Source organism: Leuciscus leuciscus, assembly GCF_965113295.1.
Source record: "Leuciscus leuciscus genome assembly, chromosome: 17".
Taxonomy (NCBI): Eukaryota; Metazoa; Chordata; class Actinopteri; order Cypriniformes; family Leuciscidae; genus Leuciscus; species Leuciscus leuciscus.
Genome location: NC_138741.1, coordinates 8,250,303 through 8,322,391, shown reverse-complemented (window position 1 = coordinate 8,322,391; position 72,089 = coordinate 8,250,303). Strand labels below are relative to the sequence as shown.

Sequence of the window (72,089 nt, the reverse complement as noted above, 5' to 3'; positions counted from 1 at the left end):
GAGAGCGTTTTGAAAGGAAAACGTAAATGTAATCCGAATTAATGTAGATGTAGCCCTAAAAACCCTTCCAAATCTCATGTGTCTCCATATGTTTTAGAAGACATCGCAACAACTCAAAAATTTCCCAAGATCAAATGATGTGTATAATGCTAATAGCAGCTGCCCTCATTTTTTCATAAGGAATTTTAGGAGAAACATTACTTAATAAATAAATAAACAGAGAGAGAGAGACATTATACTATATATAATAAAGAGAGGTATTCTCTTAGATTTATTATTATTATTATTATTATTTGTTTGGCTGTTAAATCTGTGTTTCAAAAAAAGTCAATTAAATAATCCAACAGACATAAAATTTAATACGGCTTTGTGCTGCAGATATTTGGACACACATCAAGGAAGGCATCCAAGACTCTCGGAGATTGGCAGGTCTGAATGTTTTCTTTGGGTGAATAGAGACGTCTAGACACAGCGAATAAAGATAGGAAGATAGACTGAGGATTCCCGAACCCTTCTCCGCCTGGAGCAGACATAAGGCAGAACACACAAACGAATCGCCTTAATGACTATAAAAATGCTTTCCCTTTTCATTTTCTCCCTTTATTGAAATCTTTGCTTATCAAAAATAGTAACAAAAGGCATTTAGCCACTTTGTGTGACACAATTGGAACGACTATAAATGGCCTTGAAGTAAACTATACAAAAGCAAAATCTATCTGCTACCCATTAATGCCAGCAAGGATGAGGTGAGGCAATCCTGACTTATAATGGGAAGAATTGAAACGACAAAATTACAAAAGGACAGGGATTGTGAAGATAGGACAGAGAGAAAAAGAAAGATTACCTAGGTGCTTTAGATTGTTTCTACTGAACCAGTATTATAACTGTCATTTATCAGAGCTAAAATGTTCCATTTGATGGAAACAAGGCAAAAAGAAAAGAAAAAAAACCTAAACTCTCCATCCTGATTTAAACTCTCTCCCTGAACTCCATTCAAAACATGTTCAATTTGTCATGGCCTAGAAGCACTACACCTACATAAACGCATCTCTCCTGCACTTACAGTAAACGTTGATGGATTCATTCCGCCTGTTGGTCCTCTGTCCATCAAGGCAATTAAAACATGAAAGCGTTCGGAGAATATCTCCAACAGTGATGTCACAAGCGTCAGTGTGCAATGAGGTAGCAAGAAAGGCCAAGGCTGAATCCACTCTGATTTGCATATGAATGAAAGCCCATTACATTGAGAGTTCATTACATTATTTTTAATGGCCTGACACATTTAGTCATGTACTCGGTCGAAGCGAGGCTGAGCGGCATTACGGACACTCTCTTTATCCATACGAGAGAGTTTCAGTGAAGACTTTGAGTGATTCTAAACCCTATCCTGTTCCTGATTTAGAATCATACAAATAAAATGCTACAAAAGTGAATAAATTGGGCACTTTTTCTTGAAAGTTAACTGACAGCTTAGTATATTGAACAATTATATGAGCACAATGTGCAAGGTCAGTAGCAAACAGTAATGCAGAAAACTAAGTTGAGTCAAGACACCATTAGAGCCATAACAGTATCGTCTCTATTTCTCTAGGCAGCTTTATTAAGATTTTCTCCCTATTCTAAACAAACACACAAATGTAGGACAAAGATTGTGGAAGCATGTTGTCTGTGCCTAGGGGTTCATTGGCTAGTATGAGATGTCAAAGGTCAGCTAATTGTGCAGCTTTTGAAGGCCAGGGTAGAAGTGCACTGCAGCTTCAATAGAGTTAAGCATTCAGGAGCGCTGACCTTTGACCCCTCACCTTATACATGGCACATTCTCACTGAGTTCCTGTCCTAGAATTGATTTACAATACATAGATCAACCCACATATGATCATACATTCAAATACAAACCTATATAAATACAAAACACTTACAGTAAGCAATCACACCTTTTGTATAAATGTCGATCAACTCAAAACAGTCGCCATCCAATCACAGCACAGGAACTGAACATGAATCAACAGGAACTTTCCAGACTCAATTTCAAATAGGCTTAAGACCTTATCCGCCAGAGAAACAAGCGCGCAGCAGTCTTTAAAATGTTCTGTTTTTTTGCGGTAGATCTGTATATTTCTATGGCATTGCTGTCGAAGAGTAATTAGCTGGTGAAGTGGATTTACTTATTGTAGAGTAAACGAAAGTAATCACGAGCATTGTGATGTTTGAAGCGGTTGTCATAACAAATGTCAGTAGACCGTGAAGATTTGAAAACGAGCGGTTCATTCATTAATCCGTAAGATCTTACTTTCATGCTGTGGAAATACAAGCCAGAAGACAGAACTCAATGAGTGCAGCGATTAAAAGGGGCAAGGCTACATAAGGTCTTTAAGTAAGTTAAAAGGAATACTGGAATACTTGATTCTGATTGGTCAAATGCAGTTTCCAAACAGACCCCCCCCCCCCCCCCCTTGCTATCGGGATGATTCGCCCTACTACGAGTTAATTTACCATCTAAATGATTTCAAAGCTGTTATATTAAAGTACAAATCTTGCATAGTGTGCCTTTAATGACCAAGCTTCTTCTCACATAAAAAAAATCAAATGTTCATATCCATTATTTATTTGGTAATAAGCATTGAAATATGCAGAATACTGTACAGTCAGTCAGTCAGTCATTGTTGTAAAATAATAATTAAAAAAACGTACAGGTTTATTTTGTGATCATAACTGGCTGACTGTACATAATCCATCACCGCACCTTAGAGATCTGGCCTGGAAGATCAAAGGTTGTTGGTTCAAACTCCAGAAGGGCCAGTTGAACCACTGTGCTCTCGAGCAAGATATTTAACTCTAGATTGGTTCAAGGGTTGTAAAATTGGTTTGGTACAATAAACGTCTGCTAAAAGAAGAAGAACTAAAATAATGTACAATACAGAATGTCAAAGCATAATATTTTCCAAAAATCTAAAACAGGGGGCTTTTGTGTGCAGCTGACAGCGTGCAATTGCTTTCTCTCTACAGTCAAACTAAAAGTAGCATTTAGAGTAAATCAACTCCAGGCTATAATGAAAGAAATGAGGAGATTGCTGTCTAGTGCCAAGGTTAATAATCACTGAATTTCCTAATTAGCAATTCGAGGCAGTGCATAATGGGGGTGGGGGGTGGGGGTGGGTTGGAAGGGTTCTGGCTGCCTGTCAGTGTATCTGCCCTGCAATCTGAGAAAGAGGTTAGTCTCAAGAATTAGTTTAATCACAAATACTTCTATGCAGTGTCCAAAAAAAAAAGAAGAAGAAGAAATGAACATGTCTGCCAATGGTGGGTGGAACTGAGAATATTTCATTTTAATTCATATTTTAATTGATATTTACTGTCTAAGAAACTATTTATTATTATTTTTTATATTTATTACAGACTAGGAAAATATATATATTTTTTAATATAATTTTTATTAAAAGCATATTTTTACTTGCAGAAATTCAATACTTTTCCATTACTTTTTGTCTTAAAAATAATAAAAATAATATATATATATATTGAATATTGAATAGTGTTAGTATAGGCCCTAAGTGTTTTAAAAGATTAGTTTATGTGAGCAATAGAGAATGGCAAAAGTAAAATAGGAGAAATTAGCATGCATTAAATATACAATATCATTCCCTTGTTTCAGTTCAATCTAGACAAAGAAAATCCTTTTACGTTTTAATTAAGTTAAGTTTTAATTTAGTTACCTAAAACGAGGAACTAAATAAGTTGTAGGACGAAAATCTTAACAAGTGGCCACAACACCTTTTTTTCCCCCATGGCATGTGACTCCATAATAGTTATGAAGATAAAGTAAGTATTTGACTGGTCATGTGATCCATTGTTTATGAATCAGCAGGTGTTTATCTCTACAGGGCAGCCAGGCACTTACGTTTGAACTGAAATGTCAATTGATAAATGGTTCCTAGGTACAATGTAACATCTCAATTGTAGTCCCACTAGCTAGGTGTGAACAGAGGAGACAACTTCCCTGCCCACAGAAAGATGGATTGCAGTGATGGATGGAATGTGATGGAAAAACAAAAGAAACCGGTGCTTTCAAAAGCGTTGCATTGTGTGCGGGTCAAAAGGAGCGTCCTGGGAAGAAGGACACCACTTCAGAAATGATTAACAGCATTCTCCACAAAAGCTTCCTTTCCTAAACACACGCGGCAGGCCAATCTCATTAACGGGGTGTAAGAGGTCCATCAACGCCTGTGCCGAACTACCTGAGGACAGTTGCTTGCGCGAGCCAGCAGTCCATTGCTCTCACTGTTTGTGTGAGCAAGCCATCTTCCTCTGCTTCCTGTCAAAACAGGAAATGAGCAAATAGGAAATTGCTGTATTGATGTGCATTGGCTGGAATCCTATTCTTGTTTCCACAGTTCAGAAAACAGGGATATGAAGGGTGTGACCCATGGCAGGACACTCTACCGTGTTATACAGTATTTATCACTTCGACTTGGAACTACAGTCAATTCATTTCCCAGAATTCATTTTGACTGTGAATCAAAGACTGTGGATCAGACATTCATGACTGAAATATGTAAAGACCACATGCCTCTAGCTAAGGCCAAAAGACTTGTAGTTCACACTTGTAGTTTGGTTCTTTTGGTCCAGACCAAAAAAGAAAATGATACATTAAGGATGTGTTCACATTTGGCATGTTTGTTTAGATTAAAACGAACCTGTGTGATTACTGTTAGTGCGGTTCATTTGAATAAGTGTGAACGCTGCCATCTGAACCCTGGTGCCACCAAACAAGCGGACATCACTGAAAAGATGGATCTCGTCCGCTTCCAAACCAACTCTGGTGCGGTTCGAATTAAATTTGAACACGACACAGACCAAAGACATTTAAACTAACCAAAAACAGGACATGATGTCACAAGATGTGACCCTAAAAGGACAGAATGCTCAATCATACCAGTTTTTTCTCGTCATAGTCGCGATGTTGCCCATCACAGTTCGGGACAGACATCAGAACCGCGTCTTCGTTTGTGTGTGTGACGGAGGGATTCCTGCCACTTTTGACTCCTTTACACATTTTATAAGCTCTTCACGAGTTCTCAGCTGGTCAAAAAAACATCATATGTCGGCTACGCACATACAACGAGCACATTTAGCCCAGAACACAGCATTGTTTTGGATGTTCGGTAAGTTCTGTTACAAAATATACGTAATAAAAGCTGACCAATCAGGTTGTGAACATATCCCTATGCCCTAAGCCTATGCATATATATATATATATATATATATATATATATATATATATATATATATATTCAAATGTATGGAGTCCCTAGAGAACTTGATGGACAACACCTGAGATAATAGGAAAAATTATATTGCAATGCTTTTGCATTCCTAAAAAATAAAAAAATAAATAAAAAAATTACATCTTGCATTAAAATATATATTTTTTTGTCCCATTTCAAATTATTTACATCACCAGTATTGCAAATAAGCACAACATTTTTGCAATAAAACACAATAATATTTCCATCCAAATGTTCAACTCCATAGAAATATAATTTTTAAAATAATAATTTTATCTTTGTTCCATTATTATTATTTTATTTGCTTGTAAATAAATTATTTTATAACTACTTAACTGACAAACAAAAGACTACATGCTATTGTTTTGTTGTTTATATATTTACTTTAACATTTAACGTTTTAAATAAAGGAATGTGTTAATTAGCATATCAATTTAGCATATTCTGAAAATTACATTGAAAATCATGAAATTTCACTTTTAATGGTGTCAACTACTGAAATGTTGGTGTTCTGACAACCCCACCCGCGACAATGATAACCAGACAGATAGACAGAGTGCCAAAACAAAAGAAAGGGGGGGAAAGACAGAACAATGCGAACATGTATGTGTATGCTGTGTGTGTGCTTAAAGCATCCTAATGAATGTATTCTGCTGTCTGCATTTACGGGTGGGAGGTGAAGCAGGGGGTGGCATTCACTTTGAAGGCCATAGTTTGGTGTTGACAGAAGTTCCTCCTCTCTCCACACGTGTTTTTTCGGGCAGTGTGTGTTCCTTTCATGTGTTCAGGAAGCTGCTCACAGGGAGACACAACAAGCCCCTCACTTGCCTCTCTGATCTTCACTGGTCCATTGTTCAAGAGTTAATTAAGAATCACGCAGCACGGAACTACATACTCTCTCACACAGCCCTCAAAAACACACTGACAAAACTGATTTGATTCTTTACTTCTACCCGCAGGCATATTTGCTGCTTAATATAACTTAATTTAAGTAAGTCCATGCAAAACACACTGCCATAAGTCTAGGGTGCTCTAGGTCAGGGTTTCTCAACCTTTTGCCTACTGCGACACTTTTTTTTGTATGCCATGAGACCCACTAAGGCGGGAAATAAATCAATAACTGAAATGCCTCTTTAGACCTAGGCTGCACCGTATATGCTTATTATAATTAATTTCACGAAAACACACAGACATTTTCAATAATTAGGCAGACTATGAAGCAAACCGTTTTTTTTTTGTTTTTTTTTACTCATGTTAATGTGACACTTGAGACTGCCGCTCTGAAATAATGATATCCAGACGCAGTGGAATTTGGGAAAGGGCGACTCTTAGTGTCGCACACAAACATGCAGTTGTCAGCCTATTCCTGCTTTTTGTTTTCGTTGCAGTCACTGTTGAAAATCCCAACTTGCAGAGATAGGTCTGTCTGTCTGTCTGTCAGTCTATCTCTCTATCAATCTGACGTTCTATCTGTCTATCTCGCAATCTGTCCATCTATCTGTTTATCCATCTGTCATTAAACAGCATTTATCTATCTATCTATCTATCTATCTATCTATCTATATATCTATCTATCTGTCGTTCGTTTGTTTTAATCGATCGATCTATCTATCTGTATGTCTGTCTGTGTTGTTCGTTGTTCGGAGAACAAGTATTTGATACACTGCCGATTTTGCAGGTTTTCCTACTTACAAAGCATGTAGAAGTCTGTAATTTTTATCATAGGTACTCTTCAACTGTGAGTAACGGAATCTAAAACAAAAATCAAGAAAATCACATTGTATGATTTTTTTTTTTTTTGCATTTTATTGCATGACATAAGTATTTGATCCCCTACCAACCAGTAAGAATTCCGGCTCTCACAGACCTGTTAGTTTTTCTTTAAGAAGCCCTCCTGTTCTCCACTCATTACCTGTATTAAAGGGCACCTATTATGACCCTTTTCACAAGATGTAAAATAAGTCTCTGATGTTGAGAAATTTTAGCTCAAAATACCCAACAGATATTTTTTTACAGCATGTTTAAATGGTCATTTTTTGGGGCTCAGAAAAACGCGCTGTTTTAGTGTGTATCCCTTTAAATGCAAATTAACTGCTGCTGCCGGCCCAGGGGGCGGAGCCTCACGAGCTCGCGCTTCAGTCAGGACAATCTCATCTGATAATATCAAAACAGAAACTCTCAGTAGCGTGTTCATTTTGACTCGGAGTCGGACAATAATGCCCACAGCGCCAGATAATATATACTGTATGGAGATTAAACAGGTATAGTTTAGCTTAATTATGGTTATAACTTATTTGTCATCTGCTTTTATCCACTATTAATACAAGCCTGCTGTAGCAGACCTCGTCCGAATGATGACCAAAATATACTGATGAGTTCAATGAAGTTTATTGTACATCACACAAAAGATGAAGCGTTAGTTTTACTCCAGAGAATCACTGTAAGAACAGCTAAATAACCACAGTATAAGATGTGAGCATTAAAGTCTTATCCATAAACTCTCTCTCTCTCCCTTTCATTATCATGGAACATACACAGCGAAGTACACAAAACACTCGTTACATCTAACAGCAAACAAATATATACACACCTTTTCAGTCTGTGCTTAATAAACTGGTACACTGTAAATCCGTAAAACTATTCGATGAGCTGTCATAAAGTGCGCGCTCTCACTTTCATTTCTGCCGTGGTCAGTAACGTTAGTCCTGTCGCTCCGGAGAGTGTAATCTGGATCACGAACAGTTGGTACAGATCCATCCTCGAGTAAGAACGAGAGTAAATGAAGACTGATATGTTCATTCTGACATCCAACAACAAAACACCTCAATCGCTTAGGAGACATTCTTGTCTACAGCTGCTCAAGCGTCGAACAATGGCGGACTGTGTCCAGCTCACTCAGGGCGGGTCTATGCTCAAACTGAAGTGTCACTCAACAGTCGTGGGAGGGGCCTGCGCAATTCTACGTCACATTGCGCTGAATCTGAGAACAGCTCATTCTGAGACAGTGCTTATGATTTATTGAGATTGTAAAAAAAACACTGGGTGGATTTTTATCATTCTAGGGTGGTTTTGCTCACACACTGCCAACACACATTTATGTTCAAACACCATGTAAAAGTGAATTTTGCATAATAGGTGCCCTTTAACTGTACCTGTTTGAACTTGTTACCTGTATAAAAGACACCTGTCCACAAACTCAATCAAACAGACTCCAACCTCTCCACAATGGCCAAGACCAGAGAGCTGTGTAAGGACATCAGGGATAAAATTGTAGACCTGCACAAGGCTGGGATGGGCTACAGGACAATAGGCAAGCAGCTTGGTGAGAAGGCAACAACTGTTGGCGAAATTATTAGAAAATGGAAGAAGTTCAAGATGACGTTCAATCTCCCTCGGTCTGGGGCACCATGCAAGATCTCACCTCGTGGGGCATCAATGATCATAAGGAAGGTGAGGGATCAGCCCAGAACTACACGGCAGGACCTGGTCAATGACCTGAAGAGAGCTGGGACCACAGTCTCAAAGAAAACCATTAGTAACACACTACGCCGTCATGGATTAAAATCCTGCAGCGCACGCAAGGTCCCCCTGCTCAAGCCAGCGCATGTCCAGGCCCGTCTGAAGTTTGCCAATGACCATCTGGATGATCCAGAGGAGGAATGGGAGAAGGTCATGTGGTCTGATGAGACAAAAAATAGAGCTTTTTGGTCTAAACTCCACTCGCAGTGTTTGGAGGAAGAAGAAGGATGAGTACAACCCCAAGAACACCATCCCAACCGTGAAGCATGGAGGTGGAAACATTCTTTGGGGATGCTTTTCTGCAAAGGGGACAGGACGACTGCACCGTATTGAGGGGAAGATGGATGGGGCCATGTATTGCGAGATCTTGGCCAACAACCTCCTTCCCTCAGTAAGAGCATTGAAGATGGGTTGGGGCTGGGTCTTCCAGCATGACAATGACCCGAAACACACAGCCAGGGCAACTAAGGAGTGGCTCCGTAAGAAGCATCTCAAGGTCCTGGAGTGGCCTAGCCAGTCTCCAGACCTGAACCCAATAGAAAATCTTTGGAGGGAGCTGAAAGTCCATATTGCCCCGTGACAGCCCCGAAACCTGAAGGATCTGGAGAAGGTCTGTATGGAGGAGTGGGCCAAAATCCCTGCTGCAGTGTGTGCAAACCTGGTCAAGAACTACAGGAAACGTATGATCTCTGTAATTGCAAACAAAGGTTTCCATACCAAATATTAAGTTCTGCTTTTCTGATGTATCAAATACTTATGTCATGCAAAAAAATGCAAATTAATTACTTAAAAATCATACAATGTGATTTTCTGGATTTTTGTTTTAGATTCCGTCACTCACAGTTGAAGAGTACCTATGATAAAAAATTGCAGACTTCTACATGCTTTGTAAGTGGGAAAACGTGCAAAATCGGCAGTGTATCAAATACTTGTTCTCCCCACTGTATCTATCTATCTATCTATTAGGGGTGGAACAGTACATGTATTCGTATTGAACCGAATCGGTACGGGCGTCACGGTTCGGTGCATGAATTTACACGGAGAATACACGGTATAAAAATAAATAAAACTTGCGTGCAAATTAATTAATGTAACGCGGAACTACTGTTAGATACGGGTTCTTTAGGGACACCTAATCTGTAGCCCCGCCTTAAACTAGGTTTGTTTATACTTTCGCCTGCCTCCGCAGTACGAGCCTCCGCTGACCGCGTGCGCGCCTCCCCAAATGGACGAGGCATTTACACTTCGCACTGTGTACTATTCTTTGAAACGACAGGGTGCGACTCGGTGTAACTGTCCTCTAAACCATCAGGAATCAGCGGTCAGAAGTAAGGTACACTCGTGAATGTTTATTTTACCAAAACCACACTTCAAAAGAATCGTGTAAAGCAGTAAACCAGATTATTACTTGTGACATTAGAAAAAAAAAATGGATATGAGAACGTAACCTACAACTAAATTAACGTTATCTTACATAATTTCTAAACATTTTTATTTAGTTTTGTGAACCTTTTTATAAAACATGGCCATTTATTTTTATTTAAAGGACTTATGTCTGCTATTGTAGGCTCATTTTGTTAATGTAAGCAACTAATTTAGACGCAAGAACTGGGTGCCGGTGCTGTGAGATGTACATGCTCGGCCAGATTTGGCTCGAAGTCGTGCGTCTTCGGATGCGGAGCCGAGCGCGCTAAAAAGCCGTGCACTGAATTTTCTTTTGTCATTATCCATTTATTTGACTGACATGTGCCTTGCGTAATACTCATTTATCTGTATTTCTAAATGCCATTGTAGATGTATATTCTGTTTTTGTTACGTTCTCGGTGTTCAATATAAAAAACCAACGCGCACGACCGCCCACACCGCAATGACGACATCTGCCCACACCCTCACGCTCGTGCGTCCACACATAAATAAGAGATGCTTTATTTTCAAGCATCTTCTTGATTGTCTTATTTTGTTTACATCTTACTTTACACACTTCAGGGCAGGCTGTTGCAGCTAGCTCAGGGGAGAGACTGTATGACACTAGGTGGTACAGCCTGAGACATGCACAATAAAAAAAATTGCCTTCTGCATTTTTGTTTTGCTTTTCCCTCCATTGTACCGAACTCGTACCGAACCGTGATGTCTGAACCGAGGTATGAACCGAACCGTGACTTCTGTGTACCGTTCCACCCCTACTATCTATCTATATATATATATATATATATATATATATCCATCCAACGGTTTATCCTATAAACCTGCAAACTTAAAGACCTTTTTCAAAACTTTCAAACAAGGCTTTCTTAAGCCAACATTTAAAGTCTCGACAATAAAATAAAAATATTTACATGAATTTCAAATAATTTTAATTTCAATTCCTGTTTGTTTCCTCAATTTCCTCAACTGCTAAAACTAACTGCACTTCCAAAAAAATAAAAAGACAAAAAAACTCTATCAATGGCTGCTGGCTCAGATAGTGTGGGAAAGTAGAACACGAGATTGTTCAACACCACCCATTGCCCCTTTACTAGCATAACAAGCGGACATTAATTGCTGCGTCACTGATAATTAAACTCCTCCTTTAATGGAATGACCACAGGGATAACATGCAACTTGTAACTGTAACTGTTTTAAGGCTGCGACTTCACAGTCCTGTGTGAAACTCCCGGCTGCGCTGTTTAAGTGTCCAAAAGTGACTAGCTTCTACACAGAGGACCGGAGAGTGGTTGATGTCTGTGGGAAAGATAGGAGTGGGGCTCATAAAGGGAGCTGTGAAGTAAACTAGCTGACACACTGCAAGGATAAAACACAAGCTCTCCAGGACCACGCTGCAATCTGACATCATAAAAGCCCGCTGTAGTAACCTCAGGCTACGAGAAGGACGGTGGATTTTTGACATCATAAATAGTGCCATGGTAACAGATGGGCTAATACAGAGCTACTTTTGTTGTGGCATCATTAGCAAGGCCATGGTAACAGATTGGGTTATACAGAACACTAGCAAGAGAGGCAATTACAGGCCAACATGCAGTCTACTGTGGCACTGACATTATAAAGATGACATTTGTCCCAAGTTTTCAAGTAACAAGCTAGTTTTTTCTAACAAGCAGCACTTTAGCATAGCAAAATGCTACATCTCTGTCTTTGAAACAAAGCTAGCTAAATAATCAAACATGCTCTCCAAACACGGTTCATTCAGACAGTTCATGTAAATGAAGTAGTTCAAAAAAGTGAATCACTGATTCACAAACATTTAAGGTCTGTTTTATGGCAAAATATATAGCTAATAGAAGTGGGAATCTTAGTCACCTCACGGTCCGATCCGATTCCGATTCTGGAGGTCACGATCCGATTCCAGATCGATTCTTTATTTACTTTTCCCCCCTTATTAATTCATTAGTTTACATAAGTAATTAAGTACTTTTTTTTTTTTTATAATTACAAATTAAAACAGTTGTATTTTAAGAATTTTAAACTTATATAACTTCAAACCATACAAGCAAGTAGCAAATAATAAAGAGGAGCATAGAAACATGACAAACAACAAACAAAGAGTGCTTTCAGTATTTAAGATTATCTGAACATTTTCCATTCAAGAACTGTGAGTGATTTTTCTTCATCGTACTTTTGTATTTTACTATGACATAGACTGCGGGAGATCTATTAAGCTGCATTCACGCTCGGATCTCTTTTGAAATATAAGAAGTAATGTGGTTTGACCTGTCCGTTTAATCCCTTTAAGTGCAAGCGCGCGTCTCTCACAGCGCATCCTGTGCAATGAAGCCTGTGAATGTCCTTGTAATTCGCTTCAACCTTTCCGAACTTTATGAAAGATTATTTTACGGAAGGTTCGAGTTGTGTACGTGTGTGAGGAATTGTTAGCAAGCAGAAGACGGGTGTTTCTAAAGCAAACTCAGTGTCATCGCACGATCCAGAATCGTTGGAGAGAGAATCGTGATGCATCGTTGGATCGATTTTTTTCTCCCACCACTAATAGCTAAATGCTAATTGTCACTGTGATTCCGACTCCTTTATTTCAATTGGGGTGTTTTGCTAGTTGTTGTATTTTGTTTCTATTGAGAATTTTCAGTGCTTTGTAACATTCAAAGCAGTTAGCTACTGATGGCTGCTAGTAGCATGAGTATCTTATCAACATTTTGTCTTGACTGCAGTTTAAATTATTTGTAGATTGGCATGTTTTACGGTAAATGATTCTTAAACCAAGTTTAAAGTCAAAAGTTAAAGATGGTTCTTGACGACATCTTTAGGTCTAGAGGAGCATAACCTCCCAGGTTTTATCAGAATAGTCAAAAGAACAAAATGTAAATTGCAGGAACTGGTTTAGAAAACTCTCTTTGTCGGTATATGAACTGTGACCAACCCTTGCCTCCAAGGGGGAAAACAAAACAAGGGCAAAGATCTGGCACTCTCACAGCACTCAAAGACATGCAAGTGATTCATTACTCCTACCGTCATCTGCTCTAATCAAAGTTCAAAGAGCATTAGGCCATTATTCATAATAAGCCTTTTATAATAAAGTGTGATCTTCCACTATGTTACACATTATCTTACAAATTATCAAAGGTTTACATGTCCATCACATAAAAGAAACTCACTATAGATGAAAGAACAGATAGTAACCACAACAAGAAAACAGAAGCGATTTCTTATCCGCTCTTTGTCATAAAAAGTCTATTTATGCAAAATGTGAGAAGAAGCCAGATGCCATGAAATTGCAAGCCTATAAAACAGAGATTAGAAGATCATCGCAGGAAGTCTCGATTTATCATACGATGACAGTAATAGACTAAATTAGGTGATGAACTTTTTACTGTGGCGGAAACAGAGAACTAGCTGAAACGCACTCAAGAGTCAGAAACTTTAAAGTAAGAGTAGTTGAAGATTATCTGAGAGGAAATTACATTACTGCATGTCTTCCCAAGTGACAAGACCAGAGGTTTTCAAAATGTGGTCCATAAAAGATTCAAAATGGTTGGCAAATTCATTGCCTGATTACAAAAATGTGAAAATAATTTCTTATCAAAAGCACATACCTGTTCATTAATTGATTGACTGATATATCAATTCATAACAAAAACGAACTGACTGTATAAACATAAATTTGTAATACATTTTTCTGTTGTCTGTTAGAGTTTCTAACTGTTAAACTTTCTTTTTTTATATATATACATTTTTTATGATTTTGAAGTTAAAACTAGTAATTGTTCTGAGGTGCTGGGGTGGTCCACAATTTTTGGTTTTACCAGGAAAGTTTGAGAACCTCTGAACCAGACTATTATCCAAAATGACAAAGAACTGGAAGCAGTGGCTTTTGTTTAACCCAGTCAATCCTGTCACCAAAGGTAAGACAAATCATTTTTTACTGTAATGGCTGATTAAATCTTCCATCTTTGAGAAAAATCTTTTCATAGCACAGTTATCATAGAAGAGCTTGAATCAATTCTGAACACGCACACACGCTCAAACACAAAAAGAATAAACGATTATCATTCTATGATAAACCAGCATATTTTTATGCAAAATCTCACACACAGACTCACACGATAACATGCTGCACCACACACACAGAGGAAGACAGTGAAGCATGAAATGAACTTAGGTGTGAACTTTGACTGGCATTTCCATGCGCAGATTTATGGGGCCCACATATCACAATGAGTTCTGCAGAATGGAGAATAAATAAGGGCATCACACACACTCTCTCATTTCATGCTTACACATGCCAAGCCAAACACCATGGGGATCCAGCCAAACTTACACGTATGCCAACAATACAAAGACAGTTTGTGCTGACAGTTGACCCACTGACCAGCAGACACTGACACTGATGTCAAGGCCAGAGTAGCCATAATGATGCAGAGTCCTTCCTTCCAAAGGAGTTTACAGTTGTTCAGGTTTGTTAAATGGTATCCAGTCATGGCTAGTGATGGGCTATTTCGAAACTCTGCTTCGAAACCTTTACAAATCTTTTTTTTTTTTTTTTGCGAATCAGTGGTTAGGAGCATGAATCAAACAGCCGAACTCACGTGATTTCAGTAAACGCGGCATCATTTCGAAACGTTTCTAAATTTCAATAGTTCACCACGATCTTTGTGAACTCTCGAATCATGTGGAGTCACTCAGATGGCTCCCCAGTGGTGAACCATTAAACAAGTGTCTATGGTTTTTACCTTGGCTAAGTTTCCCGAAACCTTCTTAACGCTACGTCGTTCTTAAGTTACACCTTAAGCTGTACCTTATCGATGATACGTGTTTCCCGAAACAATCTTAGTTAAGTATACCTTCTGTAAGTCATAGATTCGGAAGGTTGGTCTAGACCACTCTTAGCTTTACCTTATCACTGTTGCAGGTCTATACGAATATAATTCTGAAGTTTTAATACACCCAGACAGTGTTCAATTAGGCTAATTCAAGTGTTTTCATGCAAAGAATAAAATTGTCATTACACTGATTGTTGTTAGATTTTTTATTATATTATTATATATAATATAATTAATTTAATTAAAGAGCGCTTTTAAATGCCAGTGAAAGCATAGGCAACTGTCAGTTAAAGGTAGGGTAGGTAGGATTTTTATAAAAAACTTTTTTTCAAATTTGTTTAAACTGTCTTAATATACCAATACATAATTAAAATGTAAGTGCTCTGAAAAAGAGAGTATAAAAATCGAGTGACTGTAGACCTTTTAATCTGCAATAAACACAGCTCATTATTTCCATCCGGGACGAAACAATTGATTGGTTTGGGCGACTGTCACTCTCTCTCTCGCAACCATGGCTACCACCACTGTTGCTTCAAGATCTGCCCATATGCGCGCGCACCCGTTTGATTTGAGGAGTGCAAGAGAGGCGCGGAACCTACGAAGAGTAAAATTATGGCAGAGAAAGAGCATTAAAAATTCAAAGCACCTGCATATGCAGTCAGCGAAGGCAAACAAGGCAAAAACTACGTCCTCGGACCCTGGTTGCCCGCACTCTTGAACGACTTCCTCGCTTCACCGTCGACCCCAGACCTGTCCTCGAACCGACGATGCGGTACTTGTCTTCGGAGTGTAGTCCTCATCAGAGTCAACAATGTTTTCATCATGGAAACTCTTACATGCAAAACACCGTATACAGTATGTTATGAATCTTACACGAAATTCACCTTCATCACAGTGTAACTGATGGTAATGGAAAAACGTGTATCAATGCAACCTGTTTTTAGCTTTGCCTTATAAATATAGCTCGTTACCTATAAATATAGCTCGTTACTGAATCAAACAAAATATATTTTAAACTTTACCAGTATCGAAATGCTAGCTTGATAGTGAGTACTAAAAGCCATCTTATTTGTTTATATTTATAGTGATAAAGTTAGGTATTTTATATTACATGTGATTCTGACATGATGTCGCTGCATGCACTGCGCTCCTTCCTCTCCACTCGTCTCAGGTAAATAAATAAGTAAGTAAGTAAGTAAATAAATGCGTTTTCCAGCTGAGCCTCAGCGTTTGGTGTCGCGCGTTCATGTGTTTTGGGGGCGTGGCTTTGGAAGGAGCTCAGAAGGGAGGGGGTGGAGTGAATGGAAATAATTAGCTGTGTTTACAACAGTCGTGAGAGGTCTACAGACACTCGATTTTTATACTCTCTTTTTCAGAGTACTTACATTTTAATTATGTATTGGTATATAAAGACAGTTTAAACCAATTTGGAATGTTTTTTTTTTTTGAAAAATCCTACCTACCCTGCCTTTAAGTCCTATTCGGACGCTAATTGTTTCTTGCTCGTATACGTATACGGTATTTTAAACATTTACAGGGGTAAGTCGGTGATTTTAGTGCCGCCCGAATCCATAATATCAGTGTTTGTTCTCACTCAACCCACGTAAATATCCCCGGCCAAATTAGTACCAACTGTTTTTTGACAAACAGGTCGTGTGGTGATTTAATTGCCGTCTGAATCCACATCTCTGAGTTTACAAGAAGAGATTCAAAATTCACTGTTTAAATCCTTTTTGATCACTGCCGAGCACCGTAAGGAAGATGTACACTTTTATTACTGAAATGCTGGAAAGTACAAAAACAATATTTCATGGCAGCTCCACCTCAGCGAACAAAAATGGGAAAGAGAAGAAAGCTCGTAAAAAATTTAAATAGTTATTATGGCAGCAATGTGATACAGTTTTTAAATATGTAGGCTAGGCTATTATAGTTTGGATTATTTTGTATAATATCCCATGAGTCCTAATAAATGCAATTTCAACTATTTCTAAAGTGCTTCTTTTATAAAGAACACCGCTTTCTCACATAACGCAGTGAAACAGCCCCTGCACAAGAGAATAAGGGCGCTTTCACACTAGCACTTTTGGTGCGCACCCGGGTTCGAATGACGTCAGAGTTCGGTTCGTTTGGATGATGTGAACGCTGTCTTCCGAACTCGGGTGCGCACCCGCGAACCGTACTTGAGTCCGATTAAAAAGGTGGTCTGGGGTACGGTTCGTGTGAACTCGGGTACGGTTCGCTGCTGATATGAACGCAATCAAACCAAACCGCGGAAGTGAACCGCTATTGATGACGTATAATGTGTCTTCGGCGGACAGCCCACTGTCTTTGAAACGTTTGAAAAAAAAAAGAAGAACAAATGTCAACCGAGCAAGTCTATCCATTTGGGCGCCTTTTCATTCGCGGTTACCAAGCAACACCATTATGCCAGCTGCAGCCTGATGACGCAAGCGTACCGCGGTTCGGATAGAAATAATATAATGTGAACACAGTCCATCGGGGGCAGGGGGCAGGGGGAGGAGGGAGCAATCGAACTCAGGTTCGGAACAGGCAATCGAACCAAGTGTGAAAGCGCCCTAATTGATTCTCGAGCCGTCAATATCAACCAATTCAGCACCATCACCACGGACAGCACCAGGTAACGTCGCACGTAAGAAGGTATATCTTAAGCAGCTTCCTAAGGTATGGTTCTGGGAACACACCTAGAAATGATATACCTTCAGTTAAGTTATATCTTAAGTCTTCGTAGCGCGCTAAGAGACAACGTTATCGGGAAACCCAGCCCTGATCTCTGATCAGTTGTATACATTTGTAGACGTTTTAATAAGACATTAATAGGACTAATAGTAGTATATAGTCTCTTATTGGCCTGTTTAGCTGAGCCATCCATGGAACAAACAAAACAAGCCCTGAAAATTGATAAAAGAACATAATCAGATACTTACAGTAATATTAATATCATTAGATGACTAGTTAATTGCATTTGGTGGATTTTACTTTGAATGAAACATTTGCAATGGGTTTGTAAAAGCTGTTTTTATGCATGTTTGGTCTGAGTTTTTGTTGCATTTACAGTGTTCTGACCAGCAGCAGAACTTTATCGATTTTGTCAAGGCCTTTCATTCGGTGCACCGAGAATGCTTTGCGCAGGCTTACGAAATCCCATCTCGGTTTGTTGACATCTTTCGCAACCTGTACCAGGGCTCTTGCTGAACGGGGCTGGTGGAATTGAAGTAAAGTAAAAAGACCAGCAGGGGTCACCAGCGTGTTGCATTTCGAACGCTTCGAAACAGTGAATCATTTTGCGAAGAAATTGGTTCTAATGATTCAAAGCTTTGAAAAGCTTTGTTTCTTCCATCTCTAGTCATGGCAAGTCTGAAAGCAGTAGCCATGTTCTTTCAACAGAGGCTGCAAATCTCATCAATCCCTTTTGTTTGGCCTTATTAACATTTTAGCTATTTGCTACTGCTAGTCAGGCGTAGGTGCATTAGATGGAGATTTCACAGAAGTCTGTAGAAGGTTCCCTCTGGTGGAATGGAGATGGTTGAGGAGGCTGTCACAATCTGCCAAAATTACTAAGCGCTAAAAGCTAAAATAAAAAATATTTAAAAAAGTAAACTTTCAGTCATACACAAGTTATGACCTCAAAGCTAACAGAATTTTTTTTTAATCACTAGCTTGGAATCATTAGCTATTTGTTATTGCTAGTCAGATGTATTGGAGGGAGACAAATTACTTCCTAGAATTCCTGTAAATATTCCCTCTGGTGAACTGGAGTATGTCACAATCTGTAAAAGTCAGCACCGAAGTTGTGATGGTCTTTTCTTTTCTATTGTGACATACATCCGATTGAAACAGCTTCTCAAACAAGAAAAAATGTAGGGTGGGACTTGATTTCGTCCATCAGGAATCGATTAGATGGTTGGATGGTTGTGGTTTGCTATTGGTGGATCTCATGTGAGTGACAGGTTGTCCCGCCCTCATGCCAGTAAACGTGTCATAAGATAAGAGATGAGCTGCAAAAGGGAAGGGAAGTTATCTTGATCAAAGATTACGAGGACACATGAATTTTGATCATCCATTTTGATTTCATGGTGACATTAAACATGCTAATAGCTAATTAAAATTGGCAGCAATTGGCAGTATCCAAAATTGCCTCATATTCCCTACATTACTTCACTAATACAGCAAGTAATTAAAACGAGTGAGCAAATTCGGACACTGAGTGCACGTGATGTGCTGCAGATGCAATCTTATATCAAGACGTGGGAATTCATTCAGCACGAAGCTAACAGTGCACAAGTATTCTCCAGCAACCGGGTGTTGAGTGAACAGCCGTTGTGCACTTGTTGAGGTGCATTATGAAATTGAATGAGTGCACTTGATAATGCCCACAATGGTTTTGGACACCACTACAAATAGCTATCCCCTCAAATAGTGCACTATATAAGGGTACAGGGAGCGATTTTCAGACAAATTAGAGGAAGGAAATGACTGAATGCTGGTGAAGGTTCCCTCTGGTGGCCCAAAGAGGAGCTGCAGACTGGACTGTACAATCAGCTAAAAGTGCCAAGAGCTAAAACCTAAAAAAATCTTTTAGTTGTACACTAGCATATAGATTAGCTCAAATCTCACAGAGATAGATTAAAAGCCACAAAACTGCCATTTTGATTTCATGGGGTTATTAACATTAACATGAGGGTGTTGTTGTGTAGCTTCTAGTTTAATCTCTACAAGAAGTGAGCCATCATCAATGGACCATTAGAAAGGCACTTAACCTCTGATTGCTCAAAAGCAAATGTCCTTGTGTGGCGACATCATGTCAAATAGGCTACAGCGGTTATGTCGTGATAACTTAAGATTCTATTCTATTCACATATTATGTCATCTGAACTTAAGAAAAAAGACAGACATGATGTTTTTGGTGCTAGTCACAATCTCTTTTGTGTGGTGAATTATTTGCTTCAGAGCATGAAAACACTTTGAGCCAGATTTAGGCCAAAAGTTTTTTAATGCTCTGAAGCAAATAATTAACCACACAATTAACCACACAAATTAGCATGAGAGCGCAATTCGGAAAAAGCTCAGATGGGCGTGGAAAGTTCTGAGCGTGATCTACAGAGGACGCGCAAATAAAATAAAAAACAGACACAGCCAGATAACTTCCATAATGATAAACGCAAATTAGCATCTGGGTTAAGAAATGCTCTTTGGGGCAGTAAATAATGGTGCAAATACCAGTACATTGACTAGCGCAAACCTTAGTAAATCACCATGCATGATTCATATAAATATTCTCCTCCCATAAATTTTGCATCTGAAAGGGAAACTCCCACAAATGCATTATGCAATAAGGTCAGCCGCAAAAAATGACTGTGTCCACGCCTTTTTAGTGCTATTTTATCACTAAATCAAAGAGACAATACACTGATCAGCTGATGGCCAGATGTGATCAAATCTCAATATCCAGAGCCGGTTCGGTACGCCACATGCTTATGTCTGCTAGTAGCATGCAGTCCGCCTGACATTTACTGTAATAGCGGGCAGGACTGGACAGAGAGAGGAATGACAGACAATAGCAATTACGTTGGATGGAACATTCCTGGATGTTCTTTTTCCACACAGATTCCACACAGTCGTGTGGATTCCCAAACAGTCTGACACCACACATATGCCAATGCACTCGAGCATTTATGCACACACAGTTACACAGCCTTCAGCTCAAGCCCTCTTCAGCCGGTTTCCTGTGTCACACCCTACAACACTGAGAAGTTTCCTCTGGCTGTTGGCAGCCTGGGATAAAATACAGAATAAAGAGAAAGTACAGTGCGTGCAGAATTATTAGGCACGTTGATATTCTGATCATATTGTTTTTTTACAGGCACATTTGACCAATTCCAAACCACATTAATTGTAATAACTACTATTCATTTTGTATTTAATCATTTATAAGTGATATATAATTGTTCGTGAAGGCTGGAAATGAAAAACGCCTTATATTCAGGTGTGCACCATTATTTGAAGAATTCATCTTCCAGAATACGTTTTAATACGTTTTGGGAGACTAAAAATGAACTCCCAAAACTTACTGTCAGATTCTGGAAGATGAATTCTTCAAATAGTGGTAGAAGAGGATGTGGTGCTGGTCCTTCAAGAGTCACTCTCATTCTGTCTGTCTATAAAGTCTATAAAAAAACAGTCTTCATGTATTTTACTACACTTCAGCTTGTGATTCTTATAAAGTGGGGGTCATTTTTAGGATTCTTTACCTAACCTAAGTCTCTGAGATCCTGACACCTTGCTCTTCTGGAGACTCCAGGTAGGTTGCAGTTCTGGAAAATGGTGGCGCTGGAGACTTAAGGGTTCCTGATGGTTTCACACTTAATTCTTCACCTTAATTCTTAATTATTTTGCAGTTAACATGAGTCTTTTCTTATCCACCTGTATTTGTCTGACCCTGCTGACCCAATGAGTATTTCACTTTCCAATGGTCATGCCTTAACTGCAATTTCTAGTATTGCATTAGTATTGTATCCTTCTCATGGGGATTTAATAATTTTGAGTTAATTTCTGAGTTAAATCTCTTTTTTGGCTTATTTTATCTGTAAAGGAAAACGTGCCTAATAATTATGCACACCTGAATATAAGGTGTTTTTCATTTCCAGCCTTAATGAACAATTATATATCACTTATAAATGATTAAATACAAAATTAATTGTAGTTATTAAGATTAATGTGGTTTGGAATTGGTAAAATGTGCCTGGAAAAAAAATATGATCGGAAAATCAACGTACCTAATAATTCTGCACGCACTGTACGGCTGTAAACTGGCCAGTGTGAACTCTTTTTTTTCTCTGACATCTTTTTCACTGCATATCCAGTAGTGTTTGAACTTTGAACTTTGTGCTACACTTTTCTGTACATAAACTTGTCCCCAACTTATAAATGCCACAGAAACTATCATAACCAAGTGGTATAATAAATAAATAAAGCACACATTTCGAGCAAAATATTTCACACAATAAATAAATAAATAAATAAATAAATAAATAAATAAATAAATAAATAAATAAATAAATAAATAAAATTATTTTTGGAAAATATCAAAGATATTTGCTTGGAAGTCACTGCAAAAAGTGAAGTTAGAGATTGTTTTATTTTTTTATTATTATGTGTCCAAATGCTTTTGTGGCCACTGTAGTTATATTACTGTCTGTTATAACAAATACACAATTCATTTAATTTATTTAACTTCTCCTGTTGAAAATAAAAGTCAGTAGATACATTTGAAAATAGGTTCAATTGAGAAACGGATTTGACTGGCAAAAGATAAAACCACTTTCACCAGCTCAAGTCCCTCTATAAAACCACTGGTCAAGTGTGCATTTAAAAAAGAAGCCCATATGCCTCTAGAGGACAAAATAGGAATTTCAAGTGCTTCATGATTTATATTTGACAGCTCCAAACATGTCTGAACAATTTACATAAAACAGTAAATAGGTCAAAGTCTCAATATGCAAATTACCTCCTTGGAAATTTGTTAGGATATATATATATATATATATATATATATATATATATATATATGAAGAGTTCAGATGCAAAAGCCTCTAAGTGCCATCTGAAATTTTCTTTTTGAATGATCATTTTTATCAAGCTTGTATATTTAAGTTCACTAATTTCACTTAAATAGCAATGAAAATGACCTATTAATTGTCATTTAAGTGAAACAACTGAACTTAAATATTCGAGCTTGATAAAAATGATCATTCTAGAAGAAAATTTCAGATGGCACTTAGAGGCTTTTGCATCTGAACTCTTCATATATATATATATATATATATATATATATGCAAGCATCAGTGCATGCCCTAAGAGACACAAATGCAAAACAAGTGCTTTGTTTCAACGTCAAAAGCCTGAGACTGAGAATAAAACAATTTAGGAAGAGCTTATCATAGTCATATCAGCTGAACACACAGCTTTACAGTGAAACAGCCCGGAAGCAAACAATGAGTTTAAACACTCGCTGATTGAGAATCAGATAGTAATCAGATGCTCACCGGAGTAAACATCAATAATGCAGTGTAGTACTTGGCTCTCTCATCTCTCAAACCATCATTTTCTGTGGTTTACATTCTGGTTTTCCAATGGTCGATGTCGAGTTGAAAGTTTAAGAGGAAGACGAGAGTGGCATGCATAAAACGTCAAGGTTCAGAAGAGGTGAGTGAATCCAGGGCTACGGACGCATGCTGTTAAATATTATTCAAACTCACCATTTGGTATCAAAACGCTACCAGTATTGACAGTTTCACATTAGCTGACCAGCTTAAAAAGTCATGCTGTCTTGGTATAGGGATTAGGGTATATTTTCTGAATTATATGAACGTATTTGCATTAGAGTCAGTGTCACTGATCTATTAAATTGATTAATTCAAAAATGCATTAAAATGCAAATCATATGAACAATAACTTGAATACAACTCTTCTATGATGAACATGTTTTTAATTTCTGACCAAAAATAAATAAATATATATATATATATATATATATATATATATATATATATATATATACACACACACAAAATAATGTTTACATTTAAAATAAATACATGTGAAATAAATACATTAAAAATGTCAACTTTTCTAAGAACTTGGCATGTGTGTTTAAAAAAAAGAAGTTATTTTCTTATGTCATTAACCCATTAATCATAAAATGCTTTTCTTTCAAATAACATCAGAGACACGTAACGAAAAGACAATTCAAGGAATCAGGTTAAGGTTGACATAAGAATGTTTGCTGGATGCCATCCGCCCCCATGTTCGTCACAAGTCTCCTGTTATTATGTTCTGATAAACGCCTTTGAATTTCTTGTAAACTCAGAGCATATGAAAGTACGAGAAAAGTGCACAGGAGGAGAATTGAATGAGAAACTAATAAAGGCAATAAAACTGAGTGATTTATAGTGACTGCTCTGGCATGTGCAAGGCAATACTTCCCTGCAGGGTTAAGAGTGAAGAATGGGACGAGCAAGTCGAACCAGGACTTCCAGTAGACCTTCAACTCCACTTCAAACCAGCCTCGCTTCTCGTGAGAACCGAGAGATTTTCTCTGGTAGGGGTGTGAGGAAATAATTGATGTCCTTGGAATAAACATCCCAACAATGCCGTTGGGCATGCACTCATATTTGAACTCATGAAAGCAAAAGGCTTCTTGACAGATTTCACTTTATTAAGTAACCTGAAAATTCAGATGAGCTCATGACAACGTCAGGCTTATTGACGCATTTTACTCTATAAAAAGTCAAACATTCTTGGCATCTATGAGTCTGTTTACACCTGGTATTAAGAGGTGTTTTGGTCGATCTGATCACAAGTGGACGAAGCTAAATACAGGTTTAAACGGGGTCGAAAACGTTTTGAGCTTGTCCACTTTCGACCACTTCCAGAGGTAGTCGAAAACACATTCGACCAGATTGCTTTCGTAGTGTAAACGCTCATGTGTCGAACAGCCACAAAAGATGCCTACTCTCTGCCTACCGACCTAACGCGTAAACATTATGGGAAGCGCGCTAGCCAGGCGGGATTTGAACTTTGTTAGTTGAAGACCCAAGTTTGAATTGACGAAAAAGTTACCAAGCACAATGTTCTCTCACCATTCCTGATTTCTAACACACACTCACAGCGTTCAGCGTGATCTTGCGGCTGTCAGAGTAGAAATGAAAGCTGATGATCTCTGTGTTTTTCCATCTCCGGTCGCGTTCATATGTAAATTGCATGAGCTTATTTTGTCCATTAGATTGAAAGATCTGAAAGAAGCCCATACATTTACATACATAGATCCTCCCCTCGAAGAAATCAGGACAGAAGTGGATGAAAGTGGACAAAAGAGACGGGAATGTGTCTCCCTCGTCTACTTGTGATCCAATTGACCAAAATGCATCTTAATATCAGGTGTAAACAGGGCCTATGGTTCCATGAAGAACCTTTTACATCCATGGAACCTGAAAAATGTATACACTCTAAAAATAAGGTTCCAAAAGGGAGTTTTCAAAGTAATGCCATAAAGAACCATTTTGGATTCCACAAAGAACACCATAAAGAACCTTTTTTACCTTCATTTTTAAGAGTGAGTGGAAAAAGGTTCTTCAGATTATTAAAATGTTCTTCACACTAAGAAAAAAATTATTCACTGAAAGGTTCTTTGAGGAACACAAAATGGTTCTTTAAGGCCATTGCTGTGAAAACCCTCTTTTGGAACCATTATTTTGAAGAGTGTATACGTAGAGTGCTTTTTAAACTGGAATCGTTTTAAAATGTCACGTTTTTTCAAGCCTGTCTATACCTCAGAGATTTTTCATAATACTTCTCCTGAGCCCTGGCATACAATATAACATCTAAGTGGCTTACGCAACAACAAATTGAATGAGACAATTAGCCAATGCCCTTTAAAAGATCTCCATCTTTATTGTCCAAAACAATGTAGTCTAATCAGGCACGGTCCACCCATTTTCATACTTTGTTATGATTCTTATCCCATAGCAGACCAACACACTGACCTTTCATGCAGCAGTTAAAGCCCCAGTGTCGCTCATACGCACATATAGACACACAGCTGCAGGGGTTAAGTGTTCGAAATGAAAACGGCAAACTGCAAATCCATCTAGCTTTGTTTTAGATGATCCTCCCGGGGGGGGGGGGTTTGGAGGTCTGGTCACAAGAGAGTTCAAGGAGATGACTGACAGCAAATGAGAGCTAAGTATTCTCATTACAACCATCATCTAAGGTTTCACACAGCATTTGAAGGATGGAGGGATGGAGGGATGCAGGTGTTTTCGACCTGCCCTGTGAACGGACTTTAAACTTCTTACATGTCACAACAGAGAGCTTATAGACCCTTAGAACTGTAGTGGTCATTATAATTGATGACAGCCATTTCAGTGCCTTTCTTTGGACAATGGAGATGAAATAACGGCCGCCCCGAAGCGCATATTCATCTTATTAAACGTGATACCTTGTAGTCCATCATCACAATAATGGGATGGGGAACGCCACATTCCATACCGCTAGATTGTTCTAACCCAGGTGCGAATGCCCTTAAATTTTGTTGAATGATCCTGTAATCGATGCAGACGGCCAGTTGAGTGAAAGAGTTTGACGTTAGACGTCTCAGATTAATTCTCAACGGTTAATGGTTATCGTAGCCGGACATATGATTTAGGGTTAACGCCGGCCATTTTTTAAAATTGCGAGTCTTGGGTAATGTGCTAGAGCTTTGTGACTAGTTAAGTGCCAATCATTGTAGGCAATGAAGTCTTTGTCCATTGTCCCGTGTTAAGCTTCCAGGCATTCCATCCTCAGGCATTGTTCAGGTGTTAAGTGCCCTGACATTGAAGTGAATGAACTACTGAGGGGAGAGCTTCTTTATTGTTTGAAGAGAAGAGACCATTCCTCACTGATATCAGGCGAGGGAATCACTGGTAATAAATAATAAAACAAAGGATGGCGAGGACTGAAAGCAAACCTGGTGAAAAAGAGTGAAGCCATTAAAAGCTGTGGGGCGTGAAGGAAGACTAATTGCCACCTGTGAGCGTGTGCTTGGCAGAAGACTGTAAAGAAACGGCCTGTCACACGCCGGGCTGCTGTGCTGACCATGCATTTCCTGGAAGGAACTTTTTCAGGAGCAAATTTTAAGATTTTACCATCTTTTAAGTTTTTTCCATGAGGATTTCACTTCTGAATAGTTTGCTTTGCTGGACTTGCCAATACATCAATTTACGAGACATACATTTCACATATTTATCTAAAGTTTGCGTATTAGCCTCAGCCTTTCATAGTACACCCATTGGAAATAAAGTAATATTTACAAGGTACCGGGCTGCTACATTTTGCCCCTCTGAGGATAAAATTATCATTCAATTTGCCAAAAGCTGAGAATTTAGTGCCATTAAGTTGCATCATTTGCAGACTACTACTGTTGTGCATTTATTTGAATCTAATTTAGTTTTATTAAACCATCACACTGTGTACATAGTAGATATAGATGAGATATTATAAATGTGTATTATTATTTATTATTAATGTATTAATTATTATTACTATTATTAAAGAGAGGGTGAGTGTTAGATAGATAGATAGATAGATAGATAGATAGATAGATAGATAGATAGATAGATAGATAGATAGATAGATAGATAGATAGCAATTAACCAATAAACGTCATATAATGCATGATACAAATTTATAAAAAAAATAATTTTATCATAATTTTATTACAGTAAAATGTATTATTTTATTACTAATTTTTAATTTTTAATTTTTTTTTTTTTTGTCATTGAATTAATATATAATCTTATTAAATAATACTAATCTAACGTCACTTTAGATGTCAGATGGCAGCTTTATGCAGCCTAATTTTTTTTTTGCCAATATTCAAAAGTCTGAATTTGCAAGCCTACTTGAATGTTGCCACTGGATAGTTAAACTGCAAAAAAAAAAAAAATGTCAGCTATTACACAAAAATAACTGACTAAGAGGCCAGTACTCCTTGCCAACACAAGCTGGCTGGGAATAAATGAGCTCTAGTATGAACCAGTGAAGTGCAGCTGGGTCATTGGGGCAGCCTGATATCTGAAACTTATTGAGTGCTGCAGTTCCCAGACTTTACCAGCAAACTGAGAGCAATTTTCATAATGAACATATGAGGGGGGAGCAGGTGTGAATCGCAATTGAAAATCAAGAATAATGAAAACTCAACCAATTTAAACCCAGGATTTAAGCCCACAGGCCACCCACACTTTGGCAGGAGCTGATAAACAGTAACCCTCTGTAGCTTCTCAGCTAGAACCATATCACTTGAGTCTCTAAGTTCAGGTCAGGTAACCACCACACATCTCCAGCTGGACAAAGCATCCTTTCTTTTCCCAACTGCAGGGAAAGCAGGACTCCCATGACCAATACTTCCACAGTCTCATTAAGCCATCAGCAGAGGGGCCGATAGAGACCTCTCCGGCTTGACCCCATCGCTTTATCCCCCACACCTGGAGACGACCACACAGAGCAAACAGCAGGAGTGAAACGGACAGCCAAACTTGGGATGGTTTCAGACAACCACTGGTGATGAGAATGAGTGAGTACTAACCAAATAACACATCTTAGGGTGGGACGAGGTCATACGCATCCACCAACACTGATGCACACCCACACAAAAGCCCTATCTTTATCCCCTGAGGTAACCTGGAGAGAAGAGAACTTGAGGGGGGGGGTTCAAAGCAAACCGGAGGGCTTGTAATCCTACCTAAGCATGAGATCTCTCTTGAAACACAACCACAAAAGAAAGCGAAGGGAGGGGGAAAACCTGAGGCTAACCCAAGCAGCAAGTCAGACAACAATAAAAAGTCGACAGCCTATATTTAACTGTGGTGGGAATTTGGTGAGGAGTATACAGGAACACTTTGAATGCATGATGAAGGTCAACTGGGTCTCCACTTCCTCCACAGACTCCACAGCGAGTCCGCTCGACTGTTTTCTCCCCCCAATGTCGATGGACAAGGGGGGAGATAAGCATTGTTTCCCAAAACAATGGGCCACTTCCAATAGCCCCTCCCCTATCGACAGACTCTCAGAAACTGGCACTCACATATTCTGCATGAAAACAGTGTGTGAAAGTAAAGAAAGCTGTTGAAAACTCTAGAAACGGAAGGTTGTGAGAAAAAAAGAGATTTTTTTGGCTTTAGGAATGAGCAGATAACACATCTACAGTGAAATGAGCAGACTGTAAACACCCCAAACAAACAATGGCGAATGACTTCAGTTTACCAGCATTCAGAAAAGTGAAATGCAAGGGTGGATATTGTGAATTACTTCAAAGTATCATTGATTTTTCCTTTCAGTTTTTGTTATACATTACTGGTATGGAATTCTGTCCTCCATTTGATTGATTATGTTCCATTACTCTCCAATAAAAATGTATTGGTTTTATAAAATAAAGAACAGTTAGTTGCAGGCCTCAAACCTGATTGGTCGAGCAGCATTCAAAGAGTGCGTTAATGGTGGGGAATTTAAAGTGACTCTTTCTGAAAGTGACTCTCTTTATGAGTGAGTCATGGAGTCCTTCATTCAAAATCATTAAAAAATGCTGATGCATTCAGAAGCAAAACAGGTGGCTACTGGCTATCTTTATGAGTGAATCATTTGAATCATTCACACAACCAATTAATTCAAATACACTGATTCATTCCGTAATGAAAAAATGTACACTCTTAATGAGGTGGTCACTAATTAAATCACTCAAACAATTTGTTAATAAAACACTGATTTATTCAGTGAGTCATCAAAACTTATAAACAACAAAACAGATTACTCTTTATGAGTGAATCATTAAATCATTCACTCAAGTAAATCTCTTCATGAGTGGGTCATAAATCATTCAGTTAAACAATTTGTTTAAAAACTCTGATTCATTCAGGAATGAAACAAGTAACTTTCTTTATGAGGTAGTCAAAACCCATGTATAAAAAAGTCATTTGAATCATTCAAATGGTTTGTTCAAAAACCATGATTCATTAAAAAATGAAACAAGTGACTGTATTTATGAGATAGTCTTTGAATCATTCACTCAAACGATTTGTTCAACAACACTGATTTATTCATATATGAAACAAATGACTCTCTTTATGTGGTTGTCTTTAAATCATCCACCCAAAACACGGATTCGTTCAGGAACGAAACTTGTTTCATAATTGATTAATTCATTCAACTAATTAGTTCAATCCTTTCATAAATTAAAAAAACATTCAGGAATGAAACAAGTAACTCTCTTAATAAGTGAGTCATTGAATCATTCACTCAAATAATTCATGCAAAAGCACTAAATCATTTAGGAACGAAACAAGTGACTCTTTTCATGAGTTGAGTTGAATCACTCATCACAAAAACACTCTTGCTCATGTGATATTGATTAAACAGCACCAAAAATCTACACTAGAAATGTAACCTCACAAATTATAATAATTTGTTTCAGTCAATTTAGTGCAACCTTAATAGTTCATTTTTGCATCCAGATTGCTCTCTGTATATCATGCCCATCCACTTACTGCATTGGCAACCACAGGGGCGCACCACGCCACACAGCTGAGCTTCTCACATCTCACTCCAACCATCCCACTCAAGGCTTGATGAGGCTTCATCACCAGTTTGACCATAAACCAACATCCAGCAATGAGACATTTCAAACAGCATTTTAAGGAAGTTGAGCAGTGAAACCATGATCACGCTTTTATCCAAGCCTGTATGCATTTCAAACAAATTATAATAATGACTTGAAAGCATTCTAAAGTACAACAAAGCCTATAGTTTGAAAAAGAGGTTGTTGAAATATTTGCTCTCTGTGAAGGTATAGTAAAAAGATTAACCTTCTGATGACTGGGTGAACTTTGTGAATAGGAGCCTGAATAGGATATCAGTTTTCTGATAAGAGGGTCATAAAACTAGAAAGACAGGGCTTATTTGTGTCAACTTTTCAGATTTTACACAAAAATGGCCTTTAAGAGGCATTCACTGCATTGCATCTGATTTATGTGAGGCTTTCACAATGCTGTGAAAAGAGCAGAGTGACAGAATGTGACAAAGAGAACAACTTCCATAGCTTTGAAGCTCAGGTGAAAGTCAAGTGCTTCTTGAGACTAACAAAAGCTTCTTAGTCATCCATTTCTGCATGAGTCAAAACAGATCCTCGAAAGATAACTTTATTAGTAAAAAAAAAAAAAATGCAGCAAGATTTCCACTGTCTTGGATGTACTTTGCAGTGGCATCCTAATAATGCTTTTCGCTCACTGACCTTTAAGGAAGCGGGGTCGGACAGAGCGAGGGCTTGTCTCCTCAGTTCAGCTACAGTCATCTGACACTGCTTGCACAGATCTGGCCTAGTCTCGTCCCTGTCTGATTCCGAGACGCTCACGGCTCCTGCGCCTTCAGGTGCTGGTCTTCCGGCACACATTTCCTCCTCCGCTGACAGCCTCCTCCTCGTGCTCAGCTCAAGTGAGAGAGAAGACTCTCTGCTCGAACAGCCTTCCACCTTTTTGAAAGACAACAAAATCACAATGCAGAAATTGCACATATACTTTTCAAACACCTGTCAAAATTTGCTAACATTTAGAGCTTTAACATTACAGTTAGTTGCATATTACAAATTGTTTTATTTGGTATATTAATACCCATTCCACACTATGAAAATTATGACTAATAAGTTATGACAACATTTGTTTTTACATTGCTTTAACTCATCAAAATAAGTTACGTTTTTTTAAGAGTTATACAAGATTCAAAACATTTTTTAAGTCAGTTTAATGTAATTTAAGTTGAAATTGCTTAAATATCCAAGTTGGTTGCACTTAAAAATGTATGGCAGTGCATGTACACGTAGCTTCACTATTAGGTAGTTCTTCACTCGTGTTATATACTGTACACAAAATGTGATTGAACTTTCTAACGTGTTGCAAGTTATTCAACCACAATGAACAAACAGCAAACGTTGGCATTCAATTCGATTACTGTAACTTCTCAGCATCAGTTGTTGTTTATAAGAGGACTTACAGTTGACCGGCTGATCTGGAACTCTCCTCGCGCATTCCCTTGAGTTAAATCCATCATCTCGGTATAAAAGATCAGAGCACTGCGGATATCTAGTGTACTTTATTGCTCCTCTATTTGTCTACACACATTGATTAGGAACACAGTTCATGAAGCGCAGTGGGAGCGCAAAGCAAAAGGCATAACAAGATTCCCCCTAAAGTTTTGCTTTGCTGTAGTTCCATGACGATGTGCGTACGCGGGAGTAAAGTTTGACTGCTGTCAATGCGTGTGCGCGCTGCGCGGCTCGGTCACTTGGTTAGAGGGGTGGAGCTGCTATTCAGTAGCTATTCAAACACTGAGAATAATTATGCTGTTTCAGATAGTTTATAGGCTGCTTGTGCACAAACAAAAAGTGAAAATAAAGTTGTAGGGAATTCACCATTTCATTAATTGTGTGTTTTGTGATAAGGAATGTGCTCATGTGAACCTAATCAATTGATCAAATTGTCTGATGTACAACAATTCATAATAATAAAAGCATTTGTATTATTGTAAGGAACAGCCTATAAACTCATTTGACTATTTTACCATTTGTATGTCTGTAAAATCAGATCCAAAGCACGCACATCCAAAGCAAAATGTTGCTCAAATTGGGTGCTCAACAAGACAATTAATCAAAAAAAAAAAAAGAAAAAAAAAATGTAGGTCTGAAATAAAAAAATAAAAAAATAAATGATTGCTGCTAACATAAATTACGTCATCTTTTATGTTGCAGTTCACTTGTGTCGACTGTGAGATTACGGGTGTGCTGAAGTCGTTTGCATATTACTCTGGCGCCACCCTCTGGTATTGTCTTTAACTGCATCTTCCAAACCTCTTGATTTGCAAGAAATTGTGGGAATGTTTGAATATTTAATCACCCGTTGCTAATTATTTTATGTTGATGATGTATATGGTGGGATCACGTGATTTTAAATTGCATCCCAAATACTGTCAATCAAACAATTCGCCTCAAATAACCCACATTCAATCCTTTGTCGGTGAGAGCGCCAGCAGTCAAACCATCAATAACGGACCGTTTAACGTGGGCGAACAAAACAGCTAAACCTATACTGACAGAAATTCGGCTTTTTTGTGACCGTCTGGACTCAATAACATTTTAGCCAATATAAATTAAACTCTCTGACAGAGTGCTTCAAAACCTTTATTTGAGCATTAATGTCAGTTTGTGCACCTTTATAGTGGTTAACACCTCAGACTGATGTTGTTTTTTACTCGAAGTCTTTTTTATTTTCAGGTTTTAGGAAGCCTAGTTGCATAGTATATAGGCCTATAACTGAATTGAATTGCTGAAATCTTAACCGTTGAAAAACTTTTAATTAAGCACAAAGTTCACAATATGATGACAAAATGATATGCAAAATGAATGGTTTAAGTTGCGATAGCACTTTAATGTATTTCGGATGCTTTAAAGGAAGTTGCTCAAAGCGCAAGTGATGTGGACGCTGAGAGCTGTTCGTGGTGCTGAAGTGTAGAAATCCCCACAAATCATATAACCAATGATAACTTCCTATTCATATTTGTGAACCTCAAAATTTGATAGCTTTTAATAGGACAATAAGTGTGTTTAAGCAAAACATCCCACATAGATTCTAATGAGCTCTTAATTAGTCAACTTGTGGAGTCTTTTGTACTCTCAAAAGCTGCGAGATGCTTACCTTGGCTTTTCGCTTTAACAGATGACTAGTAAATCCAAAAATGATGTCAGCGTCCACGAAAAACGTCCCCAGGTCAATCAGACTGGGCTTCTGCTTGTCCTCCCCAGATGACCCGTTAGAGTTTTGTAAATCCATTGTGCAGCTGTAAATATGTTTCCTCGCCCTGCTTACAGCAAATGTGGAGAAGTCATCGCGCGCGCTCTGGAGTTCCGAGTCATTTTACAGATGGTTCTCTCTGATCCAAAGCGGTGTCATGGTCTTATCCAGAGGGTCCCTCTCAGGTACATCCAACTGTTGACTCATTTAGATCGTCCGGTTTCTGTTCCAAATCACTTGCCGCGTATAAAATCATACATCCATATGTTGACTCTCGTCAAAGCTTTCAAGAACCCCATACACTCCATACATGATCCATGCGCTTCTGGCATACATCCTTGTTGGATAGGCAGTCCACGCCTTGTCTTGTCTACACTGCAGGTCTAGGAGTGAAGTCGCCCAAGCCTGTTGAGGACTACCTTGAACAACTCCACCTCTTTCTCAACCCCCCCCCCCCCCCCCCCCCTCTCTCTCTCTCTCTCTCTCTCTCTCTCTCTCTCTCTCTCTCTCTCTCTCCGCTCGAACCTCCTCATGGCGAGTGTGTCGCTCTCGCGCTTGATGCTCAACCAGTGCGCGCTTCAATTCCTTGCGTGCGCTGTGAGTGATGCGTATCCTTCATTGCAGACAAGGTTGCTTAAATAATGTTTACTTAATTTTTTACTTATGCGACATTGCTCATTTTCATATATGTAGTTATATTCCAATGCTTATAGATTAATACTGATGCTTATGAGATTCCATAGTTCAGAGAGTGTTTTAAAGGAACATACGTGTGCTTGAGTTGAAACAACATAATCTTCTTAATTTGTAGATATGTATATAGACATTTCATACAATTAAAAAATTATTAATGAATTTGAATGGCCCTATCTGGCTTTAAAACGCCATGTAAAAGGAAAATGAAAGTAACTTTTGAAACAGTAACATGTATGTATATGTATGTATATGTATGCATGCATGTGTGTGTGTATGTATGTATGTACAGTATGTATGTAGATCTAATGTATGTATGCATGTGTGTTGTTTTTTGTTGTTTTTAAACATGTTTATGTATTTTGTTGTTTGTTGTTTTAAAACATGTATGTATGTGTGTGTTTTTTTACATATATGTATGTTGTTTTTTAAACATGTATGTATGTATATATATATATATGTATGTATGTAGTTTGTATGTATGTATGTTGTTGTTTTTTGTTGTTTTTAAACATGTATGTAGGCTATGTATGTATGTATGTATACGTATATATGTTGTATGTACGTACTTTATGTATGTAGGCCAATGTAATTACGTATCTATGTATGTTAGCCTATTTATTTATTTATTTATGTCTTTTTTTGTTGTTGTTTTTTTTGCTTGAAATACTCATTTTAAAACTTGCCATTATTTTTGAACGCCAGATCTTTCAACACCAAAGCGGATCCACCAGAAGGCTCCCTGGTGCGTGATTTCTGAGCAGCCGAATGCAAACCCGGGCTGTTATTGAGCAGTTTAAATACGAGGCTTAATACGCTAGATAAAGGCGGTTGTTTGCTGGGCTTTGAAAGCCGAACACAGGACATTACTGCTGCCCTCTTAATAAAAACTCTTATCTCGAGCATACAGAGGAGCATGCAGTAGATAAGCAGACAGGCTTTATTGCAATAATATACTCGTTCCTGTAGACTGTCTTTTGAAGGAGCGAGGTTTTGTCGGGGAATTAGGCAGTTGACTGTTGACAAATCTGATTGTGAATTAGAAGTGATATTGGCTCATCAACTTGGCCCAATATACTAAGTCGTAAGTTGCATTGATAGCCAGTCCGCGCAATGAGTGCTTCAGATTAGTTTTGGATGGGGAAGGGGGTCGCTCATGCATTAGTCCTTTAGGACCTCATGATTACAATCCATTGTAAAGGTGATTTACCACGTACACAAGCCTTCTCTCATTCTCCTCTCCGGGATAGCGCAGGGTCATCCCGACACGATGATGAAATTCCGCGGATCGAGTCTCGCGGGAGCTGCTCGACATCTGCTGCCCTCGCGCATGTACGCGGATCGCTCCGGGCTCCTCATTAAGACAGTTGAAATATCTTCCACCCTGACTCATACTGAGCTCCGCCAGTGGGGTGCAAGACGGAGCGTTTAGCGAATGTTGCCGCTATTTAGGACGCGCCTCTGAGATCAAGAAGAAAGAAAGCGACGTGCGCCCGAGAGGACTCGGATAAACAGAATAACTGATTGGATTGAACGCTCATGAATAATTTATCAATAACAAAGGACAGCTATATGGTTCCACTGATGCATTCGATTCGAGCGAGTTTTTGGAGTGAATTATGGGCGGGGGTGGGTTTTGGGATGTGACATATAAGCTTCAAACAAAAGGTTAGCCTACGGTGGATCTTGAAAATTAGGATTCATTCAAAATAATTGGGAAATTTTTTCCCAGTCACCTAAAAAGCAAAATGTGTCCAATTTTACCTGAATTCACCTAACACGTAAGCTACGTCTTGAAAACTACAAATCGGTCAGATTGCATATTTTAATCTAGCAACAGTAGCCTAGGCCGTATGAGCGGTTTCTGTTAGGATCACTAATATATATATATATATATATATATATATATATATATATATATATATATATATATATATATAGCCTAAAGTAATTGTATTAATAATAAATTAACTTATCAGTAGGCCTATATAAAAAAAAAAACATAGACCTAAATCAATATATTTGACCCAGATGAAAACGAGTCTTTACAATGGCACGCACTGTATAAAAGTCCTAAATCATGTAATTTGCGCAACTCACAACTTGCAATACTATTTTATGGAGTTTTTGACTACTGATTAATTTTTTTCCGGAAATACGTTTCTTCAGTTGAACAATCGGATTGTTGTTAAACAGTACAATCTAATGAACGATCAGTATTCTATTCCTCAGGCTCAAAGCCTTGTTTTCATTCCTGTAAAAAAAAAAAAAAAAAAATTAGGCTATATGGCGCAACATTGAATAAGGTCAATTTGATGTTTAGATATGACGCTAGGGGCACCAAAAGACGACAAATCTTTGAAGATTGAGTCTTGATTTTTTTTTTTTGACCCTTTAGTTGTATGTTTTGGGTTTTTTTTCTTTTCTTTAAGGACTCAATTGAAATCGTTGTAGGCCTATGACCTGCCGAATGAAATAATATTTAAAAATTATATTTAATCGTTTGTATTTTTATTATTATATATATAAAAAAAGATTGTGCAGACTGTATAAGGAACTCGTCTCGTACTAGCCTTTTATTTATTTATTTTCTCCATATGTGGCATAGATTCATCTTAAAGGTTTCCATTTGCAATTCATGAGATGTTTCTCGTCCCTGCTATTTTGCCCCTCTTGATTACGAGACACATGCACAATCGATTTGTCCACAAACAGTTTGATATGTGTACAGTGGGTGAACGACGCACAGCTTGAAGCCTCTCTGTATGGTTTCGTCGTACTCTTTAATTAAAAGCAGGGTCACAGGTCGGTCTTTTGCTTGCTTAATGTACTGATGAAACTGTTGAGACTCGATAATTGTGACTATTGATTTGCATGACAGTTTGCGCTCATCTGTGTTTGTTCGCTCTCGTTACCTAGTCGTGCTGTTGTCAAAGCTTAAGACAAAGCGTTAATCTTAAGTCTCGGACAATTTAATCATGCAGGCAACCGACGAACCAGCAGAGTCCGTCAATGGTCCCCAAGAGACTTGAGGTTCAGCACCACGGACAGCACACCACTGAAGACACGACTATAGGTCAGTTCGGTGTGTGAGTGTCCTGTTAACCTTTAGCTGTGAAGAGTGTTTTAGGGGGCAAGAAGCTGATATGTTGATATTGAATATGCAAAATGTAAAAATAAGTTGAGCAACTAATTACAATTCAGCATTAGAAGTTACACAGGGAAACACAAGGGGGCACAAGAGAGAAAGTCTTTAAAATATATTTTTTAGGTTTTAAATGTCTTTAATGTGTCAGACGGACCTATACACATGATGTCTAAAACAAATTATTTAATTAATTAAATGGATAAAGTAAAAAAGAAAGAAAGAAAAGCTGACCCACTTAAAATGGAAACTGCTAATATGTCCTGCAATAGACTAACCCTATCCCAAACCCAACCTTAATTTTTGAGACACACAAAAAAACACACGCACACATACATACACACACATGCATGCATAGATACACTGCACAGACACACACACTTCTCTTATTTCTGGGGACGTTGTCAGAAAAGTTGTCCCAGGTTTTAGCTAGGTTAGAACACACACCTTCAACCCCCCCTAAAAAGCTCAAAAACAATTCAGACTTTTTAAACAGAATTCCCCTGTAACGCAATCTCCCCTTAAACGAGACAGAAAGCGAATCAAAAGCATAGAGTTAACACTACATATCTTCGACCTCAAATACACTGTCAGTAAGTCTTCAGCGTCTACAACAAACAATCATTTAAAAAACAAACAAAAAAAAACACATATATATTTTACTCTTTATAACAATTTAAACTGTTTTAGTGGACAAATGACGTCATAATTCCATCTCAAGCGTTTGACTGACACCTGTTTAAATGTTTTAAAAAGTTGTTAAACATTTATAGAGAGAACAAATCGTCCCAAAGCATATTATCATGTCATCTTTGTCCTAGAACCAATGACAGTGTCTCCCTGATCAAGTGGTCCTAAACATTTCACAATTTTGAGATAGAACTGTTGAACTGTTAAGAACCACTGCACCAGAGAGACCAAGAACATCCACATCTGAAGCCGTCCAGGTCCTCCTCTTCACATGTTCACACACAACGCGTTCATTCGTTCAAAAACAGCAGCAAGGAGAGGAAAGTCTCGAGACGTGTTTCCAGGAGCTGAACTACGTTTAATGCTCACGGAGGCCTAAAAAGAGCGAGACGGACGTAGAATAACGATTAAAAAACGGCGCAGACGGAACGCGAAAACTCGCGCCATAACTTTCGGGAAGGTATTTCTTCCTAAAAAAAAAACAATCTCTTCAATCAATAACAAATATCTTGCAGAGCACCTGGTTCACGTTACCATCCGATATAAGCGTCCCAAGAAAAAACTGTTTAAAAAGCGCAAGCAGTTCTCCTGGAACGGTCTGGCCTCGGCGATGTAAAAGTTGGGTGTGCAGTCTTTTATACTGTGCGGTGCGTGGATAACTCACACTGGGCTTTTCATCCAGACTGGAATGACGACTCTTCAGGTCCGACCGGCTCATCTGGGTTCCTGGGCAAAAGAGCAATCAGCATTGCATCTTACACGACCGTTTACCTGTTCTCTTCAAAGTTTAGTTTAGTCAGTATATAATCCTCATTCTTAATTATCAGCATGGTCCAGTCAATATACAGTGACCCCAACAAGTTTTTGGACACTTAAACAGCACTTAGTAGTCAACATTTGAAGTTGATGAAAAAAAGTTAATAAAAGTTGCCCTAAGACAAGAACGGGTATTGTTTATAATTCATATAACTTCGATGAAAGGTTTTGATCCACTTCAAATGTTGACTAATGTAGTTTTTCTTCATATTTGGATTTTGATAAGACAATATTTAACTTGTATTAACAATTGACAATATTGTATTGACAATAAGCTGATTGTTATAATGTGAAATAGAAGTAAATCATTTCGAAAAGTTCCTTTTGTCTTTGTGCTTACAACGATATCAAACATCAGATTGTTAAAAGGTTAAAACTGATTTTGGCAATAACCATTTGCACTTAAATCAATATCTGACTTTAGAATATGCAAATAATGTTCACTAGAATTTTCACAAGTAAATTATTTTGTGCTTGGCAATTATATTTGTTAACATCAAAGCATATTTATGCTACTCTTTTCCTGACAGTGTAAAAAAGAAAAAGATAGAGATGTGCTGGAACATTGGTATTTTTAGAAGCATTTCATTGATACAGCAATTCAAATTTTATAAAAAAAAAAATACAACTTTTCCTTTAGTAAAGTATAATTCAAACACAACTTAAATCTGAATAAGAAACACAGATGTACATGAAGAACAAAACTAAAGAACAGAGAAAAACATCTGACATCACTAAATTTAATATCCATTCTGGTTTATGAACATACCCAACAATAATTTATTAAACTTTTTTAAGGAAAATCCAAATGATTAATTAAACATCTTTGTAAATAAAGAATGTAAAGACATCAATACGCTTCACCGTCGTTACTATGGAAAATGCTGTACATTTTTAAATACTGTAAGTTTTATAATAAGAAAAAATGTTTTTAATAAGAATGTTAAGCATTTTTTTCTTCAGTTTTGCTAAAAATGAGAAACTGGATGGACAATAACAGCAGGAAGTGACAGCAAGCAGGACGGCCTCTTCAAGATCTTGTTGGACAAGCAGTAAACTCGATAAACTTGCCGTAGAGAACAGACAGAAAAAAACAAGTGTGGTCACATGCAGCTGAAGGGTTATTTATTTGTTAATGTGTTCAGTTTTCCTGAATTTGTATATGAAACTACGGTATAATTTCTCCAAAGAAACTAAAACTACATATGTATGTATTTATATATAGTTTTAGTTTCTGTGTGTGTGTATAAAAGCATGGAAAGCATAGATCCATCCTGCCTTGTCTCAACAGTTCAGGCTGCTGGGGGTGAAATTGGTGTGTGGGGGATATTTTCTTGGCACACACTTAGCCAAGATTTTTTAAAGATTTTTCAAGATTGTAGTGTTTTAACACTACAGCAGTATTGTTGCTGACCACGTCCATCCATTTATGACCACATCTTCTGATGGATACTTCCAGCAGGATAAAACACCATGTCACAGAACTTAAATGATCACAAACTGGTTTCTTGAACATGTCAATGAGTTCACTAAACTCTAGTCTCCTCAGTCAGTCTCCACAGTTTATGTGAAATCAAGATAAGTCTGAACATTTTTAGCTTTTTCTTTTTTATTATCTTTTATTTATGTTCTCATTGATAAATAAATGGTGTGATTGTAAGCCTATGTAAGTTGGTCACTAAGCAGCCTTCAGGAAACCTCCTTATGTTTAAAGTCTATATTGCCTTAATATGAGAGAAGCCAATTCATGAAAGATTACAGGAAGCATGACAACATTTTGAACATATCCTAACATACATAACATTTGTTTTGCCAACACAGAAGACACACCTTTATGAATGAAATGGCATTGCAGGAATTGGTTATTTTAGATATGGTTATGTTTCTAACACTTCAACCAGCATCGTTCCATCATATCCAGACATGGTTGTGATGACTGCAATCTTGTTTTATAAAACTGATTATTCAGACTCTAAATCCTGACTGGATGAGCCATGTTCGAAGTCGCTGAGTTGATTCAATGGATGTCAATTGTCAATTTAAACAGCAGTTTGTTCAGTAAACTAATAGTACAGTACTATTTGGTGGTAAATTGTTTAATATAATTATTATTAATAATACCCTTTGAGCATTCTTGCTTTTTATCATACTGATATCTGACCACTGTTTGCTTTGACGACACAGTTCAACCATGAGTGCTCTACAGATCTTTGGTGGCATTAGGGCTGACTGACTGAAGGTTTGATAGGCCACAAGACTTTTGTCATGTTTACAGCCAGATTCCAGAAATATCTTTGCTGTTTCAATGTAATGTTGTTTGGGAGCATTTTAAAAGTTCACGAAAGTCCCTGAATGACTGGTCAGACCTGAGTGAATAAAGAAGAGGCCAGGGTACCGATAAATGTGTGTGTTTCTGTGAAAGAGAGAGAAAAGAAAAGACCAGCACAGCTCAGTTCCAGTCTCCTGCAATTCATCACGAGAGGTGAGCTTCAGTTTTCCTCAGCACCTCCACAACATCCTTATGCATGCAGGCATAGAAATGTGACATACAGAAAGAGGAGTTAACTATAGAAAGTCTTACGATTGGTCTACGGCACTCTACCATCTATTTAATTCAACCTGTGCAAAATGAACTACATTTTTACATTATATAAAGAAAATGTCAGTGGTGCTTGATCATACAAAAGTTGCCACCACATCTCTTTATGTGACATGATATTCTAGTCTACAGTGTTTCAACAAGTTTAATCTGGATCTAAATTAACTGGAATTTGGAAATCCCTCAAACTACATGAAACAAATGTTGTATTATGACTAATTTTGAAGTTTTAAACATGTTGTTTGTGAAACCTCTCCTCAACAAGCCATATGATTTGAGGCATCACTCATGTCCATAGTGCAAATAGCACACGACCTGTTATATTCTGATGTTTAAAGGCATAGTTCACCCCAAATTATTATCATCAATTACTCACCTTTATGCCGGTCCAAACACATTAGTCTTTAGTTCATCTTTGAAACACAACTGAAGATATTTTTAATGACACCTGAGAGATTTCGGTTCCTCCATTCAAAGTCCATTCCACCAAAACTTCCACGCTTCAAAAAGTTCTTGAAGACACAATCGCTTCATATGATGAACAGATTTAATCAAGGCTTTTATTCACATTAAACATTGATCAGCGCACATACATAGAGCACATCCAATATGGTAAACGGACTTGGATTCAATTTATTTATATGGATTACTTTTACAAAGCCTAAATGAACTTTTTGAAGTTTTACTTTCAATGGAGAGACACAAATCTCTCAGGTCTCATTACATTTACACTCAATGATTAAGCAGACGCTTTTATCCAAAGAGACTTAAAAATAAGGAGAACAAAAGAAGCAATCAAACTAACAATATGGCAGCAATATGCAAGTGCTGTGACTAGTCTAGCACAGCACACAAATAGTAAGTGTTAGTATTAATGGGTCAAGTGTTGACGAAAAAGATGCGAACCAAAGTCTTATGGGTTTGGAACGTCATGAGAGTGAGCAAATGACAGATTTAAATTTAGTAGCTAGTGTTTGCTAAAATCCTTAACAGTAATACTTGTTATAGTGATACTTGACTCCAACTAATAAACGTTGCTAGAGCAGATAACGCTCAGGTTTTAATGACTTGTTGCCCATTGCACACTGGCAGCAGAAGTCTAGACACACAGGGACAAGTGGACACCTGAGAAATCCTTATAATTGCATTTAAGTGCCATTCCAATACCCGCCATAGGATAAGGGTGCGGAGCAGAGGTGTAGTCGGCAATTAAGAGAATATTGAAGCATGACTTGAAATGTACTATGGGACTGAACTCTTGATGTCATTGGTTATACAGGCTTGATTAGAACCCTATATACTTCAGTACAGTGAATTTTTTCTTTTTTTTACATTTTTAAAAAGAATATGCATGTGGCTAAGCAATTGTCATTGTATACTTGGAGTTGTTTGCTTTGGTGATATAGGTTGTTGCTTACTAGCCCAAATAAAAAAAAGCCCACCCTCAAGATGGTTTGGATCCCTCCTTCAATGTGAGTATGTCTATTGGATTTTATTTTATTGTCCACCAGTTTAAAGTCTAATAGCATAGAAAGGTCATTAGCAAAGACCACAAATTAAACCTTAAGTAGTCTTATTAATCTAAGTAATATGACTAGGAGTGGCACTTAGTTTGTGCTAATATGAAATAATGCAGCAGTCTTAGATAGTATCAGGGTGTAGTTGTTCCCTAATCTATTTCAGGTACTTCAGACCTCAGTTTGGCCCTTCCCAGCCGAGCTGACAAATCTGGTGACAGTCACTCTTCCAGTTCGTTCTGTTTCTCTTCACTAGTCAGAGTATCTGCCAAACATGAAACTTGAATCAGGTAGGGCTGGTTTAGAAAACACACCTTTCTTTCTCTTGTTGCATTTTTTTTTTAGATTTATCCTTGTTATTTTATCATCTTCAATAAAAAAAAAAGGTCACAGATCCAAACATTTCTTGTACGCCCAGACAATACCCACAGGAAGTGTCACCCTGTGTCACTGCGTTTAAAGAAAAGTGTTTTCCATCAGGTTCAATGACTCAGAGCGAGACTAAGTGTTGCTCCCAGGTCAGTTGAACCTGTCATTGTTTTTTAAAAGGGGCGACATGTCTGGACTTGCATGGCAAACAGAAAAGACACGCGTTCCATTGATGACTAGATATAGCCTTCATGACTCGAGCAGCAAAACACTTATTTTGAGACCTGAACCACAAACAGACTTTTCAGGGGATTTTCTTTTCAGGCTTTGAACACAAAATAAGGCAATAATATATACTCTACACGATCTACCTCATGATTAATCTAATTAAGCATTTATAGTCACTTGAATCCCAATCTGTCTCTCGACATGATTTTGTTAATGCCTCGTTCTTAAACTGTCTTAATGAGGTTGACACCACACGTAGTTCTGATCATGCATTGCTCCACAGAGACAGACCGAATGAGACGTTTAAAGGCTGTTGATGGTCCATAGAGAATTTGAGGGGGAGATTTGATCCTACTTTCTTGTGTTGTGCCATAATTTGCTTTGCTCGACAGATTGCAACATGGTCATTAAGATAAATTCTTATTATCAGTCTGAGGAATTAGGCCAGACATAGACTTAACACGCATTCAGGAGAGATTTGTAATTGCCGTGTATGCCACGCTGTTGTACTGTGTCATCTGGATAGCAGTCGAGAGCTAGAAAGCTGATGAAGAACACAGGGAAATGACTATTACAGGAAGAGTAGGTTTTAATGATCTGTAAAATACTACTAATCTGATTGAAGTTTTTTAACTGAATTGCAAAGAATCTTTGAGTTTGTCATTCTTTAGATAACATTCTCTAAGCACAGCCATTCAATAGGTTAACTATGTAGCAAATTATAACTTGTAACAATTAATTATTAATATTTCCCTTAAGCTTAATTGCTACGGTTAACACCTGTTAACATAAGGTCACTGTGATTTTGCCAATTAAGACATGTTCCTGGATCAACATATATTTTTTTGATCCTGGAACAACAATCCTGTCTGAAAATTTGGTCCTATCCCTACTCCTAACCCAACCCTACCCATAACTTCTAGGGAAATGATTGGTGAATAACACTAATGTATACTCACCCTGGTTTTAAGCCTAAACTTGACATAAACTGTAACTTGACATAAACTTGTCACTCAAATCTGATTGGATGTTCCAGGTTCAACAAAGATGTTCATCCAGGAACATGATGTACTTGGTGGAATCTGGTTTACCCATAAGGTTCAGTAACTATACATTTTTATTGCACAAATTGCACATGGATTACACATTTTAACGGGAATGTTACTCACAGCAGAAACTTTGAAGAAACTATGAAGGCAATAAAGTAAAAATAAAAATATAGTTTAAAATGTGTCAAGTAATAATCTTTACATTAATGTTGGTTTCATATTGTTTAGAAAAAGGTTTATATTTGTCAAGGTAAAGGCATTCAATTATTTGGTGTACAAAATTAACATTTTACTAAAATTGATTTAATTTTTTAATTAAATAATTTTAGACTGTTATGGAGAAATATTTAAAAATAAACTTAAAAAACGAATTACATAAAAAGTTTCAGTTTGAGTAAAGGAAAGAATTGTGTTACATGAAAAAGACCTGTTATACAACATGCCCATACACATCTCCACACCCGTGCACTAGCTAGGCGAAACAACGACATAATATGCAGTTACAGCATTCAGTTACATACACAACACAACGTTCTAATGCATAAGGTCCTACACTAATCCATCCAGCCTTACCTGAGGTGAACGCCATTGAGAAGTGACGAAAGTGATCTTTGGCATAGACGGTGGCCCCATTACTCAACAGATACTCCCTAATGTGTGCTGTGGAGCGGAGTGCGGCCATCATAATCTGCCATGCTCAAGTGAGTGCCCTATAATAAAAAATAATATATCAGTACAAATTTATATTCATCATAGTGTCCTAAAAAAAAAAAAAAAAAGGATCACTGTCACATGAGGTTTCTGGTTTACCTGTGTTAATTCTTGTTTCCTTTCCATTAGTTGTCATGGTTTCTAGGTATGTCCCATTTGTTTCCATGGTTTCTCATTTGTTAATTGATTAACCTCACCTGTTCCTTGTTTTTTCCCTTCACTTAGGGCGCTTTCACACTGGCAGTTTAGTGCGGACCGGGGCACGGTTCGCATGAAAAATCGCTAATGTGAACGCTGTCATCGGACCCGGGTGCGCACTAGAGTACCGAACCCGAGACTACCTGGAGGAGGTGGTCTGAGCTCGGTTGCTCCCGAACCGTGGCGCGGTTCGCGTTAATGTGCAAGCAACACGGACTCGGGTGCGTGCTTGTTCAGGAAGTATAGTATCCCGCGCATGCGTATCACTGTCGCATCAGTGAAAAATCTTCTGCGAGCAGCAGAAACACGGCGTCCCCTGGATATGTGCTGAATACCATGTAATGAACATAAACGTAGATGTCTCTCACTATGTTGTGCATAATAGCACCAAAAAAACAGACAAATTACAGCTATGCTCAGTCGAGTTGTATTCTCCAAAATCTCCATGCGTTTTCCGTGTGCGTTTGCGATGACGTAAGATCACTGCAAACGCACCTGGGTTCGATACAACTAATTGAGTGTGAAACCAGACCAACGCTGCGGGGGGCGCCGGGAACTAGCGTACTCGGGTTCGGACCGCAGCAAACGAACCCAGTGGAAAAACGCCCTAAGGCCTCGTTTACACTGCAGGTCTTGACGCCCAATTCTGATTTGTTACCTTTATCCGATTTTTTTGACCATCCGTTTAAACGTTTTTTTAACTGTGAGTGACCCATATTCGATTCATGTGTTTACACTTGCCATACTATCTGAAACATCGCGCATGCTTAAAGGGTTAAATTCTCCTGTACAGATGAATGAATGTGAAATATGCTTGATGCTAGCTCTGCGATATATGCCAAGTTCGCCAAAACATCACCATAATTTTGAGGCAGAGGAGGACGAAAAGTGCCAACATTGCAGTCTGCGCATATGCTTCAGTTATTGTGTGCGAGAGAGATCTCAGGACTGGTGGGAGCATATTGTGTTTAAATATTGGCTTTAACAAGGAGCAGTGGGTCCGAAATTTTAGGATGAGCAAGCCACCCTTTGATATGTAGTGTTAAAAGGGCCATCCGTCCCTTTGCAGACGCGCGTCAGGGTTTCTCTTGTCATTAAACTGCGGAGACGTAGCCTAATGCCTCAGAAAATCCGATCTGCCTGTTTACATGACAGTTGCATTGGCACATATCTGATTTATATCTGATTTATTTCCACATATGAATGAGGTCTGAAAATCAAAATATCCGAATGCATGCTTTTTTTCCTGTTTACACAGCCGATCTGTGTCACATTTGAGCAAAATTGGGTCACATTTCGCTGACAGTGTAAACGAGGTCTAAGGGACTGTTTACAAAACAACACCGTTTTCAACTAAAAACGTAAAACATTTGATGCGTTTTGGCCTTTCATTTACACAACAGCGGCCCTGAAAACGCAAACTTCTGAAAAGGGTTTCAAAGTGCACGTTTTTGAAAACGATACCATTATCGTCTCCTTGTAAACTACAAAAACGAGGATTTATGAAACCGGTGACAACATACGTACGTGTTCAGTCTTTAGGCATGTAGTGTTTCTTTACAAAGTGACATCGCCAACTATTGGCCTGGCATGAATAATAAAGCGTTTTTAGTCGTTTTCGCGGATCCATGTGTATGGGGATTATTTTGACAACGTTGTCGTCTGTATGTGAAAAACTTTTACGTTTTTAGTGTCGTTGTCATGTAAACGTTACCCTGGGTCTGTATTGATAGCCCACATTTTCAGTTGTTTCTTTGTCCACTCTCGTTTATGTTAAGTTGGTTGTGTTACTTGTGCGTTTATTCTGTTCTCCTGCGTGTTTGTTATTTTGTTCGTATTGTTAAATAAAGTGACTTCTGCGATTAGATCCAGTCTCACACAATCACAGTTTCTATTGACAATCATATATTTCTATTTTGATAATAATAAATGTTTCTTGAGCACCAAATCAGCATATTAGAATGATTTCTAAAGGATCATGTGACACTGAAGACTGAGTAATGATAATGAAAATTCAGCTTTGCTTCACATGTAGAATAAATTGCTCGTCAGAACCTTGAAATAATCACTGTGACGGAAACTCAAATCTACAACATAATTGTACAGGATTAAGGCAATCAGTCCTATCTATGGCTTTACAAATAAAGAAGGACAGACATCTCAACAATGAACTACAGGGATATCTGAATCTAATCTTTTTTTTACCAATGTAAAGCTTTAAGACGCTGAGTTGCTTTAAAGAATGTGTGATGTGTCCTTTAAAATGATTGTCAGAACAGGTCTAAAAACTTGACTAAAACAGGTATTGGAATATTTGTTTTTGGAGGAAGTGGCTGTATGCCAGATGGTCCAACCTGAGTGACAGTTTGTGTTGTAAGGAAATTTGAAGAATCACCCTGAGAGCAAACATCTTTAACAAAGAGTTATATAGTACAGTCACTGCATAGGCATGTTCTGGTTTTATGGTATGTTACCACAAATGCTCACCATTCCCTGTATGGCCTCTAAACCCTCACTGTATGGATCTCATCCAGCAGATCAGTGCGGCCGTTTGGGGCATTACCACATCTCCAAAATTACCCCCTCCATTTTTTTATTTATTCATGTGACCTCGCAATCTTTAACCAAAATATCTTCCTCTTGCAGCGACATCTCTTCTCTTCACTGACTATGTGTTTTGGGGAGAGGGCGGGACAATCTTTCAGTCACATGAGATCGGGTTCCGGAAGAACTCCAATCATTTTGAACGTTAACTTGTAAACCTTTAAAGACAGCCCTACTGTGAGTAATGAAGTTGTTAATCCATGGTACTTGTTTCTGCTCAAGCCGTCAGCCTGAATTATTTAATCTTATTTTTAAAATAATTGTGTTTAACAGCATTCATGGTGAAAAACTACATTACCCATGATGATGTACAGAATATTGTATATTATATATATATATATATATATATATATATATATATATAAATCATAATCATAATTGATTATGTATATGTATAATTGATCCTTTTTTTCATGGACACTCTTATTTGTCAATGATATTAAGTGGGGGGTCTATTTTAATTTCATGCTGACTTGTGGAGAAACATGTAAAATCCATATATTAACAGACACAAGCTTTTTAATGTTTTAATTTTACACTTTCTTGTGAAGTGTCCCATTGGGATGACTAGCCCATCACATCGCCACATTGTTATACTTGAGGGTGTGTGTGGCCCAATAGTCCCACTGAGAAAAGAATTAACGACGCTGAAGATTAAATTAAAGCCCTGGTGGACCCCACGCCTGCTAGAGCACATCTGGAGCTGCTACCAAACATCCGCACGCTCAAGGACATTTCAGAGACATTGTAGACACAGGTCCTGTGTTTTAAGATCAAATCGAGGATATATCTACTTAGCCTACAAGTTACTAAGCCAATAATAGTTCACTAAGCTACAGAAATGGCATATAATGCAATAGGTAGCTGTGAATAAATACTGAAACTTTAGTCAGCACCTACAGGCATCTAATAGGAGGTCATTTACAACATATCCATGCAACTTTCTTTGTGTGGTAAATATCTACAATTTGTTTGTGTCTTTTCAAATTTTACACGTACTGTATAACAACCAAAAAGAGCATATAGCCCCAATTAAATTATTTATTTAATATAACCCCATATTTCCATTGCAGTGTTGCAAGAGTATTAGGGTTAGGAGGACTATAAATGAATGTGAAGTGGAATCATAAAAACAGAAGCGTATTTGAAGGATCTGCCATAAAAACTGAGGTCATAAAAGAAGATAAAAAAAATGGGAGGCACCGCATGGCAAAAGAGCCAGATTGAGGTAGTAAATACCTGCTCCTTCCCCCATGCTGCTCTTAACAGAGGTGGCGTAAACCCTAATGCCAACTCCTGGCTTTTTTGTAAAGAATTAGACATGCTCCATAACTCGGTCTCATTACATACAGACCAAATAACAGCATCTGACTAAATAATGCACTGCAGCAAATCTGCGAAGTGCTCAAAAAGCGGAACGTCTGCATGTGAATTAAACTCTCATGATATGTAGCAGATTTCCACTCACCGGTTTTTCACTCAAGATAAATAATATTTGACAAAAATATATGGCAGTATCACACTGTTTTACTGGATCAGCAGCAATCCCTTGAAGAGACCCACATTGTGGTTCATTTGTGTATTGACAGTGAAATTCACCACACACACACACACACACACACACACACACACACACACACACACACACACACACACACACACACACACACACACACACACACACACACACACACACACACACACACACACACACACACACACACACACACACACACACACACACACACACACACACACACACACACACACACACACACAATTACATCAGTAATGGGGGAGTTGACATTAAATCACAAACAGTGGCAACGGTGTCCTGCAGTGTACATTCTGTATTTCATCCAAAAAAAAACATTTGTTTTTTATCATAGTATGGAAGCAAATTTCAGAAAAAAATATGCTTTTTTGATATTTAAAAAAAAGTAACAATAATGAGATTATTATGTTATAATTATGAGATAAAAAAGTTTAAATTGACAAAAAGTTAAACAAGAGTTAAAAAGACAATTTTATAAGAGTCAATTATGACTCTAGTGGCTAATGATTGTTTTTGCTATTTTTATACCAACATATATCACCAGAAGTAACCATGAACTGTCTGTCTGAACTTACTGGAACTAATATTTTTACTGAGGTTAAAAAATATGAAATACAATATCATAATACTAACTAATATATATATATATATATATATATATATATATATATATATGGTACATTTAGAGTACATGAAGATAGTGATATGACATTTATAAAAAATAAAATAAATTGGGATCACACCTGAGACCTTCATGCCCAAAGGACTGCTATACGAAGGACGCTTGAGGGTTAAGTGAACAGCAATAAATAAATAACTTAATAAGTGGTTATCAGTTGAAACACCTATACTGCATATTATATATAATTACATAGGCTAAATAATAAAATAAACATAAGAAAGGTTAGTTAAAAAGGTAGTTAAACTGCACAACAATGAATTGTTGCTCTTTATGCTCAGTTATTATGTGCATCCAACAAACGCATCTTTGCATTTCTGTAGACCTAGAAGCATTAGTAGCTTAGACAGATTTCTGATTGCAATAGTGCATAAATGGAAGAACTGAATCACTGCATCGACAGCATTGGCTAAAGGCTGCAGGTTCTGTCAGACCAATGCTTTAAAACTCCCAGAATCCACTTTGGTGACAAATAGTGGGAGGGCTTTTCTTGTCCAAACTGTGTTTCATAATTGTACATGTCCTTTATTGCACGTCATAGTATTTTCCCTAAGATTCATTTGTCAGCTTTCATTAGAACACCTTAGCATGGGCCGAATGAACTTGTACGGACTTGTTTCACGAATGTACATGCTTGTTGCACATTTGCACTGTCTGTTTACAGTCAGTGCGTCACTCAAATCAAAGAGTTAAATGTGAATGGCTTAATCAGAAGTAAGTTCAAGATTTTGGTGTAAATAATGTGATGTGTTTTTCTTTGTACAACACTGAATAAAGTGTCCGGTAAAAATGTATGTGTTATGCAAAAAAATAAAAAAGATGACAAATATTTGTCTGTATCATGCACATACTGCACTTGCAAAAGCCACAAAAACATCTCTGTGAACATATGGCTCTCGCCTCAGGGACGACAAACTGTCCTGCGATCAACAGCGCCACCAAGAGGTTGACCTTCCCATCACTCCTCATCTCAAAGATGGCCACATAAAAAGACATCAACACACTATTTTGGCTGCTGCTATGAAAAGTCTTAAAACCAGAATTATTACAGTGAGTATATAAATCATTTACTGTACCTACTTTAAAACCTACAAGTATACCATGTAAAAACTGCTTGTTTTGTTAAACACTGGATAATGTATAATGATTTAGAAGGCAGAGGTGCTCTGTGCCATGCAGGACGACAAAGTCATCGTATTCCTGATAGCTTTTTCTGCAAACAAAAGTGTTTTTTTTAACATGTATGTAACAGCCTTTAAACAATGTTTTGTACTTTTGCAAAAAGAGTGAAAGAAGTGTAATAAAATAAACACTTAAATGTCTATTTTGGATGTTTTCTTTCTGCTAGTCTGAAAGAAGACAAGTTATGAATGCAAAACAGCTCAAAATTGACCAGTGCATGAAAAAAACAATGGTTTTGCCGGTTGTATCATGCCTTAATATCTAAAATTTAAATATAAAAAAATAAAATAAAAAAATCTTAAGAGAACAGATTCATATTCTGTTATTAGTGCCAATGTCAAAAGTGAACCTCAATGTCTTTTCCAATAGTTGACCAGTCATTTGGGATAATGCTGGTGGAGTCGAGCAGTTCTCTGAAAAACGTACAACCTTCTGGTCCAGTTTAGATCGTCTGAGGTGAGCAGAAGAAAGAACATGACAAAATGAGACCCATTTGCAGTAAACACACGTTTGATATTTCCTTCAAAAGTCAAGCAACACAAGTTAAGCCAATTAAAACAAATAAAAAAACTCAATTCTTTTCAAATGGACATGTTTGTAGACAATGGGAAATGGATGAACTTCAGATTCACACACAAAAAAGGTAAGGGATGAGGGAGGGTTTAATCCATTTCAGGGGCTCGTCTGCCTGAGCAGCGGGACGTCCCCTCAAGTGAAAGGCAAAGTGCAGACACGACGATTACTGTCTTTAGAGAGCGAGGGAAAAGATGAGCAAATGTTGTAAATGTGAAATTCAGATTTTTCTGGATGTGCATCGTGTCAGTGGGGGTTATTGGCGGAGCGCTGGGGGATTTTCCCCATTTAAGCACAAGTAGTGGCCAGATTTGCACGACCTCCATGTTCTAATTAAAAACAGACGGCTTATCCTAAAAGCGCATAAATATATGCACCCTTGTAAGGTGCACAGATGAGCTAATAGTGTCATGTGGCTGCTTAAAGCTTGTTGAAAAGATTTCTTTAATCTCTCCTTTTTTTTAAACAGAAATCCCTCCCAGTGAATAAAGACATGGAGGAGGGTGCAGCCCATGCCTTGTTCAGGGGATCAATAGAACAGCAGGGGCGAAAACAGCCCAACACTCACACACACACACACACACAAGAGCCCCAACTGTTCAAAGCAGTCTCCCCTCAGGAGAGCCTAAACATATGTTTGTGATCATTTAAATGAAAGGGTGTCATAAGAAAAACATACAGAGTGTTTAAATGTCAGTGTACCATTTACCAAACAATGTTGCTATAGCTATGAATGAGGCAGCGTGTTGTCTGACATGTCATTCACAAAATAAATCATGTTTGATTATTAGTCATTTGATCACTTTAGTCAGTCATCTGATGTGGAAACTCCCCAAAACAGTAATCCTTTTTATAATATAAAGTAGTAACAATTTACAATTCATTAACATTAGGTAACGCATTATAAATTAGCCTAACATTTTTTTACAACAGATTGACTTCTTCAATTTGAAAAACTAATGCAGGGGGCCTATATAAAATCTTCACATCTATGTTTATAAAATGTTCACATATATTCTGTTCCTGGAAGACGATCTCCTTAAGTGTCCTGAATGATGTTTGATGGGGAGTGTTGCTCAACGAGTCTCTACAAAAGTGTTAGTTCACCGATATGAAATTTCTGTCATAATTTACTCACTCTCATGTCATTCCAAACCCGCAAGACTTCCATTCATCTTCGAAACACAGATTAAGTGATACAAAATATTAGCGATTTCTGTACCTCCATACTATAGACAGCTACACGACTACCACTTTGACGCTTCAAAAAGTTTGCGAAGAGATTGTAAAGCTAATCCATATGAAATGAGCGGTTTAGTCAAAATTCTCTGAAGAAACTCACTCACTTTATATGTTGAACAGATTTAATTTAGTCTTGTATTCACATAAACATTCATCAGCAAACATAAACAGACGCTCAAACACGAGAATGAACCTCATTGGTTCTCGCACGTCAAGCAAACATAACCCTTTACCACAACTGATATGAGTTGATGAATGCTTAGCCTATATGTGAATAAAATCCTACATTCAGAAATATACATCAGAAAATGTTGGACTAAACTGCTCAATTCATATGGATTAGTTTTACGACCTCTTGTGTGGTAGTTTTGTAGCTGTCAAAGGAGGGACAGAAATCTCAGATTTCATCAAAAAGATCTTCATTTGTGTTCTATAGATGAGCGAAAGTCTTAATGGGTTTGGAACAACATGAGAGGAAGTAATCAATGAATTTTCATCTGTGAGTGAAGTGAACTATCCCTTGGGTAAAATACTTGTCCGCTGACAAGTGACAAGGAACTACAAATGAGCATACAGTAACTTTAACTACACAAGAGTAAACACGCAAGAGTTGGTTGTTAGTCGCCAGCAGCACAGTAGCTCCAGACAAACAATGACACTCCAAACTGCCCTGTTACTATATAGCTAACATTACAACAAAAGCATGTCTTGGTTCTGTGAAACACAGCAAAACCATGAAATGTTACTCACCGATGGAGCAGAATCAACACCACGACCTCAGTCAGCGTCCGCTTTCAGGCCTTCCCGCTTTGGTCTCTCCAGCACTGGAAAGCTTTCCTAATAGTAGCGCGGGTCCTAAAACCATGATCAAAACCCTTCTTTTTTCAGTGATATACCTCTGACCTTTTCTCTTTTGTAATGTCTCTCAGCCATCTCTCTTTCAACACTCTTTCTTCAAAATCAAATCTCCCTCTTGCTCACTCTCTCTCCCCCATTTTGAGTGGACACGCCCCCTACTACTGATTGGCTACAAGTGTGTTGTGGCGCTCGGTCTGATCCACCTTCAACAACATCTTACTGCACCATCATTTGTTTTCATTGTACCACTTATATAATATAATATACAGTAAAAATCACTGCTATTATTTAATATAATATACGTATTATTACTTGTATGTTTTCTACTTTAATATATTTTAATTTTATTCCTGTGATGGTCTTCGGTGTCACTTGATCCTTCAGAAATCGTTTTAATCATTTAAAAGTGAATTGTATGCTATAGTTAATTTTCAGGTTTGTTGTATATATTGGGAAACTTTCTAGGCCATGTGGAAAACTTTTAAAGGTAGAGTAGGCAATTTCGGAGTGGCTAGCAGTTGGAAAAGGCTACTTAATATCTCTGTTTAACTTGCTCGTTTTAATCAAAGATCTGAGTTTGTAAGACCACACTGCCCAACAATGACAGCTGCAAGCTGTTCGACCCATCCGAACCAGAATAGAAAAGGTTTGTTGAACACTGTTGGCATTTTCTCTTTGCACATGAAAATTTCATTTCACAATTTGGCAACAAAACATATTTATTACTGTTTCTGATCATAATGACACAACAAAAAGAACAAGAAAAGTACAGGTAGGCATGTTCATTTGCATGTTTTAAATAGCATAACCATACATGGTTTTGTATTTTTATTGCAACAACAATTTAAAAATGGATCAATAAAACAGATTGAATTGGAACTTTCACTGAGGTGAACTAAAATTCAACAATGCCTCTAATGAATACAAAACACAGATTTACTGAAGAAAAAAACTAAAGAACAGGACGGTTCACTACATTTTGGTATACAAACATTATTTTCATTGTCGTCACTCACAGGGCAATTGGTTATTTTAGTTTTAACAGACAACTAAACATTTCTGAAACATCAGACATCCTTTCTCTTCACTGAGATTAAAATTGTATTTGCTATTAAAAGTACATTCATATAAAGATGACAGCACTGATGAGATACTGAATCTGACATATGTGAACACATGAAGAACACTGGATGAAGACATAACAGCCATTAGTCCTGACAGCCTCAAATATCTAAATTCATTTGAAATCTAAAGAATAAATATATAATATTCCAATGATTGCATATTGTTTGACATCAGGAGTTACAGTACCCAGTAGGAGTTATGTGTGCTTGCACATAAACAGTATTTATGATTGTTTTACTGTCAACGTCACATACATTCATATCTGATTGCTTACTGATTTAGAGGGACAGATCTAAAACATTATGGCTTGTGCTCTTTATGTTTTAAAAAGGTCATATGATGCTTTTAAATGTTTTCCTTTAGTATGTAATGTATCTGTTTGTGCATGTATACGATCTGCAAAGTTACAAAGCGCAAAGTTAGAAGATGAGGCTTCGGTGAATCGAAGCGTTATCGTCATGTCGCAGAGATGCCGTGTGTTTTACTTTCAGAGGTTAATCAGTACAACCCAAACGTTTGCTTGTGCATAGCACATTTTACAGAGGACAGCTTCCTGAACTTGGGAGAGTACAGCGCTGCCTATACACAACGCTTTGAAGAAATGAGCGCGTTTCAGACAGACTGGGAATAAAGGAGCTGCAATAATGTGAAAAATAATGTGTTTTTTTGAATATTAAAGCATGTTAACCTATTCTATTACACCCAATAATTAAAATAATAAACTTTTAAAATAGCATCACACGACCCCTTTAAGAGTATAATTGTCTAAGTGAGGAAAATCTACTGTTCGTCTGCTAAAAATAAGAAACTGGATGGATGATAAGGGCAGAAAGTGACAGGTAGCAGGACGGCCTCCTCAAGATCTTGGACAAGCAGTAAACTCAAACTCGCCATTCTAGAGAACAGACAGAAAGAGAATAATGTAAGCATTACATGATATCTGCACTTCAGCTGCAACAAGTTATGCAATGTTCAATATGCAAAATGTAGATTGCAGTCACAATGTTTATTATTATTATATGGAATGATCTGGATGCACATTTTAATGAGTTTATCCAGTTTTTTAAAGAAATATTCATGCCGTTTTCAACATTATCTTCTGTTTTGTCTAGACCAATGTATCTATCTTTGAAATTTCAATATATCATTATGGCAGCTAATTCATAATCATTCACAATTTATGAACATATAAAATGGTCAAACCAAAAATTGTCCAATCACAGCAAAGCACAGCATTAAGTATGACTGCACCTGAACAGATACACATTAAGTGTGCTGAATAATATACAGCTCAACACAATTTACCTCCTCCTCATCCCCCTCAAATACTGGCTGCAAGAAAAAGATGAGGGATTTTTTGTTAACTTAAAGCTATAGATTTTTGGTAACTTCAATTACACACCAAACATGCCACAAAGACTGAACATTTCATGAGCACATTCCCTTAAGTGTCTATCACAAAGGTGGATGTTTTACAAACAAGACAGGACCATTCACTCATTGTGTATCTGAAGGAAACGTCAAGATGCCCATCAAGCTATTAATTACTGTAAGCCTGAACCTGTATCGTTTTACCATGGGAGATCAACTCACAGCCCTACCATTGAGACATGCACTTCCGCATCACTCTGAAGCATGCACTTTAAAAACAAAACAAAAACCTATATATATACACACACACACACACACACACACACACACACACACACACACACACACACACACACACACACACACACACACACACACACACACACACACACACACACACACATATATATATATATATATATATATATACCGTTCAAAAGTTTGGGGTCAGTAAGATTTTTAATGTTTTTAAAAGAAGTATCTTCTGCTCACCAAGGCTGCATTTATTTGATTAAAAATACAAACAAAAACAGTAATATTGTGAAATATTATTCCAATTTAAAACAGCTGTTTTCTATGTGAATATACAGTAAAGTGTAATTTATTCCTGGGATCAAAGCTGAATTTTCAGCATCATTACTCCAGTCTTCAGTGTCCTTCAGAAATCATTCTAATATGATGATTTGATGCTCAAGAAACATTTATGATTATTATCAATGTTGAAAACAGTTATTTACATTTTTATTTCATGATGCTATGATGAATAGAAAGGTCAAAAGAACAGCATTTATCTGAAATCTAAAGCTTTTGTAACATTAAACACTACCGTTCAAAAGTTTGGGGTCAGTAAGAATTTTTCTTTTATTTTTGGGGGAAATAAATAAAATAAATCAATACTTTTATTCATCAAGGATGAGTTAAACGGATCAAAAGTTACAGTAAAGACATTTATAATGTTAGAAAATATTCTATTTTAAATAAATGCTGTTCTTTTGAACTTTCTATTCATCAAATAATAATAAAAAAAAGTGTACACAACTGTTTTCAACATTGATAATAATAATGAATGTTTCTTGAGCATCAAATCATCATATTAGAATGATTTCTGAAGGATCATGTGACACTGAAGACTGGAGTAATGATGCTGAAAATTCAGCTTTGATCACAGGAATAAATTACAGTTTAAAATATATTCAAATACATTTTATATTTATGCATTTGGCAGACGCTTTTATCCAAAGCGACTTACATTGCATTCAAGGTACACATTTTACATTTTGTCAGTTCTTGCTTTCCCTGGGAATCGAACCCATGACCTTGGCGTTGCTAGCGCCAACACTCTACTGTTTGAGCTACAGAAAATAGAAAACAGTCATTTTAAATTGTCATAATATTTCACAATATTACTGTTTTTTTTTATTGTTTTTTATCAAATAAATGCAGCCTTGGTGAGAAGAAGATACTTCTTTTAAAAACATTAAAAATCTTACTGACCCCAAACTTTTGAATGGTAGTGTATATATATAAATACACACACATACACTGTGTGTGTACAATACATACATATAGATTTTGGTAACACTTTATTTTAAGGTGATGTAGTTACACATTACAACATGTACTTACTATAAATTATGCATAATTACTAACCCTAAACCAAACCCTTACCCTAACCATAACTCTATAGTAGTACATGTACGTAGTTCATTAATATTACTCAGTACTTATTTAAGTACAGTGTAACTACGTCACCTTAAAATAAAGTGAAACCTAGATTTTTTTATCCCATGAAATGATGAAAAATGTGTTTTCATTTTACTCTTGAGTAAAATTACTTAAACTGTTTTTACCTCATTACCCTCATCTGTCTGATGCTGGAAAGTGAAGAGCATCAGTAAAAAGATGTTTTATGTAAAGAATACTTGCTAATATTTAACTTCATCTCTTCAATCTGTGAAAACAAGGTATGTATATACTACATATTTCAGGTAACAAAATTATTTTGGGGAGTTGGCATGCATAACCTGCTTTAGTAATGTACATAATACTAATACATAATATATAAATACATTTAAATGTCAAAAAGCACATTTCCTAATACGCATGCAGCTTTTAATGGAATACATGCACTTCTAAAAATGTATGTCATACCACAGAATCATTCAAAATAAAACAAGGAAAAAAATTCAAATTTGGGTTTCATATGGTTTTGAAAAATTTGAAAAACGTTTCATTTTAATACTCTAAAACATGGCATGTGGTGAAACCATTAAGTAAAAGGTAATAACATATTCTTATCGCTGTAAGTGTATACATCTATATCATTATTTCAAGTTTTTAAAAGGTTTTCTTTAACAAAGGTTAAGTATTTTTTATGTAATGTAAAGATTGTAAAATATTTTATGTAATATATGTTTAAAAAAAATATTATTCATGAATTTAAAAGTATCATCAAGTCTTTGAGGAGTTGCAAGTTGTCCTAAGACAAGAATGTGTATTGTTCAAAATGCATGTATAACTTTGATGAAAGGTTTTGATCCACTTCAAATGTTGACTACTGAATATATTACTTTTTGTTCCCTACCTGAGTTTGGTACTGAGCCAACAGGTACTGTTGTAAGAACTTAATAGCCTCCTCACATCCAGTGGCTCTTGCCTACATGTGAGAGAAGCCCATTAATAAAAGTTTACAGCAGGGGTGTCCAATCCTGCTCCTGGAGGGCCACTGTCCTGCAAAGTTTAGCTCCAACCCCAATTAAACACACCCGAACCAGCGAATCAAAGGGCTGTGTCCGAAATCGCCCACTATAACCTTACATAGGGCAGTGTTTGAGGGGACAGCCATTTGTAGTGGTGTCCGAACCCATAGTGGACATTACTGAGTGCACTAATTCAATACCATAATGCACCACAATAACGAGTGCACAACTGATGCACACTTAATGGCCAGAGAATACCACACTGTGAGGGTCATGCTAAATTAATTCCCGTGCGTCTCCCTTCGGGCGCACTCAGTGTCTGAATTTGCTCACTCGTTTTCATTCACTCCTTCAAGTAGACTATATTAGTGGAATAATGTAGGGAATAGTGAATGAGGGTAAAACACAGCTAATGTCTCACTAGGTATTCTAGAAACTTCCAAGCAGGGGTTTTGAGGCAAGTAGGAGCTAAACTCTAGACAGTGGCCCTCTAGGACTGACTTTGGACACCCCTGATTTACAGGAAGCATCTTTAAAATAAATTACCATATTTGTCATTGCTTTGACAATGCAGAAGTCATTTTTTAGCCAATGCAACAAATAATGTCTTATATCTCCATTCATACAGTTATAAGAATAAAATGTCACTGAAGGCATCAAACGTTTGGTTATAATTGTGTATTCTCCATCATTAACTCACCACTTCAATGGGTGTCTGTCCATCATAACTGGTCATGGTCAGATCAACCCCAGCTAACTGCCAAGTCTCCAATCCTTCCAAGTCGCCACTCGCCGCAAGACTGTAAAACACACATTAGAATAGCTAAATGGGCAATCATCAACCTTATCACAGGAAGTTCATAAACTGAAGACAAACAGTTCTGGCATGTGCTCAATACACTGACCTGTACTGTATATTAATTCTAAATAAAAAAATAAAAAACAGATGCTCATATTTGTGACCGCACATTCATTGAACTATAATGTGCCATATAAAAATCCACCCTAAGCTTAACTATACTACTTAACGGATAAATTGTAATTAAATAAATCCGTACAACAACAAAAAAGTACTACTGCTACTACTAATAAAAATAAAACTGACACTTGTGTCATTTATCAAATTGCTGTGTCCACAAGTTTATAAAAGCAATAAGAGAAGGATGGATGGAGAGGAAATGCGTGTATGTAAATGAGACCTGCACAACTCCGTTCCAGCATCAACCATTTCATCCCGGGAAAAATGAGCTCCAGTCTTCCTCAGCAGCTTCACAACATCCTTATGCCTACAGACATTTAAAAAAAATGACATTTACAGTCACATGTGTTTAACTGACTTCACCTTACAAGTCACCTTTTGTGTTTTACGGAAGAAAGAAGGTCATTGTCCCAAATCAGAGGCCGCTGACGTCACCGCTGACGTGGCCTTTGAAATGTGCATCCTTCGAAGAATGCAGTCTCTGAATTTGAACACAATTGTTTTGGAATGAGGGTAAGTAAATGCTATGCTAACTATGAATGATTATATGGCGAGTTGCATCATAACTCATTTACAGGTCGGAACCACCAGTTTAAAACCAGTGGGCTAGTTCGCCTTAAAGACTGTATAAATTACAAATAGTTAAGTCAAAACTTATGGCAATTAGTTTTTGTTGCCCCAAAAAATATTTGTACACTTAAATCAGTCCTTCGTACCTGAAGCGAACAGCATTGCGAAGTGGTGTATCGCCAAAGCGATCTCTGGCATAGACTGTAGCCCCTTTACTCAGCAGATACTCCACCACTTTCAGATGCCCCTCACACGCAGCGATGTGGAGAGGAGTGCGCCCATCATAGTCTGCCATGCTCAAGTCAGAGCCCTATATAGAAACATATGAGTCATCACCCGCATCTTATTTTGCTACACTGGATTTAATACGGCCTTGTTTGCATGCATACATTAAGTATATTCAAATACAAAAAAGTTGCAGGCATGCATTAGCGCAAACTGTACAACGTTTAGAATATGCTGCGTTTACTTGATTCCACTTTTTACAGTTAGTGTTTGCCTTTGTAAATGGGTGTCCAAACATGTATCAATATTTTACCATTTCCCTTATGGCCTCTAAAGCTTCAATGTCTCCGATCTTAGCAGCAACGCACACCAGAGTGGGAGTTAGTGCATCTCGTATGGCTTCGAGCTCCTGTGGAAATCAGTAATATTAGAGTTGATCAAAATTGTTCATCACAGCCTCTTCTGCTTCTTTACATGGTTGTATGTTTTGTAATCATCATAGTTTATACTAAAATACAGTGCACCAAACTGGCAAGACTGTTTAGTGAAATCACTTCCAAGTAGGGGTGTTGTAAGTACACTTCCAAGTAGGGGTACTAAAAGTAATAGGGGCTTTTGCACCGGGTAGTTATAGGAACTCAGTTTTAGGAACTAGCCACCCGAGAACTAAATGTTCCCCTAGGGCCAGTTTCCTGGTTACATTCACACCACCAGTGGGAACTCTGAAGTGATTTAAGCCGACAGCTGTCATTTAAGACCGGCATTCAATAACTGGAGGATGGAGGATGCAGTGGACATAGCTATGCTTTTGTTGTGTGTGTGATACCGGATATGGAATGTAGATGTATAAGTTATGCGCTTGAAAGAGCAAAAAGGAGAGCTAAGAGACGAAAACTCCTACGACAACATGCTGTGCTCCATACATCGAGAACACAACACCACAGGTAAATGACATTAACATTAGCTTTCTGTATGTTAGTCCAGGCTAAGTATACAGTATGTAAACTGCATTTAAACAGCTGTTTAAAAAAAAAAGGTGAGTCCTGGTGTTTCGTATGGCATATGTTCTGCCAATCAACGTACTGTACACTTAAGTGACTGGGAGTTCCTTATGTTCTGGGTTAGAACTTACTCTGAAGGAGGAGCTAATTTAGTTCCCCCAAAAATTATTCCCAGTTCTTGGGATATGAAGATGGCAAAAAGCCGGTACTTCCACCAAAAGTTATAACTATGAAAACTTTCAAACGGTGCGAAAGCTCGTTATGTATGAAACACATCAGTTCCATTACAAAATGATTCAGTGTTTTTGAAAGTAGCATAGAGTGAATGACCCATTTATAAAGACAGGTCGCTGCATCCGAAATCAAATACTTCCCTACTACATATAGTATGTTAAAAACAGTAAGCCAACAGAGTAGTATATCCAAACACATAGTATTCGGAAAACAAAGGCGACCCGAAACACTCAGCTAAATATCATCTAGTTACTGTTATAAGCAAAATTCCCAGAAAAATTGGGATTTTCTTTTTTTGGTTATAGTTGTCAATAATCACACACCCCAGAGCAAAACAAAGTTAGAAAGAGAGAAAGTGCAGGTTACATTACCTCTTTACAGCTAATGCTGAGGGACTTGGCGATGACCTGAATAAAGCGGCTGTCACTGAGAGAAAGCTTTGCTCCGCCCAGGTCAGCTATCATCTCTCCACGCAGATTACGACTCAGCATCTTATGAACAAATAACACGCTTAACTAAAGTGATTTAAAACAAGTAATAATTATTATCTTATTATTATTATTTACAATAAAACTACTTTACTGCTTATTGTTATTTGGAAAAAGTCAAATTCAAATCAAATGAATGTGGTAAAACTAACATGCACAAGAAAGAAAGAAAGAAAGAAAGAAAGAAAGAAAGAAAGAAAGAAAGAAAGAAAGAAAGAAAGAAAGAAAGAAAGAAAGAAAGAAAGAAAGAAAGAAAGAAAGAAAAGAAAGGAGGTTGTAAAAGGTCACGTGGTTTGACATTAAATAATTCATGTAATAAAATAAAAAAACTTATTAGCTTTGAAAAATAAATTTTTCAATTTTTTTATTTTTAATACTATTTACTAAATGGTTACACCACATGCAATTTCTTCAACTTTTCTTGAAAATGGTATTTAAGTAAAAAATGATATGAAACAAACATTAAAGGAGTATATGGAGAAGAACTTAGCATTTGTATTTTAAATTTGATTTTCACTAATACACTACTGTTCAAAAAATTTGGGGTCGGTAAAATTTGTTCGGTAAAAATAAAAGAAGTCTCCTTGAATGAAAGAAGCTCACCAAATTGATTAAAAAAAATACTTTAAAATGGTAACATTGTGAAATATTATTATATTTAAAAAAGTAAATTGTAAAATAACTGTTTTCAATTTTGATATATATTAAAATGTAATTTATTTCTGTGATGCTAAGCTGATTTTGGGCTCCAGTCTTCAGTGTATCAATGTTGAAAACAGTTGTGCTCCTTAATATAATGTGGAAACAGTGATATTAGATTTATCACTGACCCCAGACTTCAGAATGTTATTGACCCAAATGTGGTTTAAATGTATTTTTTAAGAGACATTTTTCCATACCTTCTTCTTCTCTTCTGTACTGAGGTTTTGTTTTGCCAGCACATAGGAGAGTTTTGAAAGAGCAGCTTCTGGGGTCATATCACACCCAGCGACCAAACCGGCATCACTCAGAGCCTGAGAGGGAATATTAAATTACACACTCCTGGAATACACACACATAAGGCCTTTCATAAGCAAACTCCCATACCTGGCCAGTGGCGTATGAGGTAGTGACCGATCCCCGGAGACACTGGGTGCAGTTGATCATGACGACTCCTCTCTCGGTCGCTTTACGGATCTCATCCAGCAGGTCTGCACGGTTATCAGGGGCGTTCCCGCTGCCGTAGGTCTCCAACACGATCCCGTCCATAGGAGGCTGCAAGAAGGCCCGGACCTGATGAGAGAATGGATCTCATTTAAACATCTGAAACTTACAAAAGTTCAGCCACAAATTAAACTTCTGTTACTAAAAAAAAATGGTCAAATAAAGGCAGACATTACCACACGGCCTTACTGTATCAGCAGTGATTCCTGGGAAGAGTCGCAGGAGACCCACATTGCGGTTCAATTGTGTGCTGACAGTGAATTTGGTGGTTGTATTGGCTCGCCACACAGTGTCCCAGTTAACTAAAGAGTAAGAAATAAAGCATAATACATCTGAATAAAAGAAATTACACTACAGCATCACTAATAAGGTTTATATAAAATTTCAAGCAGTGTCCTGCAATGTTTCCTGTCCTATGTCCTGTTATGGTTTTTTAAAGTGAACAGCAAATGATTAAAAAAGCTTTTTTTATTATTATTACTCAAACTAAAACCATCAACAAAAAACGTTTTTGTTACTAAAAATAAAAAATGCCAACGCAACATTTCTCATTTCAATTTAGTTTACCTCGATGTCCTAAAAACTAAAACTAATATTGAAATAAAACATTATTAAAAAGTACAGACATTTAAAAAAAGCAAAAACTAATAAAAAAAAAAGACAAAAACACACAACAAAAGAAGTAAAAAGTTAACTAAAATGTAAAAGAAAATCGAACTGATATACATATATATATACTGATTATGAAATTTTGTGTGCATTTTCCATTTTTAAATAGACCCATATGGGATTAAGGCTGTGCATAAATGTTGGCAGAACTGGAATCACTTTTGATGTCGACTTCAGCATTGGCTAATGGCGGCAGGTTTGGTGAGGTAAATGCGTTAAAGCTTCCAGCGTCCACTTTGGTGACACGATTTCCCCTGTACAGCTTATGATGAAAATACAGGCAAACCTGTGAAGAAAGACACAAAGGGCTTTTTTCTGGTCCTTTACTCAATTTAAACTTCTTTATAATATTTTTTTATAACAATAATAATTATTATAAAATTATTACAATAATATTATTCTTATTACTTTATGACAAAGAATCTTTAATGTGCTTCATTGGCATGGCAGAAACACAATGTACTGCAAAACATAATCATCTCAAAGGACACTTAAAACCACATTTAATCAAGTATTTGTTCCTGTATTTTATTAAAAACCATCTTCCATATTTAAAATAAAATTATTTAAAAGCTAAATAGTTTTAAATGCTAAAACTAATTTATAATGAAATTGTCAACTATTTTATAACTGCAGTCTAAACATCTTCCAAAACATGAGTTTTTAAAATGCATTTGTAATGGCTACAAACAAGTCACTCACAGAAATTACAAAACTCACCTCAGGGATGACAAACTGTCCTGCTATCAACAGCGCCCCCAAGAGGTTGTCCCGCCCGTCATTCCTCATCTCATAGATCGGCACCTGCAACATATAAGATGGTTGTGAAGCTAATAGTGACGTTAACATGATGCTTTTTTGATGACCACTAGTTAAATGGATGTAGCTTTAAAAAAGAGGTCCTTGAAAAAGGTCTGCAAAGTTACAAAGCACAAAGTTACTCCAAAAGTGAGTTATTCTCTATTTCAGTGCGCACTGATTCTGAACTCCCTGAAACGCCTCGATTGTAGTCTTAAGTTGTCGTTCCGAGAACAGACCCGTCACAATATCCCTCATTTGAATAATTCCCGCCCAAGGCATACTCAAAATAAAGGGCCTTGGTTGAGTTGCGTTGTTAGTGTGTTGAAACTCACGGTAATGGTAAGGGGCGTGACATTTCCGAAACACACTCAAAGCAGATCAAAATCTTCGCTTCGCAACCTTATTGTGGCTTCATCTATAGCTATCGAGAGACATGCTAACACTTTTATGTAGCTGTCATTCCCGTTCTGCCAAAAAAAAAAAGGTTCCAAACGAGACAGGTGTGAAAAAGCTCTTAAAATGCTCAATTTGTGCAACACAAAGGTGAGTTAATGATCCATTTAACATGTTACCTGTGAGCCAGTGAGGATGACAGGCTTTCCCAGATTCTCACACATGAAGGATAAGGCAGAGGCGGTGTAAGCCATGGTGTCTGTGCCGTGCAGGATGACAAAACCATCGTATTGCTCATAGTGTTTCTGTGAATACGAGAAAAAAAACGTTTTAACATACCAACTAAACATTTTTTGACCTGTTCACTGATCTACCTTCAAGAAATTCGAAGATTACCTACAATTACAAATTGTTGTAAAAAAAAATTTAATAAAAAAAATACCAGAATCAAATAATTTATCAAGTCAAGTCAAGTCAAGTTTATTTGTATAGCGCTTTTCACAATACAGATTGTATCAAAGCAGCTTCACAGTATTCAATTCAAATAATACAACAAAGTTTGTTTCAAGAGGAATTTATTGATTGATAAAATTAAATTAAATATCCCCAAAATATCCCCAACTGAGCAAGCCAAAGGCAACAGTGGCAAGGAACCGAAAAACTCCATCAAGTGACCTAATGGTGTCCTAAAACTCCATCAGGTGACCTAATGGAGAAAAAAAACCTTGGGAGAACCCAGGCTCAGTCAGGGGCCAGTTCTCCTCTGGCATTTATGAGCTAGAGGCCGGATTGTAGTTTGAACTGTAGGATTATATGAATGCCTGGCTGAAGAGATGAGACTTTAATCTAGTTTTAAACTGGGAGAGCGAGTCTGAGCAACGAACAGTATCAGGAAGACTATTCCAGAGTTTTGGAGCCAAATGTGAAAATGCTCTCCCTCCTTTGGTGGTTCTGGATATCCTAGGTATGACCAAACGCCTTGAATTTAGTGATCTTAAAGAGCGCGATGGATTATAGGGCGATAGAAGATCCGTTAAATAGACTGGAGCTAAGCCGTTTAGGGCTTTATAAGTCAGTAGCAATACCTTGTAATTAATACGGCGCTTTATAGGTAACCAATGCAGTGATGATAAAATCGGTGTTATATGATCATATTTTCTTGATCTTGTAAGAACTCTAGCGGCGGCATTTTGGACTAACTGTAGCTTGTTTATTGAGGATGCAGGACAACCAGCTAATAAAGCATTACAGTAATCCAGTCTCGAGGTCATGAATGCATGAACTAACTTTTCTGCATCAGAAACTGATAGCATATTACGTAGCTTAGCAATGTTTCTAAGGTGGAAAAAGGCTGTTTTTGTAACATATTTATCAGATCAGTTCTGTTCACAAATCAGTATTTTCAGTCATGTATATCTCAGTACTCGACAGTGTGACCATTTCAGTCACTTTCGCAACCCAGCGAAATATTTTTTTTTTTATGTAAGCAAAAAGCCCTGCAACTCAAAGTCAAACATAAAGATGGTTATAAAGGAAGCACCTCGATGTCTTTTCCAATAGTGACCCAGTCATCTGTGGTCATATTACAGGAGTCGAGGAGGGGAGAGTATTCTAAAACTGTATATACAATCCTCTTATTCTGTTTCGACAGTCTGGGGTGGAAAAAAAGAGAGAACATGTTTAAAAAACAGCAAAATTTAAAAGTTTATATATATATATATTTTAATTTTTTTTTAAACACAATGGATGAGTAAATGTTGAGAGGCAGCAGACTTCAGACTTTGCTCATCGCTCTGGGAAGGTCTCCAACAAAAGGTTTACATGCTTCGAAGTTCAAAAGACACATTCATTTTCTCATAATATACATTGCAGAATAACCTGTTTTCTCAGTGTCTAATCAGCTGGATCAATGATCCAGTCTTTCTAAACCCCTCCTTTCCGAGAGCCTACTCTGCTCTGATTGGTCAGATAGCCCAGTCTGTTATGATTGGTTGACCGCTAACAGCGTGTGTCAGAAACAAAATGCATATTACCATATTTGCATTTCAGCTCTAGATCTTCCTCAGCACTTGATACACAGATACACAAACAGATGGTGTCGATTTTACTGCATAAATTCGAGCACGAGTCCTCATCCTTTGGAAGTGCATGCACAGAAAACAGCGACAACACGAATCAAACTCTTCCATGCCTCAGCTATAACTAGAGTGTTTGAGGACGGGTCAAAGTAAATGTTGTTCACGGGCAGCCAATGAAGATCATAGGCTGCCATTATACAAATGTGTTACAAGCCTAGGTTTCTATCAGGAAGTGAAACAGGAATTGCTCACGCCTCATTTTGGCAGTTCAGAATCAATTCTATCTTTTAGGATTAGGAATTCTTTGATCTTTAACTTTGCAGAACTTTAACATTCACAAACAGCTGTATTACACACTGCATGAAAGGCAATATTCGAAAAAGCATAATAGGGGAAGATTGGCAAATTGCTATATATAACTATATTACAACTATATTATAATTGCTATACTACAATTTTTTAGACTGTGTCATTTAGTCACATTATCAGGCCTTAAACGACGCCACAGTAAATTACACGGGATACACAGAAACACAGTTCAACCTACCATCAATCATCTGCCATTTTCAATAGCTTGAAAAATTATTGTACAGGCATAATTGTACAGCCTCCATGGGCCACAAGACAATTTCAATAATTTATTTATTTTAAAAGAGATTTATATTATTTAGATTTATATTATAAAAGAGTATATATATGATACACACACACACATATATATATATATGAGGGGAAGTAAATAATGACAGATTTTTCATTTTTGGGAGAACTGTTCCATTAAAACTGTAATTAAAGTAGAAACCAACAATTCAAACCTGTATTTTGTATACAAATAGATGAATGTAGTTAGTGTCTGGATCTATAAATAGGATAACACCTCCAAATTTCTAACTTGATGGCACATCTGTGTGGGAACTTACCGCAGCACCAGCGTGTTCTCCGGAGGCTTGTAGTAGTCATACAGTCTGGTATGCTGTGCGTACTGCTCATCGTGCAGAACAGGGAGTTTGCGTAGAGTTTCAACAAGAGTATTAGGTTCCGGAGACAGAACTGCAAATATAGAAGAAAAGCCTGTAAAAAGTTATGAATAAATGCAACAAATTCATATGTTTTTCATGGATTTTCATGTTTGCATCCCTCGGGTTCTTTTGACCAGAATTCAGCATCAGCAATGAAGCCAAAATAACCATCTTGAATATTTTAAACCGCATATACTATGCTAATATTGTATCATTTTACACATTTTGAACCACATTCCCTTTTACAGATTAGAATAAAAAAAATATTGTATCTAGTATAACTAATTTTATATTACTTATGATAGAAGTTCAATGAAAAAACGGTTTACATATGAAATAATTATGTGTAGACCTGTCATGATTATTGATTAATCATACGATAGTGGTTATTCAGTCAAATCGGTCTAATAATTAATAAACACAATAATTGTGCAGTTTAAATTTCAATCACATTTTGCCAAAGAATATAAAAAACTGTTCACAAAGCACATACAGATAATATTATATCATATTATGATATTTAGGCCAATTTAATTCTATTTTTTATTAGCATATATTATATACGATTCAAAGTAAAAATAAAAATAAATAAAAAAGTATTGGGCTAACACTGTAAGTGACATGTCAAAACAGAAATAAATCATTGATCAAAATTATTTGTATGACAATTAATCGTCGACACAAAATTAATGATCGTGAAAGGCCTAACTACGTGGTACAAGTTAAATGTACGCCGAAACACTAAAAACCGGATAAAAAAAATAGGAAATTTTTTCAAAATTGCATCGCCGTAATGGCAGGAGTCTACAGAAAAAAAGCAGCGGACAGTTTCCCATATGACTAGTGTTGTTCATGTGTTCAACAAGCCAAACCAGCTGTTGTATGGAACTGTAGAGTCTTGGAACAAAATGTGTCCAGGTTTCCATTGGGGAAGAAAATTTCAAACAGAACCTCTGTCCACATGAAGGTTGATTTTCACAGAGCCTGTTTATGGCAGAATGAAAGATAAAAACCAATTTAGGGTGGAAAAAGTCAGTGTTTATTGTATTTCTGTTATGTACTCTCTGTCCTTGAACTCTGATAAATAGAGCTGAATGTTTTTGTTGACCTTGCAAATCCTTTAAAAGATGCTATCCTTTTTTATCAGTGTTCGTTTTAGATAAGATGGCCAGTGTCAGAAAAGACAAATATCTGTTTACAGAAGGCAAATATTTAACCATATTCATAGAATTTGCTAATTAAGTCATAAAACAAGATCAGCATCCTCTTCAAGCACTCTTAAAGCACTCTTCCCATTCCCATTTATTACTTTACATAATTAAGTCACCATGTGCGCATTATTCAGACTTTCAGCTGTGAAATCCATTCCTGCTTTTAATATACATCCATTGATATGCATCCTGTTTTTAATATAGATCCACTGATATGGATCCTGCTTTTAATATAGATCCACTGAAGATGCAGCAATTGGTTTATTTAAAACTTCAAACAAACATTTTCCATTTTAAACTTAAAACAAAAATGTTCCCATTGGCTGGACAAGTCATGCTTGAAATTCATGAAATTATATTAAATGATAATCATTAAAATTAGACTGAAAATGGCAAATTAAAGATGAAGTTACCAAGTCATCCACCAAATAAATGCATAACAGGTTAATGACAATTCATGTTTTAGCACTCAATGTGAAGTTATTCGCATGTCTAATTGTACTGTTATTTTAGTTTTGACTTGAAGCAAATAATCTAACAGACTGTCCCAAAGAAACCTTATGTAAACATAAAAAACATTTGTGCGTAATCAAGTGGCATTTATTGTAAGATATACCATTTTTCACAAAATTATTCTGAATTATTATAATTCAGTAATTATATATAATTAGTATATTGAATTATTCAGTTATAATACATTTTATTTTTAAAAAAAATAGCCTACATCATGGTAGCTACAGGTTAGTTAGGCATTCATGATCAGAAAATTGGAATTATAGGCTATCTATAACGGCAGAGCATCATTTATTTACAGATGCCACTTGGTTTGATATTAATATTATTGATATCAATAACAGCATTAATGCATCCTGGTCCATCCTAAAGATAATTATTACTTCCTAGACCCATGCATTAATATTTACACCAACATTTAAATGTATATAATGTATATATGTATATAACATCTGCAAATAATGTGCCATAATAAAATAATGTATATAACATCTGCAAATAACGTGTCATAATAAAATAATCCTGCCACAAGTGCGGAATATATGCAGGTGTGTGAGCGCTGATGTTGATAGTGTTTACCGTTATTATGATACGTCATGCCAATGGTTCCGCCGGTGTTTATGACCAGGACCCTCGCCTCGACATTCGGGCTGTGATCAGGAGACTCCGAGCTGCTGGAGAACCTCCTGCTCTGACCCGTGGCGCTCCGGCTGACAGATTTCTGCGACTGAAACACATCAGACTGACTTAACCTGCTGCGAGAAAGAGCTCGACCTAACGAGGTCATGCTTGTTGAAGACCGTGCAGAGGTAGTGTGTTTGCATTCAGCCATATCGGACACACTAATGTCTATCCCAAAACCGAACGACACGGTTTCTTAAAGAGACAGCGCATCGATTTTGAACACTGATACACATGCTGATACACAAATGACCGTACACAATTACAAATGAACGTATCAGTATCAGAACAATTATTTGAAATAATAATAATAAAAAAATAATGATAACAATAAATAATGAGACGTGAGATGTTTTCTCAAACCTTAGACTTACCAAGCAATGAGAAGAACCCATGTCATTTTAGTTGAAGTTCATTCATGAATTGCCATGTTTATTCATGTAGCCTTGACCACTGTGGTAAAAAAATCCCCTATGCGCCGGGTGTTGGTTGATGCCTAAGTGTATCTACTCTGACTGCATAAGATGCCTATGAATTATAGTTACCTGACCGCCTCTCGACCTTTCTGAACACTATCACTTTGTGATTAAGATCTCTAGTGTTATATTAACCTGCTGCACAGAATTACAGACTCCAGGCAATGCATGCTTTAATCACGG

General features: G+C 37.2%; 2 protein-coding genes and 1 long non-coding RNA gene across 5 annotated transcripts in view; 1 reads left to right on the top strand and 2 right to left on the bottom strand.

The window, feature by feature from the left end:
- Positions 1 to 33,886, bottom strand: part of kif26ab (kinesin family member 26Ab) — a 96,875-nt gene extending 62,989 nt beyond the window's left edge. The window contains 2 exon segments of the mRNA XM_082143181.1: positions 30,915 to 31,151; positions 33,367 to 33,886. Of these exon segments, the coding sequence (XP_081999307.1) occupies positions 30,915 to 31,151; positions 33,367 to 33,501 (372 nt within the window). The 5' untranslated portion in view covers positions 33,502 to 33,886.
- Positions 33,887 to 40,193: 6,307 nt separating this feature from the next.
- On the top strand, positions 40,194 to 52,649 carry LOC309479320. Its single transcript, XR_014199191.1, has 3 exons — positions 40,194 to 45,269; positions 51,867 to 51,953; positions 52,540 to 52,649. It is a non-coding gene; the product is annotated as an uncharacterized lncRNA (long non-coding RNA).
- Positions 52,650 to 54,911: 2,262 nt separating this feature from the next.
- aspg (asparaginase homolog) lies at positions 54,912 to 71,840 on the bottom strand. 3 transcript variants are annotated; one of them, XM_082143250.1, is made up of 19 exons: positions 71,805 to 71,840; positions 71,329 to 71,476; positions 68,927 to 69,056; positions 67,469 to 67,580; positions 66,108 to 66,233; positions 65,455 to 65,538; positions 64,894 to 65,020; positions 64,255 to 64,367; positions 63,949 to 64,134; positions 63,762 to 63,875; positions 62,746 to 62,865; positions 61,453 to 61,548; positions 61,061 to 61,224; positions 60,565 to 60,651; positions 60,066 to 60,165; positions 59,251 to 59,322; positions 58,517 to 58,540; positions 56,601 to 56,627; positions 54,912 to 56,190 (listed from the first exon to the last, which is right to left on the bottom strand). In XM_082143250.1, exons 1-19 carry the CDS (start codon positions 71,823 to 71,825, stop codon positions 56,152 to 56,154), a joined length of 1,890 nt encoding a protein of 629 aa, XP_081999376.1. In that variant the 5' UTR covers positions 71,826 to 71,840; the 3' UTR covers positions 54,912 to 56,151. The 3 variants fall into 3 exon arrangements, with proteins under 3 accessions (XP_081999376.1, XP_081999374.1, XP_081999375.1); XM_082143248.1 differs by lacking the exon at positions 71,805 to 71,840 and having other exon boundaries at positions 71,329 to 71,619; XM_082143249.1 differs by lacking the exons at positions 56,601 to 56,627; positions 58,517 to 58,540; positions 71,805 to 71,840 and having other exon boundaries at positions 71,329 to 71,617.
- Positions 71,841 to 72,089: the final 249 nt, after the last annotated feature.

Coding starts and splice junctions, on each gene's coding strand:
- aspg (XM_082143248.1), bottom strand. CDS start 71,581: ATGGCTGAATGCAAACACACTACCTCTGCACGGTCTTCAACAAGCATG. Junction 60,652..61,060: donor CGCAATGCTGTTCGCTTCAG/GTACGAAGGACT, acceptor AAATGTCTGTAG/GCATAAGGATGTTGTGAAGC. Junction 56,628..58,516: donor AGACAGATGAGGGTAATGAG/GTAAAAACAGTT, acceptor TTTTTCTTGCAG/CCAGTATTTGAGGGGGATGA.